Raw genomic sequence first — 72,089 nt, 5'->3', positions numbered from 1 at the left:
TACATTAGCTTTAATATTATAGTTGAAATAGCTAATGTATGGACAAATATGTAGTCAAAATTGTAAGAAATTCGACGAATATGAAAAAAAATTTTAACGCATATACTTGCTTTTATTTTTTTTTCAGTTGAGAAAATTTTGTATTTGCAATATTATTTTGTTATTAATTTAAAATGTTTTTACTCGCAATTGTTTAATGTTTTTTTTTATATTTGCAGTTAATACCTATATTTTAATTTAATTTTTAATCGAAACCATCAAATGTATTAAAAAAAAAGTGATTTTTGTAACTCTACCTGATACCAAGAATATCTCATGGAAAAATTAAATTCTATTTTAGTTAGTTAATTCAGTTAGTTCCGGTTTAGAACTCCGGTTAAAGAGTTTAACTCCCTTTTCGAAACAGTTTTTGACAAAAAGCAAATGTTGTTTTGAAGAGACAAAATTGCTGAAGATAATGAAGGTATGTAGGTATGGAAGGATGTTTCTTTCTAAGCTGATTTCAATGTTTGAAATTGAACAATTATAGAACGTTACTGATGTTTGTGTATCGGAACTTAGATGAGTCCTTGATTAAACTAAAATTTAATGAGTCCAAATTTAAAGCCACTGTAAAAAAAACCGTTTCCAGGCAAAAGCCTTAATCACCAATAAGTTTTGTTTAGAAGTGTCTCATAAAAAAAAATGTACCTACATATTGTTTTTTTCTGTACCTAATACTGTAAAAAAAATGTTATCAATTTCTCATTACCACCAGTTAAACTACACTTAGGAGCAAAAAAACGGAATCAAATAAATTATTTTTATTAAAAACAAAAAATGCAATGGTTAAAATAATGTTTCTTCAAGTCTCATGGTCTCATTTAAAAGCTTGAATTTTTTACTTTGAATTGTTGGTAAAAACATACAAATGCGTACCATAGTATCATCGCTATCTGTCAATAAATTGCACTTAATTTTTTTTTAATGTTAAATTTTCTTGATACTCTCTGTTTCAATTTCATTTTTTTTTTCTCACGCTACTATTGACGTTATCTGTCAATAAATTGCACTTCATTTTTTTAAAATGGTAAATTTTTCAGATACTCTCTGTTTCAATTTCAGTTTTTTTTTACTTACATACTTCTTTTATGTTGATTGGATCTTTATAAAGTGAACCGGCTTTTAAGTTCCTAGCATTTATTTAAAGCTTTTGTTTTAAGCTTTTTAATGGTGCAATTAATATTCATGTGTGTCAATTGCATCCTGACCAATTATCGTTTTTACAGAACGCAAAGTTTGATTCCATTTTTTTGCTCCTAAGTGTATTTAAGTAAAAACAAAATACTTTTATAAGAACTTAATTCAATTAAATGAACATATAATAGGATAAATAAAGAAGCCATTTCAATTTTAGTCAAAGATTCTTGTCTGTACTCCTCCCATTAGCCACTAATCCTGTCCATATTCATCTATGACTATAACATAATTAATAATATTTTCCATCAAACCTTTTACCAGGAATTTGTCCATTTTGTTCACAAAATGAAAATCCTCCAGTCTAGGCGGCCAGAGAGTTAATTTAACTTTGGCCAAAGGGTTACACATACTATAGTATGGCATGCACATACTTTTTGTATGAAATCGAAAAATAATCCTTTCTCATTCTCAGTTTATATTTTGGACAAACTTAAGGCCATATCAGTATGACCAGTTCCAGTACCTATCTACTAAAAAGTCCAGAAGGCTTCAGTTTGATGAGTATGGTGAGTATGGTAAAGGCAAGCGGTCAGTGTCCTTTGGAGATAAACACAGCGCACGATGTCGATGCAATGGCGGCAATGACACAGGAAGGTGGACAATCCGTCTAGCTTTTAGTGCTTCAGTGGTAGTGGTTGATATTACTATAGAAATGTTCAGTACCTATGCGTGTTGGAACTCAATTTTAGCATACAGTAAATAAGGTGAATTTTACAAAAGTATTTTACATACATTTACTTTCGAAACGATTGCAATTTCTGTTTCCAAACCGTTAAAAACAATAATTATTTGAATGCGTAGTGTAGTATATTTCTGACCAAAGGTCGATAGGTCGATGTCTTCCTTTGTTCTTTCTGCTTAGGCTTGTAAAATCCCAAAATCAAAATTAAAGGCTCTATCACTCCCAACCCAACCAAAGCGACACTTTTGCAGCAACATGACAGCAGCTTTGTTATTAAAATTTAACAGATGAACTTTACAGTGTCACCACTCTGATATTGGCTGGTTTAACAGAGTCTAAAGAAGAAGCAAATGTCTTTCCTAAAACATGGTCATAATAATTTATTGCATTGGAGAAAACAGTGAAAAAGACCATAGAACTTTCGAATAGAAAAATAACTTACTGGCGAAATTCATTTAAAAGTCTATCAAAGCATATTTTATGCGTATATTTTAGGTATCATATTATAATATGGCTTTTAATCCTCCCACACCATTTACAAAAGATTATAAAATATATATGTAAAATCAATTTTTGAAAATGAAGCATTGCCTTAGCAAAGCCCTTTTATCAGCAGCTTCCATCCTAGCTTTAGTATTTTTTTTTGTATTTTCTACCTATGCATTTAATATTTAAATGTAATAGTAAATTGACAGTTTTGTTTAACAAAAAATCCAAAGTTTCAGTTTTTCGATACCTAGTGAGTTATTAAAACTAGTATAAATTCATATAGGCTTAAATCATGATTCATGAACCAGCAACTTTCATTGAAAGGATACATGAGGATACATAAATATGATGGTTATTTTGAAAACTAGATCTAATTTTAGTGTCAAAAGGTGCAACCTCACTACTACAAAAAAGTTTTGAGATTTCATAAAAAAGAAAAAACGTTTGTAAACAAAGAGTAATTTTCACTATTTTTTGTTTAAATTTAGTGGACTTTGTGCATTTTAATTAATTTTAATTTAATTTCAAATGCTTTTCACCCAGGCACAACTGTTGGGCTCATCAGTTAGATGCAGTTATACCCTTCTAAGACGCAAAACGCATTTTGGACTACAGGTCATATAACCCTTTGACTGCCAGCTTTTTAGTGCTCTGATATTTCACATAAGGTGTCACCCAAAAATGATAGCCAAGCCATGGCAGCCAAAGGCTAAAATTTTCAAATTGTTTTGAGATTCGGCGATTACAAATTACGATAGTTCGCATTAACACCAAATTGTATCATATAGATTCATAGACTCTCTTCACTTTACGGCAGTGTTTTTCAAACTTTTTGAGCTCCCGACACCCTTTGGTAGGAATTTTTTTTTGCGTTTGTGGTATTTTACCGTTTTGAAGCGGATGAAAATATTGAAAGAGACATTTTATTTTGTAAGGCTCTTCGTGCTAAGGATAACACTACTGGCCAGTGCATCTTTTTAGAAATCTGTCGCGACTACGAATTGCATGTGTTTGCAAAGTCGACTTTTTAGGACTGTAGCTTCTAAAATTATCTTTCTCGCTGATACTTTTAACAACTTCAACATTTTCAATACGAGCCTCCAAGGGAGAGAGAAAAACATTTCAACAAAAAATGAAACGATATTTCTTAGCTCCATTATTCCTCTCATAATATACCTACCGTTTATCTAATTTAGAGATGAAAATATTGAAGTACCTTTGATCAGAAACGAATTCCAAAGGTGAAAATGAACAGAGATGGATTTTAAATCCTTTTTTGAACAATTTTGAAGTTGTTGTTTATCTACCATTAGACCAGTGCTAATAACACGGTGTTACAAAAATGAGGTTTTAAAATATACGCGGACGGAGACCTATCAGGTTTTGTAGAGCTAGTCGCACTGAATACGAAACGGTATTTGAAAATCCCCTAACACCCCCAAAATCTGGAGTTACGGGCAAAAAACGGTTTTTTGGACCTTCACCCATTGAAAAAATTCTAGCTTCGACAATTTTTTACCCATTTTCGATTTTTTTACAGTTTCTGATAGAAGATAAATATACCTTTTTAACAATGTATAAAACATGTAACTCGGTTAAACCACTTAGAATTTATAAGATGTCAAAGTTCAAAAATTCAATTTTTTTTGTCATTTGCCCAACTTCGGCATCAATTTAAAGTATATGTTTTCAAAACAACATACTATTTAAAAAATATATTCTAAAACTATATCTATTAACCAATTGATTGAGGTATTTTTTATGAAAATCACTTCAAAATTGGCTTAGAAAAAAAAATTTTTCGATTTCAACCCAGTTACAGAAATTCGAACTTTTAGGCATAGAACAAAAATGTTGTTTCGGCACGTAGTAGGATAAGTTGGGCGCCAGGATTTGATGAAGGGTTTTTGTAGAGGAGCTCAATACAAACATTTTTTTTCTTTGTTAGGGGGGTCTATCTCCCCCCGTTTAGGTGGGAGGGGCATTTTTTCTAAAAAAAAATTATCAAAATAAAAAAAATTATTAAAAAACAACGGCAACACTTACAGTAATAAATAATACCATTTCCAAAAGGCAAAATTGTGCATTTGATTCTAATTTTTAAATCAATATAATATTACCAATAGTTTTTGAAATAATGGATTTCAAAGTTAAAAATAGGGGAAAAAAAATTTTTTAAAACTCATTTTATACTACTTTTGTCCATGAATTGAATTTTAGTAAATAAATTACTTAGACAGAAAATTGCCTCAATTGAATCCTTATCGAACAGTGAAAACTATTATGTTTCTATGTCTTCTAGTTTTTGAGAAAATTGAAAAATAAAAACAAATAAAAACAAAAAATATTTTGAAAAAAGATAAATCTGATAAAATAATTTTTCAATTCTCCCAAAAACTAGAAGACATAGAAACACGGTTTCACGGTTCGATAAGGAATTAATTAAGGCAGTTTTCTGTCTAAGTAATTTATTTACTAAAATACACAGTCTGGACAAAAATAGTATAAAATGAGTTTTAAAAATTTTTTTTTCCCCTATTTTTAACTTTGAAATCGATTATTTCAAAAACTATTGGTAATATTATATTGATTTAAAAATTAGAATCAAATGCACAATTTTGTCTTTTGGAAATGGTATCATTTATTACTGTAAGTGTTGCCGTTGTTTTTTAATAATTTTTTTTTATTTTGATAGTTTTTTTTTAGAAAAATGCCCCTCCCACCTAAACGGGGGGAGATAGACCCCCCTCCCAAAGAAAAAAAAATGTTTGTATTGAGCTCCTCTACACAAACCCTTCATCAAATCTTGGCGCCCAACTTATCCTACTACGTGCCGAAACAACATTTTTGTTCTATACCTAAAAGTTCGAATTTCTGTATCTGGGTTGATATCGAAAAATTTTTTTTTCTACGCCAATTTTGAAGTGATTTTCATAAAAAATACCTCGATCAATTGGTTAATAGATATAGTTTTAGAATATATTTTTTAAATAGCATGCTGTTTTGAAAACATATACTTTAAATTGATGCCGAAGTTGGGCAAATGACAAAAAAAATTGAATTTTTGAACTTTGGCATCTTATAAATTCTAAGTGGTTTAACCGAGTTACATGTTTTATACATTGTAAAAAAGGTATATTTATCTTCTATCAGAAACTGTAAAAAAAATCGCAAATGGGTAAAAAATTGTCGAAGCTAGATTTTGGGGGTGTTAGGGGATTTTCAAATACCGTTTCGTATTCAGTGCGACTAGCTCTACAAAACCTGATAGGTCCCCGCCCGCGTATATTTTGAGTGTTACACCGTGTAATTTTTGAGAAAAATATAAGCGTGGTGGAAAAATTTAGGATAGATGGTAAATTAACGGGGAGTAATAATTTGCCCACAAATTAGGAGAAAGGATGGGTGGGTGAAAAAGTGGGGTGGGTGTCGTGCTTTTTTACAATTTTTGTTAAAAGTAGCTAAATCTATCGAAAAAAAGTTAAAAACAAAAGTTGTAGGTACACTGCCGCAGTGCCGCTCATCTGAATAGGTTCACATTTTAATTCATATTACTTTTAGCCTGTCTTGATATTTAATGCAATGGCACATCTTTTTTATAAATAAAAGGAGAGAATATTCTTTTAAGCTTAGTTTAGGAGAAAAAAAATTGTCTTAGGGCCTACCATTCTTCTCACACGGTAGCTAGACCAAATCTATTCATAAAAACAAGCATATATTTTGGCTCATCTGAATAGGTTCAAAAGCAAAAATGTTAATAAATGATGAGTTGCATGGGTCAGTTAGACTCAAAATTGTGTCTGTCAATAAATCTGATTGGGTATAACCTGTAAGGACGAAAACGGGTCGTGAAAAACCTTTAGGCGCGGAAAAAATTGGTAAAATAAAAGAAGTCTTTGAATTAGGCCGAAACCAACGATGCATTGGAACAAAAACAAACGCAAGTTAAAATTTAGTAAGCAGTTATTTGAGCAATATACAAGGGTATAGAAACAACAGAAGTCGAAGTAACTCAGTCACAATATGGGCCGATAGATGTGCAATGATCAGAACAGCATGACTTCGGGCTAAAAATTACAGCAAAACGGGTTGTTAGAAGTGGTAAACATTTAAAAAGAACAAATCTTCGCAAAAATTACGGCTTTATAAACCACGAAAAGAAACTCGCCTCCAATAAAAAAAAAACACATGTCGCAAAAGTCCAATTTGCAACCGGCGATTTTTCAAAGGAAAAAAGTGAATTAAGTCGTTAAGTGTTTAGATAACTGTGAAGGCAGCGTTATTAAGTGCAAAGCAATTTCCTTCTACAAAACTTTCGATCTGCAATTTCTAACACAGTTTTTTTTACTATTGTCGGCGAGTTTCTTTGCGTGGTTTATAAAGTTGTAATTTTTGCGAAGATTTGTTCTTCTCAAATGTTTACCACTTCTAACAACCCGTTTTACAACTTTTATTGAAATCATTTTCTAAAATCAAAAAAAAGGGGGAAAAATGCAATGGTTTTTTATTTTAACCTTTTACAAAAAAGGTTGAATTTTAATAATGGCAAAATTCCATTAGGAAAATATAATTTGGGCTGTCTAACAAAATCTGGCTGGTCAGAAAAATCAATCTTAAAAACGTTGCTTTGTTTTTTTTCCATTTTTCCCAATATATTCTGAGATAAAAGTGTACTTTTTGCATAGTCTTAGATAAAAGGTGCCGTGTTTTTCAAAAATCGAACATTTTTGTCGGTAACTTTTTTGATTGAAAAATAGGGTATTTTTTCCTAAATATAAATATAAATTAATATTTTTCTGAAAAAGAAATTGAAAATAGGTAAAATTAAGCTTTGTTAAACTACTTTTGTAAAAACAAAAATAAAAAACCCAAAAATCATTTTTTTAAACTTTTTTCACTATTTTTGAGGTTATTAAAAAATGTCTTGAAAAGTTGTACTTAAATTTTTTCGATAGAAGGTAGAAAAACATGAATTTTAACACCCACCCCATTTATGGCACACCTATTTCTTACCCCAATTTGTTTGCGCGCAATTTATTATTCCCCTTTAACATAGCTTTTATCCTACATTTTTTCACCACCCTTATGCTGCTAATATTTTTTCAACTTTTGCCGTCTGAAAACCGGACATGGGACGTGGGCGGGACACGTTCTAAACGAGATATCAAAAACCACACAAAAAAATTTTGTTTTAAAATTTTTATAAAAATCATCTGTGAGTGCCAAATTTGAAGAAAATCTTTCCACGTGTTTTGGCCGTAGAAATGTGTAGTACACATTGTGTACAGATGGAGGAAAAAACAAAGGAATTACATTACTTACATTATCCATTATCGTAATGTCGGTTTTGATTAAGACCTGGAGATTTTTTTTGATATTAAAAATTCCACACTAACAACAATTTGTGCTCAGAATTGTAATAAAAGTTGATTATGTCTGCACTTCCCTTTTCTAGTTGGAACCAAAGTCGGAAACGCTTGAATAACCAATAGAAGTTTTAGAAGTTAACAAACCTCATTATGATCAGATTCTGGAATAATAGTCAAACGTTCATCAGTCCATATACTTGTTTATTGAATACTCAAAAGAGGACACTAATTTTTAAAACACTTGCCCAAAATCTTAAGAAACTAAGTGTTCCACATCCACTATATTGGTTCAACAACTAGTTTTAGCTTGGTTTTTGGTCAATAGTGAAAAAACAAGCAGTTTTAAAATTATTTTTCACGTTCTTAAAATTATTTTAAATTTAGAAATGTCAAATGTAAATTACAAGTAAAATTTTTAACAAATAAAAAAAGATTAAAAAACAATTTTTTACATTCCATGACAGGAAAAAGCATTTATTTAGGATTCAAACATGAATTATTGGTTTGTGTCAATTACAGCCATTACCTCAAGGTCATCAAAGTTTATAACCTTACAAAAGTATAACGTTTTTTCTAATCTGAACAAAAGTTCATGAGCACATTGATTCTACTAAACATTGTCTATAAAAACATAAAACTCTCATTGTCATGAATATTATTCACAAATTTATTCATTTCGCATTAAGCTCTCGAAACGAGTAGTTGGTACGTTTATTAATATTTTTGTATTGGAAAGTTGTATCGGTAAGCATTTTACTCCCTCACTTAAATAAAACTTACTCAACTATAAATATACAACAAAATTGTTGTATAAATCTAGAAAAGAAATTCCTTCGAACTTTACTGATTTCCATTTCTATTTATATGACCAACCAAGAAAACTGTTTAACCCTTTTTCGCTGTCGTCAGCTCAGCTCTGACACCGTCAGATCCGGACTTTCTTAAGTCAAAAACATGCAACATCAAAATGGAAAAAAAACCTCCAGACATCAAATCAATTTTTGTTTTGTGTCCTTATAAAAGACACGCAAAGCTATACAGAGGATGTCGTTCGTAGGAGTTAAATATGCAACAACAATCAGGAGCTCTTCCTATTTAGGTATATACAAAATGCATGGTAAAAATAATACAAAATAATAGAAGTTTCTCAGCTCCATGCCAATCATGATGGAAGGTGGAACCACCGCATGCTCTAGTTTTTGATAACAGTTGAAGTAGATGATGGTGGCAGAGAACCCTTAGTCAAATGGCTTGTGAAATAAATGCTCAGTTTCAGTTGCAATAAGAAAATCACAAAATGAACATCTGGAAAGGAAAAGTTCTCTCGGAAGTGCCATTCGGACATGTTTTGGTCATTGCCGGGAAAATAAAACCAAATCCTAATAAGTATGTCTGCTGTGTGTGTGTTTGGTGTTTTATTTTGTTAGGAAATTTGTGGCAAAAGTTTTTTCAAATTTATCTCCTCTATTTTGTCTGATTTTTCCAAACGAAAGGATTTGTCTGGACCTTACGGATAATATTAAAGATTCTAATGAGAGTGAAACGATTTTTCTGAAGATTGAAGCAAACTTCAAGGAAAATCAAATAATTCGTAGTATGTTTCAGCCTGGCGAAGGATGGCAACAAGAGGAGATTTCGAAAAATTGGAAAAGTGACGTTCCTAAGAATCCTTTGATTCCAGGTAAGGTACATATTTCAGATACGGCTTCTGATGAATTTAGGTATTTGGATTTAATTAAATTTAATAAGAGATTTCTGTTTCGGACGCTATGGTTTAAGTGTTGATAAATTAAACATTTTTAAAGTGATGATATGGTGAGGTTTATTGCAAAGAAAATATCTGTTAAGGAAAATATATTTCTGATTTCAAGTTTTTAAAATGCAAAACCTTCATCATACTTTTAATTAAAGATTAAAAAAAAAATAGTACTCATACGCCACAGTGCCTCGTTAAATTTGGCTTTGAACAATTGATAAAAGATTTTTTTACCCTCAGCATATGCTTTATCCCTAAAAAAATAAAATGCACGTACTTGCTCTCTTATGTCAAAGCTTTTTACTGAACATAATAAAAGAAAATTTAAAATTTTATTTTTAAGGAATTTCATAAATAATGCAAACAAAAATAAAAATATGTTTTTAATTAATTAAACACCGTTTTAAATGAGCTACAAAACCAAGTATGCTATTTGATTTCTTGCATAAAAAGGAATTTTTAGAAAATAAAATGCACGACTGGGTCGCACGAACTTGCTCTTAGAGTTCGAGTTGCTTAAATTTTTAAGACTTTTTATATACAAATTTGGGAAATGTACGTACATACAATAAAAAAAACTAAAAAAATAAAATTCGTTTTTCAAAAAATAAAACAACATCTGAAATCAAATTGCCCCACAAAACAAGTATGCAGTTTTGATTGATATATTAACATGCATTTTTCGAAAAAAAATTTTTAAAATCGTAAGAGCCATTTTTTAAAAAACTATTTTTGTATAAATAAAATTTTGTGGAAAAAAGTTTAAAAATAAAATTGGTATGCCATTTTGTAGAAATCACTAATCAACATCTAAAAACGAAATTTCAAAAAAATTCAATGTCTCGTTTTCGAAAATTAGATTTTTCAAAAAAAAAATTCAAATTTTTTTTAAAAATCCAAAAATTATTTTTTTTTAAATTTTATTTTTAGCTTATATATTAAAATTATATAAATTCTTCTTCACAAAAAATTTCGTTGAAATCGAATAAGCAGTTTCAGAGAGAATCGGATTTAAAAAAAACGGTTCTATGGCAGGTACCGTTAATAATGATTTTCAAAATAAAACTTTTTTATTGAAAGATAGACCTTCTCTTAAAACTTGTATTTGAATTTTTTTAACAAAATCGTTGGAGCCGTTTTTGAGCAATTTTAATTTTACTAAAATCGGTATATGACAAGTCCAAAAAAATGATCCAAAAAAATTTACTCCAAAAACCCTTCTGGAGAGTCCCTAAAAAAATGCTTCATACCAAGTTTGAAGTCAATCGGTTCATCCGTTTAGGCTGTCGCTCCGTATACAGACAGACAGACAGACAGATAGACTGACAGACAGACAGAGAATGCTAAAAATGTGGGCCCCGGAAGTCCGTCTGACTTCCGAGGCCCACATTTTTAGCATTCTCTACCATCGTAATGTCGAGGAAAAATGTTATCTCAACTTTTTTTTTTTACGAATGCATAACTTGATATACATATAGTGCCTATATCGCAAGTAAAAAATATCGAAACTCCTTAGAGTGTTTTTTTTTTTTAATAATTTTTTACATATAAAAATTTCCTTATATTTTTCAAAAAAAAAAATTGGTATGCCATTTTTAAGAAAATATTATTCAGCACATAAAAACGTAACTTCGATAAAATTCGTCAACCCGTTTTCAAAAAATCGATTTTTCAAAAAAAAAAAAAAAATTAAAATATTTTTTAAAAATCCAAAAATGTGTTTATTTTATGGTTTCTGTGTAAAAATATTGGTTGAAATCGGCTAAGTCGTTTACGTTGTATGCCGGTACAGAAAATAAGTTATGTCATTTACTTTTTTTACACCAATGCAATTGATAACCTTTTATTTCATATACATAAAAGTTAGATTACGTCAAACAAAAACCATATTATAAACAAAAGAATTTTTTTAGACAAAAACAATATTGTTTTTGTTTGAAGTAATGTAACTTTTATGTATATGAAATAAAAGGTTATCAATTAAAGATTAAATTGGTGTAAAAAAAGTAAATGTCATAACTTATTTTTTCGAGATATCAGTCGTAGAAATCAGTCGTAAGAAATTTTGTTCGAAAAAGTCTAAAAACCATATATGAAAAAATACTGAGCGTAGAAAAAAGATCTTAGTACCAGTCGAAAGTTACTACTTTAACATATCATTTGGTACCAAAATTGTTTTTCTAGGTTCTATAATTCGGGTGCTATAAAGAGTTGTTTCGAAAATATCCGATTTTTCTGATTTTTCCAGGCTCCATAGAAAAATGGGTCATCTCCTTTAAGTTTTTAATTAAGTTATAAAAATACAGTAAACTCCCTCTAGATTTAACTTCCTCTAAGTCTAATTTACTTCTTACTCGAATGTTTTGATCATTTTCAAAAATAAATGTATATCATACCTACTTGCAATACGATCAAAAAAAAGTTTGTTTTTCTCAAAAACTAACGATTATGATTAACTGCAGACCTGCGTTAAAAATAACGACTAATTTTATGTGGCGGATCTATTTCAAACCTCATAAAATATATTGCATGGAAAAGGAAGTATATACTAAAATCTAAATTTTTTGAGAAAAACTTTGATTTTATGGTAAAATGAATGCAAATCAAAACAAATGAAAATTTGTATTCATTGACACATATTTTGAAAACATTTGTAAATTTTCTTGCAACTTTTTTTTCGCCCAAGAACCTGATAAAAATTTAAGATCTTTAAGTACATCCAGAACCGCGATTTTACTTTCGCTTCATTAAGACGAGGTTCTGAAATATGTTAAATATGCTTAAAATTTTTGCATAAGGAGTACAGTTATCGAGTTAATTTAAGATTAATTTTGTTGAAAAATATCTATATTTAATGTTTGGGAAGTATAAGCCTCCTACATATAATAGCTTAGGTTCTGGAGCCAGTCAAAAACCATGAAAAGTCAGTAAAATTATCAGTTTTTCAAAAATTGTTTTTAATTCAGGGATAATTAAAACGTAATTTTTACTTTTACTGTACTTAAAAAAAATGCTTTTCGGTTTTCAAAACAAATGAGTATAAACATTTTTTTTTTGGTTTAAGATAGGATTAGATGAAGTCGATACTCGGTACGCCATTTTGTATTCATCAAAACTTTAAACCAAAATTTCAGAAGAAAAAAATCAATTTTTCAAATAAAAATTTAAAAAAAAAATGCTTTTTAAGAAAATTCGGTGAAAATGAACTAGCTGTTTGGGAAAACAGAAATGATTAAAGAGAATTCTTTGTAGGTATTTTCAAAAAAAAAAATTAAATTAAAGCTGTCACATGCGCGGTTTCAATCCTTAATATTTTGCATGTTGTCTTTATAACATTAAATTGCTATGTTGTAAACTAAAAAAAGTACATGGATAAACCGCCAGTGAATGCCTACCACATTCATACTCGGAATAAAAGAGTTGAGAAGCGAACTTTTTTTTTGGGACTCACTTATAATTTTTCTTATCTTGTAAACAAATCTTAAGCTTTACTTCTAAACATACAAAACTTTTGCATTAAAAATAAAATGTCATTGCGAAAAAATTATTTGCATTAAAAAAATGTATTATGTACAAGTAAAAATGTTTTTCATTAAAAAAATGTTATTGAAAAATATTTAATTCATCAATGAAATTGTTTTGTTTTGCCTTTCCAAGAATAGATAGGATTTTTTGCTTCATCAAAGAATTGAAAAAATGCAAGCCATTTCTCCAGATATATCACAATTTAACATCCTTCTAAAAGCTAATACATTTTTTTTTACATTTTTGAAACCAGGACAAACCTTCAACTTTCGTGTGGCAGTTTTGCAAAAATGCTTCGAAATCTATGTCAACGATAACTTGTATGGCACCTTCGAATATCTGCAATGTCCAAAGAAGATAAACTATGTGATGGTGTATGGTGACTTTGAAAAAATTACACAGTTCCATCATCGTATGCTGTTCCCTTTGGTATTTCCACGGAATTTGTTATCCTGCGAGAAACTTGCCTTCCAAAGTGATGTTCCAAAAAAATATGAAACAGGTATCGATTGTTCCATGTATCGCCAAGGATAAAAAATGTATTTTATAAGGATTTTTTTTTTTGTCTGTGTTCATTTTCAGGTACTGTAGTTGCTATGGAGTGCATAGCTCGCGGCCCTCGCTCCACCGAATTTTCCATTTGTTTCCAATGCAACGAAACCAGTCGAGTAGTTTTTAAATTTCATGTAAATTTCGAAACAAGAACGGTGGTTAGGTCCTTCCAGAGAGAAGATAATAGGTAAGTGAAATCGATAACGTGCGAGGTGGTAACGAAAATATTCTAATAGAAATTCTGCTTTAAGTTTCAATTCTGCAGATGAGGAAACTGATGGTGATTTTCCGTTCGTTCGTGGAAATTCATTTAAAATCGCCTTTGGGCAAGGCGATAAGGCTTTTATTGTGGCTGTGAATGGAAAATATTTTACATATTTCAATTTTCCATTCAGAAATTTTAGCATCTCGACGGTGAAGTGCTTGTGCAGTTATCCGGGAGATTTTGCAGTTAATAAACTAGAATACCATGAAGACTCACCGCTATTGAAGAGAGTTGAAAAATTATCAGCGATTTCATAAGCTTTATAAATACATACATCCATGCAACTTTTGGAATAAAGATTTAACTTTAAGATGTTTGTTGTTCTCTGTTGTTAAATATTTAAATTGAAAACAAAGAAAAAATATCTTTCCTAATAAAATTTAAAATCATCACCTTTTTTTGTAGTTTTCTTCTGTGTTTCAATTTTTTCAATATCTATTGCACTTAATGATTTAATTAATTGAAAATTTACATTTTTTGACAAAAGAAAGACTAGACTTTTATATAAATTAAACCCAAATTTTTTCATTAATTTTTTTGATTTTTAATTTTTCGATTCACTGTTTTCGAAAAATTGAAAATCAAAGAAATTTTTCTAAAAATTATGAATAAAAAATAAAATTTCAAAAAAACAAACACTAAAAATGCATAAATGAAGGAAATCAAGCTGTTTATTTTTTGAAAAATCTACGCAACTTGGTTGTCTGTTCACATTTTTGGTGGATTTTTGCTGTAAAATGCTTTGATATTAAAGGAGCCTTAAATCTCCAATTCAAAATTTTAAGAAGTGATTTAAAAGTTCAAGGAGCATGTTTGGCGATAAATAGCTGGCTCTGGCAACAGTGTTTTGTAGTCTAAATTTATTTAAGAAAATAGTTTTATTCCATGGAAAAACGAATTTTATGTTTAATTTACATTTTTTATTTTCCAAAATTCGTGCCTTTAAAAAAGTTTTAAAAATCTTAGTAGCCTGAAACCTAAGATCAGGGAGCAGATGCATTTCGTTGACGATTTTAAAAATTTCAAACAACAAAATTGTTTGAAGCAATGTTACGATTTTGAAAAAAGACGCACGAGGCAACGAGTTTTCGAAAATGCGCAATATCTAAAGTTGAAAAACTCTAGATTTGAAAATCAGAAGATGAAAACGTCAATTTTTATGCTGCCTTTCCACGAGTCGATTTAAACGGCACAATATATCTCAAGGCTGAAGTTGACTAGGATTCTTCTATGGGGATTGTCAGTTTAGTCACCTGCGGTTTTCGTTCAGACGAGTCGACTCGTGAAAAGTAGGTATTAATTTGTATGTATAAGTTAAGTATATCTAGAGTAATAAACCACTAATTTGAACAGAAAAACCGGCACCAGAATGCTGAATGCATTTTTCTTATAATTATAAATTATTCATTAATATTTTTTCTGGGTCACTTAAAAAGTTTAAGTCAAAACTTTTTTTTTATCGTTTTTAAAATGATAAGAGATTGCCAGTCTTCTTCTCCATTCGCCAAATCGATATGTCGCCATGTCGTCATGTCGCCATGTCACCATGTCGCTATTTCGCCATGTCATCATTTCGCCATATCACTAAGGTGCCATGTCAGCATGTCATCATTTCGCTATGTTGCCATGTTACCATTTCGCTATATCACCATTTCGCTATGTCGCTATGTCACCATTTCGCCATGTCACTTTGTCACCATCTCGTCATATCGCTATGTCACCATGGCATCATGTCAGCTTATCGCTAAGTCGCCATGTCACCATTTCGTCATATCGCTGTGTTGCCATGTCATCATTTCGCGACATGTCGCTATGCAGGGTTCGGACTTCAGTTTCAAAATTTCGAAGCAAATTTGAAAAAAAAGTGGAGTAGATCCAAAATTTCGGAAGTAGATTTCAAATTAAACTCTTAGATTTACAAAAATTTATTCTAAAAAAAATTATTTTTCAACAAAATTATTTTTCTTTACTTTTTTATAATGATCTTTTCCAAAAAACCTTTCTAATCTAGTGGTTGTATTTTTTTTTGTGTATTTTTTTATTTTTTGTCCATTTATGGTAAATTTTGAATAGTATAATTATATTTTTGTGTTTTCATATTTGGTAATTTTTAGTTTCCCGCGATAAATTCAGTTCTCCACAGATTTTTTAACAGACACACCCAAAATATGACTTGCAACAGAAGATGCACTAGGTAATTTCAATGTTAAGTTCCGGCGTTTTGCCCAATTTTTTACATATCGGGGCCTTAACAAGTCTGTCAGTTTTATACGGGCTTGAAACAAGAAAAATGCATTATCTTACCTTACCAACGTTGAAAAAGAGCGTTTGTCAAAATATTTTTTTCCCTAAAAAAATAATAATAACAGATTATTCTCATCAGTTAGAAAAAGGTTCATTTTGTCAAAATACTTTTTCCGGCCATTGTAGATTTTATTTGTTTCCCAAAATCGAAGTAAATCTACATACTTCGATTGAAGTAAAGTCCGAACCCTGTCGCTATGTCACCATTTCGCTTTGTCACCATTTCGCCATATCGCGAATTTCATACATATATTGAATTTCATAATTCAACCGATATGGGACAGTAGCTCCATAAACCAAATACTTGGTTCCACAAAACAACAAGCAACTTTTTTTTAGTGTATTCACAAAAATATGTAAATAATAAAAAAAGAATGAAGGACAAACACTTTCGAATTATAAAATTTGGAAAATTTATTGGAAAAAAGGTATTTTGTATAAAAATAAAATTAATCCAAACTACTTGTTTGAGGGCAATTCTGCTCATCCTGTGATTCCCTCTTTGGTGTCTTTGAAGTAAACTGAGAAAAGTTAAAATTGATTTTTCCAGTTGCACGTATTTCCACCGGTTGCTTTATTTTCGGCCTTGAATTAACTATGTTTGCACTTAACACTCTTTGCCTTTCAATTTTTTTCTCATCATGGGGCTTAACGAATGCTTCCTTTTTCACACCCAACATCATTGCTTGTCGGCATTCTTGACTTTCAAAAGTTTTAACACGTTCTCTTATTTCCGTATCCCTTCGTATCTCCCTGTCGATTTCAGCTCGTTTTTTCTGCTCATATCTCTCGATAGCCTGTTTGTCCTTTTCCTTATTCCTTTCGATGATGAGGTCTGAGATTTCAATGCGTTTGCGGGAGAGTTCTTCTTTGGTAAGTTTTTGAAAAACATCAGGCCAAAGTCCTTTTGTTTTTTTAATTAAAACAATACGAGCTTCGCTTTTGTATATTTTGCAAAAACTCTCAGCTTCATCAATTTCGTTTGTTAGATGGCGTTCAAAGAATATTGGAGGGTTATTGAATTTCAAATATTTCGGCAATAACACAATATCCGGTCTTCTGCTTAGCAAACGATTCAGTTCGATAACGATTTTAATTTCGTCTTCCGTTTGGGTTACTCGGACCATTTTTAGGATACAACTGCTCAAAAATTGACAACCCAGTATTGAGAATTTGTGTTTATAGTTCCTTGATTTTTTTATTGATCAAACTTCTTCGGCCGGTGTTTGTTTTTGACGTCAATCAGACGGTTGCGTTTTGTAAAAGGGAAAAAGAAGTAAAATTAGTTTTTCTAAAATGCTATTTGGGATTTCTCAAGCCGTTAACGTGACAAGAAGTTTAAGTGGTTGGATTTTTGTTATTGGATTGAACATAAGGTATACCTACCATTTTTATTACTTTGCAGGTGGAAGTAGATACTTGTTGAAGTTGAATACCACGAATTTTACCTCGGCTTTTGATGATGGGAATTGTTTTTTTTTTTGCGTTTTGACATACATTTATGTGTATTAAAAAGACAAATAAACAGTGCTGTTTATCCAATAAAATGTTGTCTTAAAGGTGTCTAGAAATAGGTATATAATCAATAATATAGGTATTCTGAAGAAAAAGGGTGCAATTTTATGCTGTTTTTATTTTGAACCACTTTCTTGATGTTTTTTTTTATTTTTTAAAGGAGGTTTGTATAGCCATAACTGCAAGAGGGTGAAATGAAAACAACTACCTACATAATATCAAATTAATTAAAAATTTAAACTTCAATATTAGGTAATTAGCACGTTATGTGTTTCTTAAAAAAAGTAATTTTTGCCACTATGCTTTATTAAGGAGCAAGGACTAGTGACTAAGAACACTCAACCGTAATTGTGAGCTTTTTATTAGTTTGCAAGGATGAAATGGACCTAAAATTTATCGTCAAATCTAAACGGATAAACAGAGATGGAGTTTTTCATGACACTGATACTTTTGGAGGCTTTGTCAATTTCTTGCAAAGAGGCAAGGAAAAAATATTTTTAGTTGGTGGAGGATACGAACCCAAATCTCTGGCTCTATTAAATATTCGACCAAAGGGTGGGTACTACTTTTACTTTGTGTTCTTTGATTGGAGAAAAACAAAGCCTTATTATAGGTTCATACACTACACATTAGGGTGGGTGGAAAAACTGTTTTTTTTTTTTCGAATGTCAAATGGTGAAGATTAAGGAGGGTTTAAGAAACAACCACAATCGGTCTATATCTTCTGCCTCCGAAACGGACATAAAGCTTAAAAAATTTGTTTAAAAATTGTTTTAAGAAAAAAATTTGACCACCCTAACATCTTATTTTTTTAATATTATAGTTTTAGACAACTCTTTTATGAGCTAAATATTAGGGGTAGTCCTGAAACAGGGTAGACTTAACCACATCGCAAAATGGAAAAGTTTACCTTCCATGTGCGGGAATGTTTACAATATTTTGGCAAAGTTTTTCAATAAAAATTTTGACAGCTCGTTTCCTACATTTAACATTTTACCATGTTTACGCGGTTTCATGAATACCCCTTTTAAGTTGAAAAAATATTGTTCAAATTGAGTAAGGACTTCGGTAATTCCGGCGTTTTGAAATTTGCCGAAATATGGCAAAATTCCCACTTTTACGATATTTGTATGGACTATTTGGTAAGTTTTTATTTTTACCAAATAAGAAGTACCTAAAAATGAAGTTGACACAATCAGTGAAAGTTGTGAACTCGCTGAAAAGTCTGTCGGTCAAGATGGTTTTGAATATTTATCATTCTGCTCGACCCGCACAGTGGTACATTGTGTGCTTTATTGCGTCAAAAAACATTTACAAGGCCATTTCTTAACGAAAATTTTGGACACAGTAGTATATTAGTATGAGAATACGAAAAATCTTCCAACTTTTTACTACTCAAAATGGTGGACAGAATAAGCGATAATAGAATCTTCTTTTTCAAAACTGTATAAGCTAGAAATAGAAATTAAACTAAAATTGATGTCAAAAAGATGTTCGCTCTTGGAGTTATATGTATGTGTTCATATTCAATGAAAAAAAGTTAAACAAATTTAAAACAAAGACCAAAAAGTACCAAAGTAGTAAAATACACTTTAAGACCTTTTTTATGCTATTTCTTGTAGCAACAATATTACGCCAAAATAATCAACTTTATATGCTGTTTGTCTATCTGTTTATTTTGAGCTGCAGCCTAAATCAGTGAAGCTATTTTCTTTCTTGAAAGTTGAGGTTTTTTGTGATTACCTAGAGGGGAAATTCCAGTTTTATTTTAAGCACCAAAATTAACGTTCCTTGCCATATGATCGAAATGGTTGACTAAATGATCGTTTTTTTTTCAAAAACGGATTTGACGTGGCAAATAAAGTAAAATAAAATTGTAGAGTTACTGACGGTACTTGCCATAGAACAGTTTTCTCGTAAACGACACTTACGATTTTTATGAAAATTTTTGTACAAAAACGTTTTAAGAAACTCTGATACTAAATACTAAGATTACTTTTAATAGGCTTTTTGGGACCAATTACAGATTTTACTGTCTCTTCGAAAAAAAACACCCTTTCACCTAATTTTATTATGGTGAGCCATAATCTTTGTATTCACTCAAAAAAAAAACACCCTTTTAACCATGATATTCTTATAGAAACTTTAGATTCTTGTTTCTTATCTCAAAAGTAACATAATTGCCAAATTTCAATAGGGCACCACTAGTATAACTCTAGTTTATTACTTACTTTTTCAAATATACCCATATTTTCTCTACAACAAAAAAAAAAACACTCTTTCACGTGAAAAAAATATGTATAAACTATTTTTATTCATAATACCTATGAGAAAGACAACATATTTAATAAATTTCGTAAGGGTTACTTTAATACCATTGATTTTATCGGTCTTATCGGATTTTCCCTTTTTCCCAAAAAAAAAAAAAACACCTTTTAACCTAAAATATTTGTATAGACTGTTTGGGTTCTTGGTTTCTGTTATAGATGAAACATTTTTACCAATTTTCATTGGTGTACTAATTTTTTCCCAGTTTTTGTGGTACTAATTCCGAATTTCATCATTTCTTAAAAATAACACCCTTTCGCTATACTTTTGAGCTTCACCCTTTCCCTCTTGTCCGCGAAAAAACACCCTTCCAAACAACTTTTTTTTATAGACTTTTTTTATTCTTGGCTCTTCTCCCAAAAGCAAACATTGTGCCAAGTTTCATGAGTGTAACAATTTTTTTTTTTATTTTTTGATTTTATGTATTTACTATTTTACCTGTACTAAATGTTAATTTGTTTTATATTTAGAAGCTGCGAAATTTTTTTTGTAGAGAACTACCTGATATCACATTTTTCCCTCGCCGGAATGTTGTCATAATTTGCTTTGCGTAGGTTAATGAATAAAACAATTCTGCTACTGGCATTATAAATTTCTAATAGACATTGAACAATTATTATGAGTAAAATTTGAAAGGGAAACAATTAATTCATCGTACAAGGGACCCACCAGTGACGATAGAAAATGGAATACCCTTTATGTTATCAACCATCATTAAAATCACACTCAATTTCAAATATTTAAACATATTTTATACCAACACAATAATGCTTTATGCACATTTTTTAAAATAAATAATTTCGTTCGTAAGTTATGCCAAGAAATAAAAAAAAAAACTCGTAGTCAAAATATTTTTTTTTTTAATATCATATTCAGAAAGATAAGCAACTTGTAAATAAAAACAAGCCAAGAAAAAAAAAATTCCTAAGTTTTGTTTTCACTAAGAGGAAAAACTTCGTTCGTTCTCACACTCTTCCTCTTTTGATGTTTCCCAGTGTTTTTCTTACATTTTTTTTTGTTTTCTATTAAAAAAAAAATCAAGTAATTCAGTGCGATAACAGGAAAACTTTAAAAGAAAAAGTATCACTATGCTATGTCGCCCAATGAAATGCAAATATTGCCCTACATTCTCTAAATAAATCCTTTTGTTCCCTCAACAGGAATAAAGTATAAAACTTTCCTGCAAAAGCATTCTTGCTCACTTTGTGTGCAGTCTTTGTTCTGCGGAGTGTTTCGATATCAGGGAAATATGCAAATGGCAATAGGATAACTTGTTTGCTAATAAAAAAAAAGAAATAAAATAAAAATTTGAAAAAAAGTTCATCTCAATTTAAGGCAGATTATCTTGGACTTGGACTTTTCACGACAACAGCAACGTGTCGGGAAAAAATGTTAAGTCTAGAGAGTGTGACGGAAAACTTTTACGTCACATTATCTAAATTTTTGACAAAGACAAATTCTAAAACGAGTTGTATAAGGTACAAGCAGGTTTAGTAATATAAGATACCTGATCTAGGTGACTTAAGACAAAGTAGTTTTCAATGGAACTTAAACTCTGAAAATATTCAGAGATGCAAATGCATAATCATTTACGTCCTTTTTTTAGGCTACTTACAAGCTAAATGCAGCTGTGGGTAGGCTTATCATCCGCCAGTGTTTCTTCAAAGACATCAAGCTTTTAAGGGCTCATTTGGGACCAGACTTTGATCTTTACAAAATGAATGTATCTTATTGAAAAATAAATGTGTTTTCTGTATAAACATTTATGAATGGCTTCAAATTGGATGGCAGTGTTTTGTTTCATGTTTGGTTTGTACATTTTTGTTTTTTTTTTTTTTTCTTGTAATATTTTAAATATATAAAATAAAAATACAAGGCTGAAGAATTTTTTTAAAACACTTGGTTTATTTTTAAAAGCATTTTATTTTCCTGTTTATCAATTAACATTGACGAGAAAGAATATGAAGATTTTATTTATATACGGTACAATTTTTTTGTAAGCCAAAGTTGTAATTTACATTATTTCTACTTTGGCCAATGGCACTGTGGCGTATACGTGCTCTAATTTTTATTTATTTATTTAATTTTTTGTTCTTATTATTCACTCAAAAAAATTATGTGATTATTCAATAGATTTTGTACTATTTGCATTTATCTTTATTTTGCCTTTTCAAAATACTTGACAAAGCAACTAAACACTGTGAAAATGAATTTTACGTCTGGATTTATAAATTTAAACAGACCTCCAGAGAGCAGTTTAAATTTATTTGGATTTGGGTGCTGAATTTAATGTAGCCCTGTCTTTTTTAGAGAGGATGAATATTTTTTGAGTACAATAGTTACTTAAAGTTTAAGCAGTGACAAGTACCAGTTATAACTTTCAGCTATAGTGAATTCCTAACTTGTTAGTCTTTTGTGGTATCACAATGGACCCATAAGGGTGTAAATGTCGGGTTCTTTGCCAGACAGCCACTATAACCTAACCTTACCTAACCGTTAATAACACTGTGTGACAAAAACTTTACGATTTGTAGTAAAATGGCATATTTTGTTTTTTTTTTTTTGCAAATTTTGGGCAAGAAATATTTTTTTGACCTGTAGAATTTACAATTTTCAAACATTCAAGCATTGTCAATTTTTCTACTGATTTCGTAATTTCTGAAACGATCAATCAAAATAAAATGCGCGACTGGAAACTTAAAACTCGTTTTTCAAATAAAAAAAAACAACATATGAAATCAAAGTGAGCTCCAAAGCAAGTATGTAGTTCCATTTCTTTTATTAAGAAGCATTTTTAGAAAAAAAAATCAAATTAGAACCGTTTTTTAAAAAACCTTTTTTTTAAAAATCATTATTTAAAAAAAAAAATAAAAAAAAAATTTGATGCCAATTTGAATAAATTACCAAACAACATCTAAAATCAAAGTTTCAAAAAAATTCAATTTTCGGTTTTGATTGATTTTTCCAACAAAATTTTCAATTTTTTTTTTTTATCCATAAATAATTTTTTTCAAAGTTTTATTTTTGGCTAATATTAAATTATATAAATGCTGTTTTACAAAAAATTGGGTTGGAATCGAACTTGTAGTTTCGGAGCAAATCAGATTTAAAAAAAAAACCGGTTCTATGGCAGGTACCGTTAATAATAATGATTTCCAAAAAAATAAATTATTGAAAAATAGACCTTGTCTTAAGACTTACATTTGAAATTTTTTCACAAAATCGTTGGAGCCGTTTTCGAAAAATTTCAACTCAACTAAAATCGGTGTTTTGGTCCATCAAATCCTCTTAGGCTGTAGCTTTGACAGACAGATATACGGACATCCGGGACCCATTTTTTTTTGGTATTCGCTATCATCGTAATGTCATGGAAAATTGTTACTTCAACTTTTTTTTTACGAATGCATAACATGATAGTATGTATCATGTACCTATATCGCAAGTAAAAATAATAATCGTAAACGTGATTGTCATGATTTTGCTTCACGTTACCCTATCACTATGGTCTATTTTTCACTTCACAGTTTGATAAATACAACATATTTGACTTCTTTAAAAATATTTAATGTTGGTATCTTTTATTAAGTTAAATGTAAAGATAATAAAAACCAAAACAAACAAAATTAAAGTCGATGTTCACATATAATGCGGGCCACAAGGATTTGGAAAAGGGATATGAGCCAAATACGGAACATGTATTATCTACAATTTACAACATAGAGAAGAGAATGTGTTTTTTCTTTGAAATTGTATTTTTTATTAAGGTTAGGACATATTTTAAATATCGTGCCAAGAAAAAATTAAGTACTAATTTAATGGAATTCAAAAAAAACTGGTGGTGGTCCATCGGAAGACGTTCCAATAACCTATTTGCTGAGGAAGAACTTAACTACACCTACCTCACTTTCACAAGCATGAGCCGTTAGCTCCGCCAAAGTCTTTGATGCTTTAAACACTCCAAAAATCGAAACTGAAGAGGAGCTAGAAACGATTTTAAATGGAATAGTTGAGAGTTTAACCCAATCTATGGAAAGACCTCAAAAACGGCTTGAAGTCGAAATTCTGTATGTGCCAAGTTTCGGGCTCCAAAATTCTGTAAATTATAAAAGAAAAATTGTTTGGTATTGAAAAGTAGTGAAAAATTAGTAAATTTTTTTATTAACAAACAAATAACGAACAAAAGATTTAAGTGACCGAACAATGAAGAACAAAATACGAACAATGAATTACAATAATAAAAAAATAGAAAATATGTACTTGCAAAAACTTGCAGTATACATAGTAGCAATAGGTATAAGAAGTCAATGTAATTTTAGCACTTAACAAAGGGCTTCATCTCCCTGGTCAGTTAATTTTTTTAAATATCATGTCTCAAACAAGAAAAAAATTGTAATTTATAAAATAATTGCCACTTTGTTACTTATTTGATAGGTTTTTTTCTATATGCAATTAGCCACCTGTTCTGTGAGAACAAAAGGTGTTGATAATATAAAAAATAATTGTAATCGATTATCATGTAGGTACTAAAAATAATTGATAAGTCAATCAGCAAACATATTTTTATCCAAGTAAACTGTGAGTACTTAATGATTTCTTAACTGTCTTTTGCATTTAAAAGAAATGAAAGAAAATGTTATCAACTTTATTCTTTTTCACATTTATCACCATTTAAGACATCATTATTTAGAGAACTCTTCAATCCTTATGTAATCCATATCACTTAAAAAAGTTTTTTCATCTTTTTTTTTTAATTTAGAACAAGGATTTATTTATGGTTTAAGCGGCGTCTATTCATCTTAAGAACGTTAGAATAAGGGACAATTAAAAAAAGAACAATTTAATAGGTTAATTTGCACACTGTGGGGGATTTAGGTACCTAGTAGTTGGGCTAGACAAATGAGAAGAACTTTTTCAACTTAATCCCGCAAAACAGAGTGCACAAAAAGGTTATAAATTAAGTTAAAAAAAATCGGACTTGTGTTTTACCCTTATTTGATATGATAAGGATTCGGTAATGTTATCATTAGACAAAATATGTGTTTAATGATAATCCTATTAACAACACATTGTACACTACAATTAATTATTTTTAATTTTCATGCTTCTCTTAACATTTAAAGTAGGTATGTTATAATTTTTTCTATCAAAATGGTTCTACGAATTGCATTGCCTTTTTTGTTAAATACTAGCTAACCCCACCCGCTTCGCTGAGTGCATTTATGAAAAACATTGAACCTATGTGAAAATAATTTAAAACCGAAAAAGTGAATTTATATTTTTTGCAGTGAACATTTCTCAATTTATTCTAATGTTTTTTAGTTAGATCAATACCTTATATTTTCAACAATGGACTTTGCGCTTTATTTATATTTAAAACGAATGTTTGAAATCAAAAAGCAAGTCCGACGGAATCATTTAAATGCGATGAATCAAAACATCTTATTCTTTGAATTTTCCCACACAAAATGTTAGCTGCAATCAGAGTTGCCATTCAATTCTTTACGCGAAGTCTGGTACCATTACAAAGCTTAGGTTGATTGATATTATATCATGATAATATAATTTGCGCTCCTATTGCGGAGTTCCTGGTTAATCGAAAGAATTCAATAACTCCGTCGGGTAATTAAATACATAGTTTTCACTTGTAATTGTGTCAACTAATTTGTGTAGGCTAAAAATTTTTATTTAAAAATACAACCGACTTTTCACTGAACGATAATAATTTGATGAAAAATCACAAAATTTACAGTAATTCTTCTCCGCCTCAACTGAACTTGCTAAATTTACAGACGTGATCGATCATATTAAAAAACACGTGTTTATTATTGCAAGTGTTGCCAATTTTACTTTTTTTCATACAACGTAGTACAAATACGGTCTTGCCCCCATAGGCGCTCTTGCCCCCACTTCCCCTATAGTTTTTTATTTATACACGAACATTGTTCCAATATTTTTTGACTTTATCGCAAATCCATCAATGTGAAATCTAAAGCTTCAACTGATTTTAAGTGCGCCATTGTGGTCTCATCAACACAATAACCTGACACTGTTGCAAAACTTTGGTCATTGCCAATTCTTTTGAAATATTTATAACATATAGGTGTTTTAAAGGCAACTTAAGAACAGAGTGAGCTGTATTGTTACCATTTAATAGCGTAGCATTAATTCCAGAAGAAGCCAGAGGCAGTGCTTTTTTATTTTTTAGATGTTGCAATGAATGTTTTCCCCGTACCATCAGGAACCAGGTGCATATGAAAAACACAAACCCAAACTCTGAATTATCACACCTTGTTTAACTTCGGCACATTAGTTTACTCAAACATTTTTAATTCAATGCAATCGTCCTTCCACTTGATCAAGAAAATCTTGCTCTGCATGATTTGGAGCAAACATTCCAAGTTGTGCCCGTGTTTTATTCGTAAAAATAAGACCGAAGATTAGAATTTGATTAAACATTTCATGTGTGTGCAGCCAAATTCGCACCCGTGTGCCGACTGAAGGACAAACTATCGGTTTTAAATTTAGGCATTGTAGTCTGATCTTAAGATTTTCAAGCTGCAACAACATGTAAAGAAAGTTGTCCTGGTTAAGCCCCCCGTCTGTTTCTCTTCCTGGCGAAATTTTCCTTTGCTGATCAGAAATTCATCAACCTAATCAGAAATTCATCAACTTTCATTATTTTATTAAACAACTTTAAGATCTCTAAAACATTTAAGCCTCAATTTATTCCCTCTCCATCACCATTCAAAATTAAAAATCTGTCAAATCGCATACAACTTTTATAGTTTACCGTTTAATGTTTCCCATTTTACGTTAAAAATCACAAACAATTAAGAATTGAATATGGAAATATGTATGTAGAAATGGTCACACTTTTTAACTTAAAGTTTGTTTTGCTGACCAAACAAAAACACTTAAATATAGTAAAGAATTTTCCTGATTAGGTTTATTCCACCATCAGCTTACACATGTGGATTAAATGTCGCACGACGCTTTCGATTTGCTGTATCCTGAATAATGTTTTCTTAATAATAATGCCAAAGTCAGGCTTTAAACGATAATAATTTATAATTATTTTGAAAACCTGTCTTAATAAATTTGTTTACAAATTAAGCTAAGCAAAAATTTTTAAAAAGCGAGAGTGTTTCTTTACTCGTACAAATTGACAGCTACGTAAAGATAGAAGAAAAGGTATTATTTTTTTTTTATACAAACCATCTACATATTAATACCTTTCAAACAAACAAAAAATTACCAAAATCGGACCAGCCAAACGCGAGTTTATCGGCCACACACACTTAACGAACTCATTTTTATATATAAGATTTTCAGCTTAAAATAAAAGAAATATACTTGTATAGATGAAACCTTTTTGTATGAAAACATAAAGCATTTTTTATTTTTTGACTTGATAACGTCTAATAAATCGATGAACCCCCGCCATTCACGAAAAACTGACGCCATTTTCTCCCGTTCCACCTGAAATTTTTAGCAGTACGCCAAAAATTTCATTTAAAAATTAAAAATAAACTTTAAGAGATACAAAAATTTTCTATAGCTTATTTGAAAGGTAATAACCTAAGGTTGAATAATAATGAAGGATTTTTAAAAATTCCATCACTTAATAGGGTAAATAGGGGTAAAACGAAATTGCAAAAAAGTGGCTATTTTATAGAAAGTTGTAGAATGTTATTGAAAACGTTCTAAAAAATTTTAAAACCAAATTATAAATGAGTTTTTAAAACTAAAACATGAGGTAGACCTTTGACAAAATATTTATTATACGTAGTTGAAATTTTTTTTGACAATTTGAAAAATGCCATTCAAAAGAAATTAAAGAAAATATTAGGGGTATATTCTTAAATGATTTTTGACCTAATAACGGGAAAAACAAGTTTTTTTCTGTCCCATGTTTTTTGACCGTTTTTAATAGTTTTTTTATTTTTATCTTTTTTTCTTCAACAGAAAAATAAATTAAATTTATACTATAGATAGATAATAAATAAAGATAATAAAAAAGTTCTATATTTGTGCAAAATTTCAATCAATTTTGTCTTCACAATTTTGAGATAGCGGTAGAATAAGCTCTATTTTTGAACACGTTTTTTCTTGTGATCTAGAACAGATACAAATTTTAGTTAACTTTATTGAGCATGGTAATAATATTAATTTTGACATGGTTGGCTTTAAAAAATTCTAACTTTTTGTAAGCATCGTAGAAATACATATGATCGAAGCGTCATATAAAAGATGACATAGTAAGCTTTCAGAAATTATAAAATTTGTAATATAAAAAAAATCCATTTAATGGTGTTAGAAGAAAAAAAGTTTGATTTTGCACTTTTTCCATGAAAAATGATTGTTTTCAATAAATTTTATTTTTAGATTTTTAGATTTTTAATGGTGTAATTTGTTTGTAAGCTTTTCATATAAAATAATTGATATATAATGAGAAAAGCAAAAAAAAAAAAAGGTATTTTTTTTAGCTTTTTCTTGTAAATGATGAATAAAGTTATTCCGTTTTTCTACAAAACATACAGACATAAATATGTAAGGTCTTAATCTTTAGCTTAAGTTCTTTACAATAAAAATTATTAGCTTTTAAATAATTTTTGGATGATTTTTTTTTTTCTAAAGCACACAACCTGTTTTCTTATGAATGACATTATCACGTAAAATCATCGTCCGTAAACCGGCTTTAAAGACTAATACTCCAGTCAAAGCGTCGGAAAAAAGGGCCTCACCTTGCGATGAGAGGCACTGTCTGTTTTTATTTCATGGATCGATGGGGGTATATTTAAAAGGCTTAAACCCAATTTCTCACCACCTGATCATTCTTTTTAGCGGAGTTATTCACAAAAATGCATTTTTTGGGATATTTTACTTCTAAGCTAATAGGTATCATTGCTCCAGATTGTCGTAGACCAAAAAATAAACATACATTCTCTTCCTTATAATATTTTCTATCGTTGTATGTAATTTCATTGTATTTGAGTGAGTAAATATAAAATGGCAGCCATTTAAAGTCATATTCTTGTTGTTAAAAAACACATTTTTGTCATTATTTCGAAAAAAGCTTATGTCATGATTGACATTTTTCTAACCTATCTTGTAGCCCTGTTCATGTCCTGCATTTTAAAGAAAAAATGAGCTCTTTATCACTAAAGATGGCCGAGCTATTGATAAATGAACGCATGCAAAACCGGTGCGAAAACAATCAAAAATATCGTTTTTTGGGAATAACTCGACTTCAGAATGTCCTACGGCAAAAAATAAAGCAATGAATTGTTCGTTACAACATTTTCTATCAATTTAGTGCACAATCTTTTTGTTGAAACAAATAAAAAATAAGTAATATTAAGACAAAGTCGTTTTTTTGTTTAGCAAACTCTTGCCTTATTATTTTGCAAACGGTGCGAGTATTGGCTAAGAAAATAAAATATTATTGTAGTCCTATAAATTATCTACAATTTAAAAAAAAAATTAGCTCTCTACGACCCACACGAGCCGAGTAATTAATTTTTTAAAAAAGGTCCAAATGACCAACGAAAAAACATAAGACAAATTCTCTTATAATATATAACAAGAAACAATGAAAACAACCCCTCTCACTGAGAACTAGTATTCGAATCATAAACAAAGGAAATTTTTTTGAATTTTCGTACGGATTAATGCTTTCTTAAAATTATAATAGCTCGGCTCTTGTGGGTCGTAGAAAGCTAATTTTTTTTTTAAATTGTAGATAATTTATAGGACTACAATAATATTTTATTTTCTTAGCCAATACTCGCACCGTTTGCAAAATAAGAAGGCAAGAGTTTGCTAAGCAAAAAAACGACTTTGTCTTAATATTACTTATTTTTTATTTGTTTCAACAAAAAGATTGTGCACTAAATTGATAGAAAATGTTGTAACGAACAATTCATTGCTTTATTTTTTGCCGTAGGACATTCTGAAGTCGAGTTATTCCCAAAAAACGATATTTTTGATTGTTTTCGCACCGGTTTTGCATGCGTTCATTTATCAATAGCTCGGCCATCTTTAGTGATAAAGAGCTCATTTTTTCTTTAAAATGCAGGACATGAGATAGGTTACAAGATAGGTTAGAAAAATGTCAATCATGATATAAGCTTTTTTCGAAATAATGACAAAAATGTGTTTTTTAACAACAAGAATATGACTTTAAATGGCTGCCATTTTATATTTACTCACTCAAATACAATGAAATTACATACAACGATAGAAAATATTATAAGGAAGAGAATATATGTTTATTTTTTGGTCTACGACAATCTGGAGCAAAGATACCTATTAGCTTAGAAGTAAAATATCCCAAAAAATGCATTTTTGTGAATAACTCCGCTAAAAAGAATGATCAGGTGGTGAGAAATTGGGTTTAAGCCTTTTAAATATACCCCCATCGATCCATGAAATAAAAACAGACAGTGCCTCTCATCGCAAGGTCAAATGACGCTTTGACTGGAGTATAACACTTTTTGACTAAATAAATCCTTATCACCATTTAATAACAATCTGAACAAGTTTTCACTTTTTCCTAAAACTTATACAGAACAAGCTTCCATTGCAAAACATAATGTTACCTGATTTGTACTAACAGAAATACTACATGAATCTTTACTTTTTTTTTCTCCAAAAAATAAATCAATTTATCTTCTTTAGTACTCCAATAACTTTGCTAACCTCGAAAGTTTTTAATTCTGTTTTCGTCTTCAAAAACATGTTAAATCATCCGAAACTAATTGAGAAAACTTAAGGAACTTGTCGGAGACACAAAAAAGTGTGAGATTTTTATTGATTGATGATGTTTGGTAGCTATTTTCTAAACCAAATATCTTTTTTCTTTCATTTTTTTGGAGGACTCGACTCTGTCTGCTTGGATTAGGTTGAAAAAGTAAAAAAAAAGTCCAACAGACATGACAACAAAAAAAGAAAGGAAAAAATATTGTAAAGAATTGTTAGAAAAGAAAATGTTTTGTGACAGCACAAATGGTTACAACATGCGAAAGAACTTCTTAGACTTTTCTAATTAGTTTCCTTTCATGCAGGTATTATAGTATCATCAATCACAAAGTAGATGGTGTTTTTTTTTTTTTTGTTCATGCACATGCGTTTGATGTTTTAAAAATATAATGCAGATATCATCAATTCATTAATTAAGAATTATTTGAACAATATAGGTGTTTGAAACACTTTCGATGTTTTCTTTATGTCTAATTAAGCTTACACTGCACTCTTACCATTAATTTTAGTTTTACGAAGAAGTACGCAGCGATGCAACCGGAACCAATTTCGTTTTCATACATGACGCATTTGGTCGATGTTTTGATTGTTTTTTTCTCCAATAAATGTTGGATTTATACAAATGCATGCTTTGTCATCAAAGTTCAAACTGACCTATTACAACACAATTGCATGTCATGACAATATTATTATTTATGCTTTCATAAGCATATTTTTATTAGTTCATGATGTTGCTATTAATTAATTTTATTATTTTTACAAATAAAGGTATTCAAAACTTAAAGGCGGATTTTATTGTTCAGTCTCAAAATAAAATACCTTAAAGTGGTTTAATTAATATTCAAGAGTATTACAGTGAAGGTAAGCAAAAAGTCTATAAAGTGAAAACATAACTATTGATTTTGAAGATGTAATTATACTGAAGTGATATTACCTAATTGATATTAAAATACATCGTTTTTAATAATTTAAAAATTTATTGCCAATATGCACTGTGATCGGCAACACTTGTACTGTGATCGACTGTGAGCATAAAATGGTGATAAATGCCAAATTTGTACATACCATAATAAAATCTTATGAGGTACGAAGTTATGTTATTTTAGTTTTACTGTGTGTCAATCCGAGTTGTTTTTTCAAAAGTGAAGTAACTAAAGCTCAAAAAATGTCAATATTAGGGAACCCGGCCGAATAGCTCTGATTTTGATGCTCTTTAAGTCCGTCGGTAATAAAAAATACTTTAAAGTTCATAGATTAAAAATTGCCACTGTTGCCGTTTTGATTTTTTAAATTTAACTGAAGACTTTTGTGAACAAAAAATTTTTTTAAAAATTTTGCTTAAATTTCATAAATTTATTAATGCTAAAAGATTGTGTAGGGTCTAGGCAATTAAGGGAAAACAACTATATGGGAGTGAAGGACAATTAAAAAAAGCAATTTTCTCACAAATTGACTTTACAAAAAAAAATATTTGAACACAATGGCAACACCTACAATATTTTAATATACACTTTTAAAAAGCTAGAAGCTTCATACATATTTGTAAAATTAAAATTAAGTAAATTGAGGAAACGGTTTTTGAAAAAATGGTAATTAAACTCAGATTTTTGAAAAAAAAAAAAATAATAATTGAAAAAATTTTAACATGTCGTTTTTAAAACCTTTTCCTAATAGGTATTAAATGCATTTAGTTTTCAATTTTTTTTGGCCACTATTATTATGATTTGAAATTATAAAAAGAAATGTCAATATGTATAACAGTTTATGAAAAAATTAAAAAGTATTTCATTTTCAAAGAACTTTTTTTAATAAAAGTTTTGAAAAAAAATTAACTATTTTTTTTTTTAAGTTCAACATTTAAATACATGCAAAGTTTTTCATTCAATAGCCCTTACTGTCGAAAGTAAAAAAGCAAAAGTTTAAAGTTCTTATTTGCCAAAGTCTTTGAGAAAATCAATTATTTCAATGCATAAATTAAGCTTTTATCGAAAAATCCAATGAATTTGGATTAATTTTAGCTTTTTTTTTCAAAAATATCATATACATTACCTTTTCTTCTTCGGAATTTAACTTATCATATCTATGGCCAAAATATTTTTAAAAATAAATATATTATTTCCATATATAGTTTTTCCTTAAATTACCTAGAGAATCATTTATTTTATGAAATTTAAGCAAAAAAATGGTTTTGTAAAAAAAAAAAAAATATTTTAATTTTAAAAAACAATACGGCAACATCGACAATTTTTAACCTACAGACTTTGAAGTATTTTTAATTACCGACTGTTGAAAAAAAAAGATCATCAAAATCAGAACTGTTTGGCCGGGTTCCCTAATAATTTGCTTTAGTTACTCCACTATATATATTTTATTTTTAATTTTGATCGACAAACTTATATCTGCAAAGTAAATTTGCTGTTTTTTGTGCAATTTACTTTCTGTCCATTTCGAGACTTTTTTTCTCTCTCATTTTTGAGATTGTTTATTTAAAAAATAGAAATCCTTATAAAATCAATAAACTGTCTTGTCTTCCCCAACTTTCACATGCTGTTAAAAAAAAAAACTCCAATTAATAAATAAAAAAAGCACACATACACCACAGTGCACTAGGACAATGTGCAACTAGTGTGAATTATGACTTTAGTGCAGGTGCCAACACACCCCTTTCAAATAAGAATCAAATATTTTCAACTTCAGCTTCTTAAATTCAGTTTATTTTTAAGATATTACAAAAAAACAAAACAAACAAAATATTAATAGAATTTTTTATTATTCAAAGTCAAATGTGGCGCCAATTCTCATTCATAGCCCATATATTAGAAATTTTTTTTTAAATTAAATTAAAACAAAAACTAAACTTTATTACAGATTTTAAAGTACCTAGCTTATTTTTCCTGATATCTATCACAACCTGATGGGTTGTCTCATCCTTCTTGACGTTTTTAAGACACCTCCTATGTAACTAAAAAGTTTTACTCACAAACAATATACCTACAATCCTACATACATACATACAATATTACTTTTGAAGTATAACACAAAACTTTGACTGTCATATCTACTCCAGTCAAAGCGTCATTTGACCTTGCGCTGAGAGGCACTGTCTGTTTTTATTTCATGGATCGATAGGGGTATATTTAAAAGGCTTAAACCCAATTTCTCACCACCTGATCATTCTTTTAGCGGAGTTATTCACAAAAATGCATTTTTTGGGATATTTTACTTCTAGGCTAATATCTTTGCTCCAGATTGTCGTAGACCAAAAAATAAACATACATTCTCTTCCTTATAATATTTTCTATCGTTGTATGTAATTTCATTGTATTTGAGTGAGTAAATATAAAATGGCAGCCATTTAAAGTCAAATTCTTGTTGTTAAAAAACACATTTTTGTCATTATTTCGAAAAAAGCTTATATCATGATTGACATTTTTCTGACCTATTTTGTAGCCCTGTTCATGTCCTGCATTTTAAAGAAAAAATGAGCTCTTTATCACTAAAGATGGCCGAGAACTTGATAAATGAACGCATGCAAAACCGGTGCGAAAACACCCAAAAATATGGTTTTTTGGGAATAACTCGACTTCAAAATGTCCTACGGCAAAAAATAAAGCAATGAATTGTTTGTTACAACATTTTCTATCAATTTAGTGCACATTCTTTTTGTTGAAACAAATAAAAAATCTTCTTCTTCTTCCTTTTCTCGGCGCTGTTATGATCTCGATGTCGAGGGGATCATAACCTTCCCACATTACTGCTTCACACTAGTGATCCGCCTGTGGGGTTCGCCGGGTTGACCTCAGAAATCGGCGACAAGCCTCCCGGTTTTGTATTGTTCCGTTTCTAAGGCCAACTGAATGCTGGTGTTTTTGCATTTGCTTGTACCAGGAGTTTTTAGGCCTACCTTTCTTTTTATTTCGTGTTGGAACGTTATATGATATTGCTTTTTTGACGGGGTTCTCAGGATCTCTCCTTTGAACATGACAATACCAACTGAGTCGGTCGTGTTCAATTTTTTGGGAGATGGTATTTTTAACATGAAGGCTTCCTCGGATCTTCGTTTTAGCTTTAGCTTTCTACGACCCACGAGAGCCGAGTTATTATAATTTTAAGAAAGCATTAATCCGTACGAAAATCCAAAAAAATTTCCCTTGTTTATGATTCGAATACTAGTTCTCAGTGAGAGGGGTTGTTTTCATTGTTTCTTGTTATTAGAGAATTTGTCTTATGTTTTTTCGTTGGTCATTTGGACCTTTTTTAAAAAATTAATTTCTCGGCTCGTGTGAGTCGTAGACAGCTAATTTTTTTTTAATAGTAGATAATTTAAAGGACTACAATAATATTTTATTTTCTTAGCCAATACTCGCACCGTTTGCAAAATAAGAAGGCAAGAGTTTGCTAAACAAAAAAACGACTTTGACTTAATATTACTTATTTTTTATTTGTTTCAACAAAAAGAATGTGCACTAAATTGATAGAAAATGTTGTAACAAACAATTCATTGCTTTATTTTTGCCGTAGGACATTTTGAAGTCGAGTTATTCCCAAAAAACGATATTTTAGGGTGTTTTCGCACCGGTTTTGCATGCGTTCATTTATCAATAGCTCGGCCATCTTTGGTGATAAAGAGCTCATTTTTATTTTAAAATGCAGGACATGAACAGGGCTACAAAATAGGTTAGAAAAATGTCAATCATGATATAAGCTTTTTTCGAAATAATGACAAAAATGTGTTTTTTAACAACAAGAATTTGACTTTAAATGGCTGCCATTTTATATTTACTCACTCAAATACAATGAAATTACATACAACGATAGAAAATATTATAAGAAAGAAAATGTATGTTTATTTTTTGGTCTACGACAATCTGGAGCAAAGATATTAGCTTAGAAGTAAAATATCCCAAAAACTGCATTTTTGTGAATAACTCCGCTAAAAAGAATGATCAGGTGGTGAGAAATTGGGTTTAAGCCTTTTAAATATACCCCTATCGATCCATGAAATAAAAACTAACAGTGCCTCTCTGCGCAAGGTGAGGCCCTTTTTTCCGACGCTTTGACTGGAGTAATCCCATTGATATGCTTTTTTCCGTTGCTAGCATAATAGATAATAAGCTACCGGATATCGTATACAAACTTTAATTTCATAATTAATTTAATTTTAAAAATTTAATACTTTTAAATTTATATATTAAAATATATAATTGTAAATATAATTGTAACACAATTGCAAATAAAATGTAATTGTTTAAATACTAAATTGCAAATTGATCAACTACCTGTAGTAAAACTGAGCGGCAATCGGCTATAGTTAAATAACTTTTGTTGTCATTACTATCCTACATTGTTGAAAATACAAACAAGTTATCTTAATATTGAATACAATTAAAATTATTTATATAAAATTGACAAATTGATTTAAATCCGGACTCCTGAAAAAGAAAATTATTAAAGATCTTATAAAATCAATTAAACCAAACAATATTTGAAAACCGCACAGTTTCATGCCATTTGTCATTTGCTACTTATCAACCAGTGCGTTAAGCGTCTGAATATGCATACCTCCAATCATCTTTCCCAATAAAAGTTATATTCCATTTCCGAACAAGTTTTCGATCTAAGAGAAATGTACTTACTTAAAAAAAAACAACTCTTAGAAAGGTTCCAAGTCAATAACAAATGTACGTAAGTACATCGAAGATATGTGCACATAAAAGTCACGAAGATCATTAACATAATGACGATAGTCAACGACTAATACAAGTCACGAAGATTACGGGCAAATGGAAATTTACCCTCAGAATTTGAAAAACAAAATTGGAGCGATCCTATGCGATCTGCCCATTTTTAATTAGGTAACTCTATATTATATTATTTGATAAACAGTGTAGGAAAACTAATTAAAACACACTTTGTTTACAAAATAACACTTACATCATACATTAATAAATGAATAATGATTAAAATATTATTATAAGTAATCAGAACAAAAATTAAATAATTAGTAGATCATTATTTGATAAGTCTTTTTGCTAGACTGTAGTTGTTGGAATCTGTTTCAATTGGACATTTTTTACATAATTTACTTGTTTTAATTAATAAACGTGCATACATGTATTTGTACAGTGATAATGGTACATGAACGTCTCCCACTGTCTATATTAATGCACATTTTTAATTCTTTTTATTTTATTTCAAACCCGAAACAAATTCACCGTTATTTTGCAATAGCATATTACCTTACCCTTTAGCACCTACAATGTTTTAACAACCAACAAATGAATGAATATCTTTTGATTTTCAAAATTTAAACCTCAGCGGTCACTGTGACGAATACGTAACATTTTTTTGTCAAACAAAATTTTAGTTTCTTTTGAAAATGAAATATTAATTTCGTATGTGTTCATAGTAACATTCATATTAACAACTGAATACTCCAAAAAAAAATAAAATAGGAATATTCAAGTTATTATTGTCGACAGATTAATGTAAGGAAATCAGTTGACGTTTATGAATCATTTTCACACAATTAACTTTATTTAGTCGTCAATCAATGAATCAAATACAGTGCCGTTCGAATAATGTTGGCCAATTTTTTTTCCAAATTCTTTCAAATCTGTTGCAATAAGATTTATAAACGTTGAGCCGTTTATGTGAGGGTCCCACCCCCCAGTTTTCACGAGCCTTTTCCTCACTGATCTCGACTAAAATACTTTCCTTTTACTTTTTCAGTACCTCGACCAGGGTTGTAAAAATATCAATTGAAAAAAAAAAAATGCATTTGAAATTTAAAAAAAGAAACATTTATTCCAAATAAAAAAAAATTTCATTAACAAAAAAATATTTATTTATATATTTATCATTAATAAAAAAAATGTATTACAACTGAATAATATTTGCATGAAAAAAACATATAAAAATATTTTGCATTAAAAAAAAATATATTGCAAATGAAAAAAATTGCATTGAAAATAAAATTTGAATTGCAACTAAAAATATTTTGCATTAAAATAAAATTTTATTGCAAATAAAAAAAATTCTACATTGAAAAATAAAAATTTTCCTAACTGAAAAATATTCGCATTTAAAAAAAAAATTTTATTGCAACTGAAAAATGTTTGCATTGCAAAAAAAAAATATTTATGTTAACTGAAAAATATTTGGATTGAAAAAAAAAATTTAATGCAACTGAAAAATATTTGCATTGAAAAAAAAATATTTATTGCAACTAAAAATATTTTGCATGAAAAAAAAATTTTATTGCAAATGAAAAACTGCATTGAAAATAAAATTTTTATTGCAAAGAAAAATATTTTGCATTGAAAAAAAAAAATTTAATATTTTTTTTTTCAATACTCGTCGAATTTCTTACAACTTTGGCTATTTGACCATAGGTATACATATGCATAAACTTTTTCATATATAATATTGAAGATAATATAAGGTCAAGTAGTCAAATTTGTTGTAAGAAATTCGAGGAGTGTAAAAAAAATATTTAATGCACACATTTTGCAATAATTTTTTTTTCAATAGGTACAGAAAATTTTTCATTTTTTTTTTTCTATGCAAAATATTTATATTTGCAATAAAAATTTTATTTTCAATGCAAATTTTTTTCATTTGCAATAAAAATTTTTTTTGATGCAAGATATTTTTAGTTGCAATAAATATTTTTTTTTAACGCAAATTTTTTTTATTTGCAATAAATATATTTTTTTTTATTTGTAATGGAAAGCAAATACATAAAAAATGAAATGATTTCATACAACCCTTGAATGGTCAAATCTCCAAAATTGTAAGAAATTCGATGACTATTAAAAAACAAATATTTAATCCACACATTTTGTATTGAATTTTTTTTTTTTTTATTTGCAATAGATATATTTTTAATGCAAATATTTTACAGTTGCAACAAAAATTTTTTAATGCAATTTTTTTTAATTTCCAAAAATATTTTTTTTTATTTGCTTTTAAGATCCACCGAGATCGCAAAGTATCTCATTTTCAGTTATTTCTTTCTTACCTCTAAGGGTTGTTTAAAATATTTAAAATATCAAAAAATGCACTATTTGCATAACTCTATGCTTTCCGAACTGATTTTTCCCAAATGCACCTTTTATTAATAACATTAATTTTAAAGCAGAATTTTTTGAACAATATTTTGCCCGCTAATAATATTGAAATTAGCGTTTTTGCATTTAAAATATTGAAAGCTTGAAATTTTGTAATTTCTAAACTGTAAGTGATACAAGAAAACATCAAAGGACAATTTCAAGTAAAATTAGCTCAGCTACAAGTCTTGGGAACATATTTTTTGTCTTAAATATGCCTTTTTAAAGATATCGATTTTAAGAATTTTGACCCCCTTATGTTCATTTATTGTAAAGGTTACAACTTTTTTCCCTTCTTTCACTTTCTTCTATTACTGTGTTATAAATACTCTGAAATACTTAAAGAAAGTATTCGATTTGTTATTGTTACTAAATATTAACTGATACAAATATGGTTTAAATAAATTTAATCTTATGTTGAATATTATTAATAAACTATCTACAATGTAACAATTTTTGAATGTATGTATAAATTACATATTATTTCTTTAAGTTGTGAAATAGACTTTTTGCCCTTATAAACTATGAATATGGCAAAGAATACTTAAACAATCACTAAACTCTTATGTCAAAATACAATTATTTACTTCAAGTTTGTTGTTATATTCAAGGAAAGATCTATTACAATCTTAGATAGAACCTCACCTTTTTTTTAACTGAAAATTTTCCATTGATACTTATGTAGTGTACCTACATTGAAACATGAGTATAGATAAAGAATCAAATTATCATATCCCATCTGAGTTCTAAGTAGGTACCTACCTTAACTAACTTTTTTTTTATCCAACCAACGTTTATTTGCGACCTCATTTATATTGTATGGTGAGCTTCACCTTCATCAAATTCGAAAACCTTTAATTAAGTGTTCGTGCAACTTGTTGTCTCTGACGATCGGTCGATGATGCTGATGCCCCTCCAGAAGGTCCAAACAAAAAAAAAAAAAACAAAAACAAAGTTTAAGATACAGAATGCATAACTTTCGACATGAGATACATCCGTCGTCGTTCGTCGTAGTTTAACATCGGTCGTTTGTTTTCGTTATCCACTTTCAAGTTTATAAAATCTTACAATGGAATGCTGCAGATCATTTGGTAAGAGTCAGTGTCAGTGACAGCAGCAGCATCACGAGAGAAAATGAAAGTGATTTTTTGAACTTGAATAAATACAAAAAATATGGTTATAAGAGATAATTGATAAAAAATTGAAATTTTATGAGAGATTTTAACACAAAATATACATTTAATAAAGTGATAACAAGCAAACGATGTGAGTGTTTTCTGTATTTTTTTAATTTTAAGTTTAAAAGCATATCGAACTTTGAGTCTCAGCTCCAAATTTATAGATATTATTTACCGGCAAAGTTTCAAGTAATAAAAGAATTTTGAACGAAATTTCATTAAAAGATGTTATAACTCAAAAGTATAAAAGAAATATTTCAAAAACGTTTGTTTTGAACTTTGAATGCATTTAGAACATTTTCGATATAATGTTCACTTTACTTTATTTGGACCTAAAATTTTAAGACCAACTTTTGAATTCTCCGTTTTTTAATAAAAATTTTGTATTTTGTGTGTTTTTTTTAGATAAAATACGAATTAAACATGGATTCAAAGGAGTTTCGTGAATTTGGCAAGGCAGCAATTGATTTCATTGCCGATTACATGGACACTATTCGTGAACGGTAAGAACACCGAAAAGAATAAAACGCATTTCAATGTTCACGGATTTCCTTTTTTTTTCTTTTTTAGCGATGTATTACCATCAGTTTCACCTGGATATTTGTTTGACCTACTCCCAAAAGAAATCCCAGAAGCTCCAGAAAAGTGGCAGAACATATTATCGGACATCAATACAACTATAATGCCCGGACTTACACATTGGCAATCTCCAAATATGCACGCTTATTATCCAACAGCAACATCATTTCCATCAATTGTGGGAGAAATGCTATCCAGTGGGTTCGGAGTGATTGGTTTTAGTTGGGTATGTCAATATTATCCCATATTGTTGTTTCTAGGTAACAACAACTCTTTTTATATTTACTTTGGCTGTGTTATTTTTGGGTGTCAATTTTTTTTTTTCTTTATTTACTTTTGGTGAAGCGAAGAAGTAGTTTTTTTTTTGGTAACTTTCTCCTTAAAAAAACTGGTTAATTATGCTGGTGTATTATTTTATAAGAGATAATATTATTTATTGTGATTTGTGAAAATATTTTTTAATCCCAAACTAAATGCTTTGTATGCGTAGCGAGCTTTGGAAATTATATAAGTTTTATTTATAAATTCAAGACGAAAGTCGAAAGACTGTTATGTACATGATGGTGGAGCATTTCTAGTTACCAATATCTTATTCCTTTCCCAAGTATCTGCTTCACGCTAGTTATCCCCCTGTAAGATTTTATCTTGGTTGACCTCACAAAAATGTGACAAGCTGAATTTTTTGAAGGAGCATTTTTTTATGACAAGAGAAACCAGAAATTATTCTCATAAACTCTTCGCTTATGGAGTCACTAGTAGCTTCGCATTTGATCATCACTGTGGATCAGAACTAAAGCCTGTCAGAAAGTTTTGAGGTACCCAAAGATATTTGCAATCTTTCTTTGGCCAAGAACAAACTTTGGCCGAGGCAAAAAAAAAATATTTAACTCTTAATCAAGTAAGATGTCAAAATAAAGGTCTTTTTAAGCTCTATTCATAAGTGAAAACTAAAAGTTTCTTGGTGGTCTGGTTCCTGAGATTTTTTCCGACCAAACATCATAAATTTTAGATTACGAAGCTGATATCTTTTGACCAAAGTCCATAATTAACAGGCCTATGCATTTAGGTGAAAAATTACAAATCCACATTTTTTAATTGTGGAATACATAGGTACTACAGGGCAAGTTTAGGATTCGTACTCGCGATACTCTTCAAACTTGGTAGTTAATAGTTTTGGGTGATTCCCTAGAGAAGAACTTGAAATTTTAAGGACCAAAAAAAAAAAACGATACCTGTCATATACCTAAAGGAAATATAGAAGTTAATTTTTTTCAAAAACCGCTCTAACCTGTCATAGAACGGTTTTTTTTAATTATGATTTTGTCGTTAACGACAGGGGTCAAATCACGGCACACGACGACGATCATACGTGAACGTTTTGACTCTTGATGTCTCCATTTAATCAGTAGAAAAAGAAAGGGACATAAAGCGACCATACGTTAACGAAAGTATGCCGTAATTCGAACCCAGATTTCGACCCAAATATACAGAAACTTTAAAACAATCATCATATAAAAATTTTAAAAATTTTTCAAAAAACACATTTTTGGATTATTAAAAAATATTTTTTGTAAAAGGGTTAGTGAATTTTATCGAAACTTTCTTTTTTATGTGTATTATATTTTCTTAAAAATGGCATACCAACCTTTTTTTTTTTAAATGTTAGAAAATTTTGATATCTATATAAAAAATTATTGTTTTTTGAAAACGGCTCTATAGCCCAGGGAAATTAGTAAATTAAATCGCATTTTTCGCGGGACAAAATTTTTTTCATGGAATGTGTTCGGGGGGTTGTCCTTATCATAAAAGTCAATTTGTTGGGATAATTGGAGGTTGGGAACAGCCGCCATCTTGGAAAAGAGATTGGTATCGTTTTTATTGAATAACTCCATTGTTATTCATTTTAACAGAAAATGACAAAGGTAGGACTTATTAACAATAAAATTATCTAAACAATGATATACAAAACAATTCCGTGAGTTGATTAAATAAAATTTTAAAGTTCGTCAAAGTGCGTGTTTGTATCGCAAGGTTGGGTCAAAATGACATTTGTTCATATATCTGACGAACTTTTGATTTGTTTGGATAATTCTTCAGAAATGAATTATAGTATTTATAATTATCTATAAAATGAGACCACAATCGTTATTGTGACCATCATATTGTAGAAGTAATCTAACTCCGAAACTCTCCATGTACTAGTCAAAAGTGAGAAAAAAGCTGGTTTTTTGCTAGTAGGCCGAGCAAATTGTGGGAGTAGAGGTACAACCAAAATATAAGTACACAGTTTTGCAGCCATACGCGTCTTAATATCGATTTCAAATGTCTGACAACTCTAATTTTGTGCTTTATACGGCTTTCGGGGGGTTAAATAACTTAAGATTTCCACTTAATGTGAATGGGCTAAATTTATACTATTTCCAATTATAAATATAAAAGCTGATGCTCTATCACTTTTCCTAAATCTGGACACCTCAATCTCTGCGATCGGGTTAATAGAACTCACGATATAAGCATTTTTAACTAACCGTATCACGCTTTTCAATTCAAATAAATAAACAAAATCTAAACAAAAAAGCCTCTAAAACATAATCGCATCAACGGCTTATATCTTGAGTTCTATTGGTCACATCCTCAAGATTGGGGTGTCTAGATTTAGGAAAAATAATAAAGCACCAGCTTGTATATTTATAATTTCAAAAAGTATAAATTTAGCCCATTTACATTAAGTGGAAAACTTAAGTTATTTAACCCCCCGAAAGCCGTATAAAGCACAAAATTAGAGTTGTCAGACATTTGAAATCGATATTAAGACGCGTATGGCTGCAAAACTGTGTACTTATATTTTGGTTGTACCTCTACTCCCACAATTTGCTCGGCCTACTAGCAAAAAACCAGCTTTTTTCTCACTTTTGACTAGTACATGGAGAGTTTCGGAGTTAGATTACTTCTACAATATGATGGTCACAATAACGATTGTGGTCTCATTTTATAGATAATTATAAATACTATAATTCATTTCTGAAGAATTATCCAAACAAATCAAAAGTTCGTCAGATATATGAACAAATGTCATTTTGACCCAACCTTGCGATACAAACACGCACTTTGACGAACTATAAAATTTTATTTAATCAACTCACGGAATTGTTTTGTATATGATTTTTTAGATAATTTTATTGTTAATAAGTCTTACCTTTGTCAGTTTTTGTTAAAATGAATAACAATGGAGTTATTCAATAAAAACGATACCAATCTCTTTTCCAAGATGGCGGCTGTTCCCAACCTCCAATTATCCCAACAAATTGACTTTTATGATAAGGACAACCCCCCGAACACATTCCATGAAAAAAATTTTGTCCCGCGAAAAATGCGATTTCATGCCCATATTTTGACTAATTTCCCTGAGCTACTAATGATTTTTAAATTTTTTTTTTCTAAAAATTCCTTTTTATGCAAGAAATCAAATGGCATACTTGGTTAAATGTAAAAGGTCATTTAAAGTGGTATTTAATTAATTATAAAAACAGGTTTTATTTTACCTGCTTATATTAGGAAACTGTTCAAAAATATCAAATTTTAATTTTTTTCTAATTTTGTTCAGTAAAAAGCTTTAACATAAGAATTACTTTTACCATAAGAGCAAGTACGTGCGACCCCATTCGTGAATTTTTTTTTTCGAAAAAATAAAAGGGGTGTGTACACGCATGCCAAAAAAATGTTTTTTTTTTTAATTTCCTCCAAATTTATCGGGAGATATCAAATGAATGATCTCTTAAGCTCTATTCATAAATGAAATTCAAGAGTTTTTCTGAGATCTGGTTGTTCAGTTATAATTTATTTATAGAAACAGGTTTCTTTGACACATAATTTCGAGTTGGGCCCTGGCATCCGTTGGGGGACCCCGGAGCACTGCCTCGACTGCCCCAAATGCTTGTATGCCCCTGATGTAAACGGATTTACTTGAAGTTTGAGTCATATAATGTTTTTCAATTTAAAAGGTTGAATTTTTTGATGTGGCTAAACAATTCCATAGGGTTGTTATCAGATTAATTTAGTTTTTTTAGTTCATTATTTATATTGGAGATATATGAATCATCCTTTCTCCAATCCGTATACCTGTTGAATTCGGTAAAATTGCTGCACTTGGTATAATAACCATGAACCAAGAACCAAGAGTATGTAGGGGAAGTGGGGGCAAGACGGCCCACTTAGTTTTTGGCTGTCTTAAAAACCAATAAAAAACATCTTTTAAATAGAATAAAGTTTTTATTCATTAAGTTTAATGTTTTTTGCAGAAACTCTCATTATTATAAAGAAAATAAAAAATACTGAACAAAAGATAATACGTTTTGAAAAAACATTAATTAAAAAACCGTCTTGCCCCCACATGGGGGTAAGACCGCCCTATCAAATTTTGTTGGTAGAAAAACCGTTTCTTTTGTTTTAAATGCATTCTATTTGCAATCATAACACAATTATGCTATATTTTCATTAGTTCTCACTCCAGCACAAGCTTTTTGGTACCAATTAGTACACATTTTGCACTCAATTCAACAATACTTTGAATTGGATCAAGAAAACAGTTGCAGATAGTAGGTACAAATACAATCTGCAAAGTCCTTTTCATCAGAATCAGCAATTACAGTATTGTTTGGCGCCTGTTGCTTAGCTTTTTGGAAGATTTAACGGTGAACTTCTTTTTTCACTTTGTTTAAGCTACCAGAGCTTCCAATTTCGCTTGCCCCAGTCATATCATATTTGATGTTCTGTATTATTTTTTTTTTTTTTGTATTTATCTTTAGGACTCCTTCTTTCGCAGAAAATACGTTTTAATATTCACTTTCTATTATAAAAAAAGGAAAAGTTAAAATTTTTAATTATTTCAGTGTCAAAAATACAACTGGCTTTTCACATAAACGATAACAATTTGATGAAAAATTACAAAATTTACGGTAACTCTTCGGAGTCTTAACCGAAATTGCTAAAACTTACAGACGTAAACGATCATAACAAAGGGCACCTATTTTATATTGCAAGTGTTGCCAATTTTACTTTTTTTTCATACAACATAGTACGAAAACCGTCTTGCCTCCATAGGCGGTCTTGCCCCCACTTCCCCTATATCAAAATTGAATGCGTGTTTTTTTCGAGAGAACGGAAAAATTAGATTCTTTAACCTGAATATAAAAAAAAACAAAATCTTAATTTTTTTTATATTTTGTTTTAAAATGTTTGTCATTAAAATCATTTCAAATCCAATTGAAAAAAGTATACGGTTGAATGTTGAAATCGCGTTATTTTAAAAACATGAATTTTTCCCCTTTATTTTACATAGGGTTTTTTTCCTGTGGTTTAAGGATTATAATTTGCCTTCTTAGTTACACAAGGAAAGCAATTTTTAGTAGTTGATTTGATATCATATGTAGATTAGAAGAACATAAATTATAATTTTAGAAAATTGAATGTAAACTATAAATCTTTATAATTTCAGATTTGTAGTCCAGCATGCACCGAACTAGAAGTTGTCGTAATGGATTGGCTTGCAAAATTCCTCAATCTCCCTAGTGAATTTCTGCACTCATCCGAAGGACCTGGCGGTGGTGTTATTCAAGGTTCCGCTAGTGAATCAGTTTTAGTTGCAGTGTTAGCTGCTCGAGAACAAGCAGTTAAGCGAATTCAAACAGAACATCCAGATTTGTCCGAGAGCGAAATTCGTGGTCGCTTGATGGCTTATTCAGGAGATCAAAGTAACAGCTGTATTGAGAAAGCTTGTGTTCTATCAGCTGTTCCATATCGTCTTCTACCAGCTGGTGATGATTTGGTTCTTCATGGAGAGGCTCTCCGTCAAGCTGTTGAAGAAGATAAAGCCAAAGGCTTGTTCCCCATCATTTGTATTGCAACAGTGGGAACAACTGGAACATGTGCCTACGATGATGTTCAGGGCTTAGGACAAGTTTGCAAAGAGGAAAATATTTGGCTGCACGTAGACGCTGCTTATGCTGGAGCTGCATTCGCTCTTCCCGAATATAATGAGCTTCTTCGAGGCTTAGAGTTGGTAGATTCATTGAACTTTAATCTCCATAAGTTTCTTTTGGTTAATTTCGATTGTTGTGCAATGTGGCTTCGTGACGCTAATCAAGTTAGTGATAGCTTCAACGTGGATCGGATTTACTTGAAGCATAAATACGAAGGAAAATCTCAAGTTCCAGACTACAGACATTGGCAGATTTCACTCGGAAGACGCTTCAGAGCTCTAAAAGTTTGGATTACTTTCCGATCAATCGGAGCCGAAGGATTGAGGGCTCATGTTCGCAAGCACATTGCACTTGCTGAGCAGTTCGAAAAGTTCGTCTTGAATGATAAGCGTTTTGAGATTGTTGCCAAGCGTGCTCTTGGATTGGTATGTTTCCGATTACGTGGAGACAATAGTTTAACAACGAGTCTACTTGATCGTTTGATGGACCGTAAAAAGGTTTATTTGATTCAAGCCAAATACAAAGATACACATTTTTTGCGTTTTGTCGTTTGTGGCTATAATGCAGAGGAAAAAGATGTCGATTTTGCATGGAAGGAAATCAAAGAACAAGCTGAATTAGTTTTAGGAAGTAACAAAGAAAACAAGTCCATCGAACCTTTAAAAGAACATGCAGTTAAAAATGATGTTGGTCAAATTACAGAAAAAATCGCATTGCTTTTAAGTAGTGATTGCGAGAAACTACAGTGAAATATTTTAATTTAAGCTTTTTTTGTTAATAATTTATATCAATATATTAATAATTATAATATCATACCTTAACGAGGCAGTTTAATGTAGTTTAAAAAACTTGAATAAAAAATATGTATTTCCATGTAACTTAAACAATATTTGTATTGAATAAAAAAAATTACTAATCACACAGAAGCTATGTCACACAGCGGTTTCAAGTGCACTTGGGTGTCTCAAAATCTATAACTTTTATTGTTGGTTTAATTAGTTATCACCAATGATAAATCTCACTTTTTTTCAAATCCTGTAGGAAACGATCCTCAAACATTTGACGCTAATAAAAACATTCATACGAATCTTCTAAAATAAATCCTTGACATGAATCAAAATTCACGAAACTGTTCAAAAACCTACAAATCTTGTTTTCTCTAAGTTAAAAGCAAAAGTTATTGTCGCTTACTTACGCAATCAGCATTCTGTTACCAGAATAAGGTTAAGTCGATAATACATTTTTTCAAGTTGCCACGTACAAAAGGCTGCACATTTGCGTTTTCGTTCCATTTCAGATTATTCCATAACGAATCACCATATGTGAATTCAATATCCTCCCGATAACTTTCTTTTCGCTCAAGACGTCAGCCAAGCAAGTCAACTTCGCTAAAAAGAATTCGTTCCAATATTTTACATAGTGTGGGTAGGTTGATCTGGGATTTTCCTGCGGACGCGTATTGAGTCCGGAACTTTGAATTTGTATTAAAAACACGTATATTTTTATTCATTTTTGCTTTCGGGTTTCTCGGACGTCTGCTTAATGAGTTCAGCCACCCTAATAAAGGCGGTTGCGTTTCGTATAACTCGTTGAACCTTGATCAGATTACAATTGTTTTTAAAGCCTAGGTTTAGAAGTTTAATAGTTACTTCAGCTTCAGTTGTTTAAATTATTTTGGAAAATATATTTGATTTTAACGGCTGACCGTTCGGCTGATAAGCTTTGTGAGAACTAAATTTCTACGTGTAGGGGAAATGAGGGCAAGACCACCCCTTAAAGTCTTTATTCATTAACGGTCGTTTTCAGAAATGTTGTCTTAGTTTAGGCATCTCTTGAAATTTGGCTTATAGCTGTCTTATATAAATACGAATGTAAGATTATTATTTTTTGCCGTAAGAAGTATTAAGTACCAATAGCTTTCCCAACAAATTAGCATTTACAGACCTGATGGACGGTTTATGAATGCGAGTGCTCTCTCTCAAAAAAAAAATTCATAGTAGGTACATTATATGAGCGATGGAGCAGCCAGTCAATATAAAAACAGATATAATTTTCGAAATTTATGTCTGCATGAAAAAGATTTTGGCGTCCCTGCTGTATGGAACTTTTTCGCTACATCTCATGGGAAAGGGACATGCGACGGTGCTGGAGGAACATTTAAGCGTGCAGCTACAAAAGCTAGCTTGCAAAGGCCTTTTTGTTGGACCGAATAGTTTCGGTCAAAGAACTTGTTTCCTGGGCTCAGAATTGGGATTCCAGGATGATGATAGAATACGTTTGGGAAACAAATAATAGAAGTTTTTTAGCTGAACGAAAAAGTAAAGTTAAATCTATTCCTTGCAATGAATGTTTTTTTCACCATTTCTGTAATACATATATCGGCTTAAAATGAACCAATTTCATTTTTAATAACGGATTTGAAAAGGTCTAAATATCACCATTTAAATGCAAGTTCATTCCATTATATATTTTGCTATGCAAGTGTTCCATACAAAATTCTTTTACGAATCGTAAAGATACCTCAGACGCCACCCAGAGCTCCATAAAATCACTCCGGAAAAGAGAAAATCTAATTACAAAGATTAACTACTGATTAAATTAAGCAAAATAAATCCAATTCAAATGCAGCCAATTATCGTAAATCGTTTAAGTTTATTTTTTATATGTCTATTCGAAACACACCATATCCGTTTATTCCTGATATTCCATACGACCGCTCCATCGCCATCAGGCAACTTCTCCAATCCAGACACCGGCATTCTTTTCGTCTTTCCAGCATTTTTTATACTCACTTTTATATAGACGTCTATTCCGATTCCAATTGATTCTATAAACTCTGCAACACTTCACAAATCAACGATTAAGTCTCCTGCAAATTCAATTATCTCACCAATACGCTTGGCCAGCCAGTTAGGGTGGACTTTTTAATCGACGAACGAACCGGGACGGTCATAAACATCGAAGCGTTTAAGAAAGGCATTTCAATTTATGTTATGTATTTTGAATTCAAACGAAAGTGATTATTTTGTGTTAAAATTTTTAATACAAACATTTGTGATTTATTGCACTTTGGTTTGCAAGTTAGGAAGATAGGAAATTGTATTTCTATTTAAGGGAGAATAAATTGTGTAATTAAGTGTTGTTGGTGTATTTGGTGGTCGTAAACGGAAAAGTTTACTTCAAATTTATTGTTCTTAGAGATAGGTTGAATTTAGAGCCGTTGCTGATGATGACGATGAGTCATTGTTTTCTATTTTATCCTTATTTACGATAGAGATAGTGAAAGTAATACTGCATTCATTTAATGTTCAAATAAATAATAAAAAAAGAAAATATTCATTCGGAAAACGATGTTTTTAATTTGCACACATTTTATACAACTTTCATTCTTGCTGTTCTATTTATGCCACAAAAACTGAGTTAATGAAAACATCTAAACAGGGCATTTGCATTTGAATGCATGGCCAAGCAATATGCTCTCACATCATCATCCACAATATTATTGTGAAAAAGTAATACAACTGAAGCTCAGGCTCATATAAAATATATAGGCTAGCATAGGCAAAAGCTATATCTACGGCTATGTTGTTGGTGTTCATTCATGAAAGGATATGGAAATATAAATCATTTTTTGTGAAGTTCCATATTTCATTTTTCATATTTAGCTCGGCTTTAATTGCAGTTTTGTCAGATCCATAGTGTTCTCAATCTGTCCGTTTGATGTCGTTGTCCTTTTCAAAAAGTGATACACTGTGCCCATCTGAGTATGAAAAAATGGGAAAGTTTCATACTTGATATGTACTTATGACATATGTACCAGTACCAGATGATAGTTGGAGGAATATTTATTATTTTTTTTTTTTATAGGGTGTGTCTCATAATAGTCACTGTGAATAAAAGAGAACACGTTTTAGTTGTTGGAACTTCTTTCTTAACAGTTCGTTATAACTACAGTATTCATCTATTCATCTCGTAAAAACCTACTAGTACAGAAAATTGAACCAAATTGCCAGTCAAACGCAATGCCAAGTACCTACAACAATCACTCTCGTTTGGTTCTCAGGAAAGCCAACTTTGTCTTCTTAGCCTTTTCCCCTGATTAAAAGAAGCAGGGTTAAGCTAATCAACGAAACTCGATCTACATAAGAAACTTCTGCGACCAGTCATTGCCTACACCTTTCCGGTATGGTGCACCCTATTCAAGATTGCTATGAAGGAACTACAAATGTTTGAGAGAAAAACACTGATAATGTGCAACGGAATGAAACAGAAATATTATAGGAACAGGCGATTCAACAACGAAACGAAAATCATACCATCGGACAAGTATCTTAGGCAATCGGAAATATCTCGAAAATGATTTATCTCAAGCAACTCAAAGAGTTCTTATACGCAGAGATTCAATCAAAACAAGGAAATAAAAATGCATTTGTAAACAATCCAAAAATTGGTGATATATCCTTCGATCTACGATTCTTAAAAGTAAATTTTCAATGTTTGAAAATTGTTGTATATATTTTCAAGCCTGACTTGCCACTAAAAGAGCACCAGGGTTTGAAACGATTTTTTTTGTGAAAATTGAATAACTTACATGTTTTATGATAAAAAAAACACAGCAGACAATTTTATAGAATAAAATAAAATCAAAGCTATTGTAGGGTACAGTTGCCTAATTCCGGCCGTCTCCATTAGCCGGCCACTTGACTTAGTTATTAGTGAAATTTATAGAGATACTAAACCGGTTTGTGTTTTAAAATGTTCTGTTATCTCTCTTTTATTAGTTTAAACATTTTCGGTTCCGTTAAACAAGTGAACTAGACCAATTTTGAGTTCAATACTTAAGGGGAGCACTGTTCCAAAATAAGTGTTTGTTTTGAATTATTTTCAGGTAAGTGTCCTTTAATACTTTTTATTTATTATGTTTATTATGTTATATTTTAGTCAAATCTACTTAAAAAATAAGAAAAAAGTAATTTTTACGATTGTTTGAAGGGGGCCGGCAATAGAACACACAAACAACTTCTGTTGCCTTTTTTTGGCCTCCCCGGCCGGAGATGGGCAACTTTATTATTTTTATTATTTTTTTTTTTGAAAAAAAAGCTCAAAATGAATGACCAGGTAACCTGGGGTCGAATTACCACATACGTTCGTTAACGAATGGTTGCTATGTGTCCCTATCGTTTTCTAATAATTAAATAGAGACAGAAATAGTCAAAACGTTAACGTATGATCGTAATCGTGTGCCGTAATTCGACCCCAGGTCCAGGTAACCAGGCTCTCTGAGCAAAGAAAATTGTATTTTACAGTAAGGTTCCAGTATTCGGCCACCTATTTTCAATGTAAAAACAAGAAAGCCGGATACTGGAAATTTGTCTCTTGATTTCGGCCTCCTTCAAAACAATAAGAAACAAATATAATAAGTAAATACAATTAAATCTATTTATTTAGTTGTTAAAATAGCTAAGCCAAAAAAATTTCTTAACAAAAATGGAATCAACTAAGGAAAGACACCGGGCAACCTACACAGAAAAAATATTTATCTGAAGCTCTTCTTGAGATAAGTGAGCATAAAATGCCAATAACGGAAGCTTCTAAGAAGTTTATGATACCTAGAAGCACTCTTCAGGATCGTGTTCACGGCAGAGCCTTGGACCCACTCGGCAATGACAAAATAATGAAAAGATAGTTTATGTATTTATCACTTAAAAGGCCCCTCAACCCATTTAGAGTCCTAAAGCTCACTATAACATATTCAAAACTTTGTTGATATAAACAAAAATTGTCCTATTCTTAAAGAATCCTTGAAAGCCATTGCCTCGATTTCCGGAGTTGACAGAGATATGCTTAGCATAGAGCTAAAAAATTTCAACGAGACTTCGAAAACGATGTGGGATGAAGACCTTTGCCCTAGACAAGAGCGTAGGGATTCGCAAAGTGAAGAGGAAGAGGAGGAAGAAGACGAGAAAAAGTTAATTCTCGACGACGACGAAGAGGAACAAATGATCGTTGATAACGCGAAAGCAATGGATGAAGTCCAACAAATGAGCGCTGATAACCGTCTTATCGATGAACAAAGAAGGGGGCTAAACACCACTATTTTCTTGTCCCAAAATGAGTCTGATAATGGTCGAAATTGCATTCAATGCGCCTGTAACCTTTTGTCCAATATTATATGCACATTAGTACATACTCCAACTTGTAAGCATATTGCTTAATCTTACAATATCGTTCACGCAAGTGACATGCGAGAGGCGTTTTTCTGCACTCAAAAAATTTATTAGTGAAACGGCTACGAATGGCATTCGTAGCAAAAATATTCGGGCATTGTACGCATATATTCGTGTGGTAATATTTTCACCATTTGCATTTGTAAAGTTTTACTAATAAGTGTGCACGAATTTATTCGTTCAATTCACTTATTTTATTCGTTAACAAAAATTAAACAAATCTCATGAGTACATTGTACGAATTATTGTATACTACTAATAACATTTGTTAATTCCTCGTACGAATGGTTTCGTAGTTTTTACTAATAAATTCGTAGTATTTACTTATAAATTCGTAAAATTTACTGATAAAAACTAGTATTCGTAGCCAGAATTCATTCGTAAGGTACCTTTACGCATTATTAGTAGAATTTACTTATAACTTTGTACTTTCATCCAGGATATGAGTATCATTTACTAATAATACATAAGTAAAAAAATACTACTAGTAAAGCTTTAAAAATAGCAAACAAAATACCGTTTTTGCTTTTTCAAAAGTATTCTTGTTGTCCACGAGTTCAAAGGCGTTTTTTTTCTTCTAGTCTTCGTAGTGCGCGTAAAAATAAAAAAAAACTAATATTCGTGGATGAGCGTACGAATCTACTAATAATTCGTACTTTTATCCAGAACATTAGTATCATATATCATTAACTAACAAATATTTTGAGTTGAGAGTACGCATTATTCGTAGAATGTACGAAGTATTAGTAAAGCTATGATTACACGGTCAACGAAATCGGTGAACGCGTTGACTCTCTGACGTAAAAATGACGTCACAAGCTGTCCCAAGAGTGTCAAGTCGTGTGATCTTCAACGAAAACTGGTGTCAGCGCGTTGACGGGTACGATGACACTCGCGTTGACACACATTTTTGGGTCAACGCATTGACTATTTTCGATGACCGTGTAATCTCTCTGTCAATGCCATTAGGGCGAAGTTTTAGGACTGAGTGTCAACGCAATGACCCTGTCCCAGCGTTGACGGGGCAGAATTAAGTACCGTGTCATCGTCTCAGTTTCACAGTCATTTGTGTATATAAATAAAAAATGTTTTTTTTTTAATCTCAGTAGCTACTCATTTTTTGATTTATTTCAATAAATAAAAAAACAAAACAGGGCATGTTTTTTTATTTTAAAATAACGTCCCTTTCTTTTGAAAAAAAAAAATGTATGAGATTATGATGGGAGATATAGACGATGCTACTCCAACACAGGAGTCACTTGCCCAAGACGAAGCACAAAAAAAGAAAAAAGCGCAACGTAAAAGGAAAATTGCATATGCCTGGGCCAAACAATCAGAAATATCAGCGTTGATTTCAGCTGTCGAAGCTAGAAACAAATGGAACGCCCTTCGAAGCCTCTTCAAAGCAAATCTAGGCAAGGTCCGAGCCAAAAAATCGGGCCAAGGAACTTCGGAAATAGACCGTCTCATGGGCTCACTTTTCCGAAATGATGTTTATCGAGTCTGCCGAAGTGTTTCAAACATCGGAAACATCGGACTTTTTGCTTTGTGTCAAACCGTGTGATCATCAAAGTTTTGTGAGTCAATGCTCTGACACTGATAAGTAAAAGTCACGTCATTGACCCAATAGTGTCAATCGTGAGATAGTCAATGTTTTATGCATTGACACAGTAAATGTTGACGTTGACGGTGAGATGACAGAGAAAATATGTATTTTTTTGTGATGTCAGAGTTCAGAGAGTCAACGCGTTGACCGATTTCGTTAACCGTGTAAAGCTTAACGCTTTAAAAAGCCCAAACAAAATACCGTTTTTGCTTTTATTTTTAAAGTATTCTTGTTATCAACGAGTTAAAACGTGTTTTTGTTTTCTTCTAGTCTGTGAAGTGCGCGTAAAAATAAAAAAAAGTAATTCCTGCAAAACAAGACTACGATCTCTCATGGGTCAAGAACTTTTGGACTCTTTAATTATATTGAACACCTAATCAGATCTGATTAGAGATGAAGATAACAATTTTTACGACCATGTCGTTGATAGTTTAGTGAAAAAGTCTTCTCTCTTTCAAAAAATGTTGGTTAGTTAGCCAATTTTGAAATTTTTAAATCTTTTGAAATGTTACTTAAAAATTCAAAAGGAATAAATTAATGAAATAAAGTGTCCCTATAAAAACATGCTTTTTCAAAAACATGTGATGAGGTTGTTTTTTGGTTGTTTGAATGAAAGAAAACAAGTTAGTCGTAACGATTTTTTACAGTAGGTATGTACTTCCTGAAATTTCGCATTATTGGTATTTAAAGGTCATTTCCCAACAATGCTTACAGGGTTTACATTTCCAAGTTTTACATTTTAATTAAATCCTTTCCGGGCCTACGGTATATTCGTGTTTTAGAAATTAAAACAAAAAACCGCTTCTGAAGCCCAACAAAACTGCTCAATAATTCAATCCCATTTACATATTAAAATTATCCCCAATATTTATTTAATATTTCTGATCTATTATAAAATGATTAAATGTACTTATAATTTAATTATAAATGCGTTTTATCAAATATATTCAAATTCCAATGTTATTTTAGATTCATTTTAAATACCACACTCATTTATTATGAGAGTGACCATTGTTTAATTGATACTCCGGAGGTAATGATTGCCGGATGCTAATTTCTTTTTTTTTTTGTAAGTATAGATAGGTAGATACTCTTGCAACATTTTCAAACAATGAGATAATTTTGTAATGAAATTATGGCCGGAAATTAAATACTCTTGTGCATAAACAAATTTTCGGGATGTGCAAATACAGTGAGGGAAGCCAAAATGCGGTAAATAAATGTGATTACACAGGCTGTGCTGTGAGTCTGAGTTGTGTTCGTCTGTCTGTCGAATACGAATATGTAGCAGGTTTCGTATTCCCTTTTTGGGTTTTTTTGAATCAACCCAGGAACAGAAAAGCACTGGAGGAGTAACTCTGTATTCAGTGAGAGCAGAATCATATAGTGTCAGTTATTTTATCCACGTTAAAAGCATCTCATCCTACAGGAGAGATGTTTGATCGATCGACAACAACGGTGTGCTGTTATTATGGCAACCAATGAAAATGGAACCTAATTGAAATCGAATTTCGTGTTGGTGAGGCGGTCGCTTTGAGTTGGGAATAGTTGTTAAATCGGCTCACATTATATTTTCCTGTGGTTTTTCGTTAAAAAAAAATACATGATTCAGAGATGATAATGATGATGGATATGAATAATTTATTATGAAAGTCGCAGAAAACTGAGACATTTAACAAGGCGTCAATTAGGTAAGCAAAGTAGCCATATAGATCTATTATAAATTCTCCCATGTATTTTATTCAAGTCCAATTTCAATCATTCGTAAGTATTGTTAAGAATGTTTTTACAAGAATGCTCAATTCAGTATTTTGTATGTTGTACAATATGAGATGAAGAAAAATGTGTTACTTCTTTCACATGTATTTTTTTTTGTAAAAAGTTGAGCTATCAACTATTCTACAAAGATCGGATTTATCCGCTTGTGAAACAATCGACAACTTTTCCGCTTACATTTTTGATCGGATACTCGGCATAAGGACGGAGCGCTGATGTTTGGGAAAAAAGCAAAAGTTGTGTCAAGTCTTTTTAATATTTTTAAGATTTTTTTTTATTTGTAAAATTACCGCTAGGGTTCGCGCCTATTATTTAAAATATTTTTAATAACTCCATCCATGTTCTTAAATGCACAGTTTGGAAGCTTCATTCACCTGCTTAACCGCTCTTTCAACTGCTTGGCCGTGACAAGGAAATTGTTAGGTATAACAAGTTGGATTGGGTTGTTTCTTTTTGTCCCACAATATCCCAAAGGTCTTCTTCGTGATTTTATTTTTATATGTTGAAAATATTTACCTGTTTCGAATTGAAAGTTGTGGACTGCTGCATGCTGCTCTAGCTTTAAGTACGCTGCGAAGACCCACACTCAAACATTATTTTTCATTTTAACCTTCATAAGGTCCTCAAACTTCCCAACGTAAGAGTGCTTTGGGTCAAATTTGACTACCACTAAATTTGACCATTACTACTATTTCAGAATGAATGATAAATATTTGAATTCATTATAAATTACTGCTTTTATGGTTATCTTAAAAAAAACTTGTCCTTCAATTTAAAATTTATTTTTTAACCATACTCAACTTTTGGGGTATGTATGTTTTTTAATTTCCAAAAATAAAAACACTCCGCCTTACTTGGCATATCCGTGCCTTCACTGGCTGATTCCACCATTTTAAGATAATGGAAGAATGACAGGTTCTGGACCAATTACCGAAGAGCGTTCTTTTGGTTTACTCAAAACTCATTATCTAAGAGTACCTACTTCATTTTACGGAAGAAACAAATATAAACTCTGTGGTAAACTTGGTGGTCTGTGCATTTATTGTATACTACATACTACATTAGTTATAACATGAACGAAGATAAAGCGGAGTTTTTGCAAGTACATCAGTATGAATCTAGTAGCCTACAATTTTCAGGTGGGGCTCAATTAAACACGGCTCACATTTCAGAACTGATTATATAATTTTTGTTTAATAATTCAATATTTTATCCATATCCATAAACATCATTGATTTTCCTTGATTTTTAGTTTTTCATAGTGGTATTTTTTTAGTTTTTTCGCTGTAATAGTATAAAAAAAATTAGTTCACGGTTTTAAAACGGAAAAAAAAAAATTTTTAACAGCTAATCAATTTGGAAATAAATTAAGGTGCGATTTAGAGTATATTGAAATTAAATATTTTTTTCCTTGTAGTCAATGGAGATGATATCAGAAGTGTCATAACAGCAGTTTTGGATAAAACAATTTCGTGAAGAGGGACTGCTGCTACCTTCGGAATACATATAATCAACTACACTAATAACCGTATTAAAAACTATAACATTAGGAAATAAGTTCCCGCAAAATTAAAAGTTTTCAAGCAAATATTCATCACAGCAAGTTTTTACCGCCGTTAAAGTGATAAACGAATGTTTCGAGCTTCAAATTATTTTGTTCATTTAATTGTTCATTCTGAACGTCAGTCTTCAGGTGCCTTTAAATGGGCAAGAAACATGACTGTGTTTTTAAGTCTTTATTAAAGGAAAATTATGACCGCCTGCAAAGTGGCGGCAAACTGTGAACCAGATCATCGCAATACGCCAATCAAATAAATGAGGAATTCAACTTAAAAATTACGTTTGAGCAAGTGGAATCCAAATGGAAAGGAAAAAAAAAAAACATATAAAAAGGTGAAGGAGGAAAATAATAAAACCGGCCAAGCAGGAAAATACTGGGAATATTTGGTCTTTCTTCACGAATTTTTGTACTATTGTACTCCGCGGTCCGCACCAGAGATAAATCCCCCAGCTAAACTTTCTTCGGAATTTGATGAAGTTCATATAGCCGATCGTGTTTTAAAACCATTTTCTTAGAATTAAATGTTGTCTTGGACAAACAATCTTTCACCACCAATTTTACAAGGAAGAGGACGAGCACATCTGCTGATGATGAAATAGAAAAGCATCATCGAGAGAAGATGGAAGTCGCCGATAAGTAGCTGCATATAAGTGTTTGTGTGTGTCCTTAAATTTTTTTGGAAAAATTACTAATTTTTCAAAAATTTAAAAATTTGTTTTTGACACAAGATAAATTTAAATACGTCACATAAACCTCAAGTTGTGAATTAGTTGGATAAACTGTCAAATTTCTGTGCTACAAAATCTTGCAAAGAAAAGTTTACCATCTACGGATGATTTATATGGAAAATATGTTTGCGCGTAAGTTAAGTTTAATTTTAAATAATCTTTTATACTACCCGTGCCATTTTTAAAGCATTTTGTAAAATAAATTTGCTTCAGTAGAACATAAACTGCTTAAGTTCTACAATTTCTTCCCCCTAAGGTATGTTCAACTTAGTGAGATTGATGTTTTAGTTTGACGTTCGTGCAAACCACTATGTGGAACTTAGCAGTTTATGTTTTACTTAAGTATTTAAGTATCGGATCAGCAAATGGGCCTACATCATCTTCGTCTTTAATTTTTTTTTTTTCGTTTAGACGTTTGCGGATCAAAAGTACCAAGTCAAAACCAAACACTTTTAACAAATATTCTAAAATGAAAACTGATGGTGGTCGTTACGAAGAAAAAGTACTAACAGCGCCTGATGAGCTCATCTTGTCAGCAACAGGATTGGACATTGCCGTATAGGGTTCTCACAAACAAGAACGCCTTGGTTTGAGTGAAATCGATAACTGGAAAGGACAAGGAGAATCCAATAAAAAGCGAAGGCTTGCAATGTATTTTGGTGCGAATAAGAAAGGCGTGAAAGAAGCTTTACAATTTGAAAGGCATAGTAATATCCCTATTTTTAAAAATAGGAGTGATATGAGCCTAAAACTCATTTCATTTCGAAAAAAAGGCATCTGTTCAAAATACATGTGCGTTTGACAGCATTTTTCAAATTTTATTGGCATCTGCAACGGATAACGACCATATTGCGTCATTTTTATGAACGAAAACAAAGAGTAGAACCAACTTTTCGATTTGGTTCATGATGTTAAGAGGAACGGAATGCGAACAAAGACGTATACATAGAAAACGAGCTAAGATCCTAATGTGGGTTTTAGAAACCAAATTAGTTAAAGAAATCACACCTTTGGAATGCAATATGAATGTGGGCTGGTGCTTCCAGAAAGTCTTTATAAATACTCCAAGTTTCACCCAGACGCCTGAATGTTGGGGGGGGGGGGCAAAAGAGAACCCATGACTATAACTTTGCAATCTGTTAACGACGAGGATTTGTTTCGGAACAATTTAAAAAAAAACTGGTTCAATGAACGACTGTGAAGGAAAAAATATGGAAATATTGAAAATTTCAAAAATATCAACAGTAATTGGTTTCGAAAGGTTTGTTGCAACATCAACAAAACTAGGTGATATACCAAAGTTTATAGACCACCCAACCAAACAAACATTTTATCGACTGGCTGGTTTCGTTAACTATGCAGGGCCCTCAAAGCCAACGAGAACTTTTAATTCCCTGGCCCGCATTATACTGCCGTGACGAACCGTAGCCAGGGTAAGTGGGTGGTCTATAACGATTTGTTGGACAAACCGGACGAATTTCACAAAGACCATAAATTTGTACCAAGTTTGCTGAATTTACATTGAAGATAATTAATTGTCCTGAAGTATTTCCAAGTCGCTGGCAATAAAAGCATGAGAAGGTGTGATTTCTTTGACTAATGTATATTTCAATAACTAACAAGGATCTTTTTTCGGTCAAGGGAAAATTTATCGAAAACAATTCAGTGAACAACAATTCCGTGAATGTCAATTCATCTTCTTATCCCTACCATCATGTTACTATGCATAGACAAGTTTTGGTTCATAAACCCAATAAGTGTAGGTATCTAGTGTAGTATGCACTATGGTTTCTGTTAACAAATTTCTTTTAATCTGTTTATGCTTCAACATTTATTTCACAGTGACATCAGTTATCCTTGTGATTGATTTATGCTAGAATACGTTAATCTCTTTTCACGACACATAGCTCTGTGAAAGTTTTGTGTTTGTCCGAAAATCCTTCTATTGGTTTTTCATCCGCATCTGGTTCCTCATATAATAAACACAGTTAAACCCTTTAAAAAATTCGTTTGCGTATTTATTTTTTGTATTGCATTCTAACTGAGTCTGTGTTGTTCGAAAAAAGGTCTATTTTAATTCCACCAGGGAGAGAGAAAAACTAGATCGGTATGTTCGAATACTGAAAAAGACCTTTTTTTGGTTCATATAAAAATAATAACAAAAAAAAGAACTCCCCCCAAACGTATGGATAGAAATACTGAGCTTTCAAGTGCTGCAAATACCTTTGTTTCCAATGGTTACATTTTTTTTCAAATGCCTATCAGAAGCCGATTCCAAACTCACAGCCATCAAATGTTCCTGACTAAGAACTTTTAATCCAAATTTATATTGTTGCTGATGGTAGATGGAATTTCGGCGTTATTTCCTATAGAATCTAAAAAAAAAAATACAAAGGATATTGATGCAAAATAGATACATACACGGATAGTTGTTCACGAAGAGCATGGTATGTGTTTATGTGGGTAGTGTACATTTGCACAAAAGTTTAAATTATTCAATTTTAGTAGTCGAGAATTCAATTATTGTTTAACTGTAAAACGTTTCCTTTCAGAAGCGAATAAGTCAATAGATACCTGCTTCTTCTCTATGCCAGCATTAAAAAAAATACTTTGATTATTTGAGAAATTAAAAAAAAAAATATGTTAAAGCTATTAATAATTATGAGAATTTCGTATAACCATTATTGTTTTTGTTTTTAGTAATTTAAGTAATAATAGTCGAACTTTAGCTTTAGTTGCAGTTTAGGTTAGATCCCCAGTATCTACCAGATAATGTTTCCACATAAAAATAAGATGATTTCCCGCTTAATAATCCAGTAAGAATAGACAAAAATTTGTAACAAGCTGATTTTTGATACACAGCTTGGTGAGCTCCGTCGTAAATTAAGCGGACAAATCATCATAATTTCTTGAATGCGCAAGTTTAAAAGATATCCACTTAATTTATAGCCCAGGAAAAATAGAAAAAGTTTGTAACCGGCTGATTTTGGGTATACAGCTTGGTGTTAGAGTGGTTTACAATCCGTGAAAAGTCCTGAAGTTTCCTCTGTCCGCTAGTCCCATTATAAGGGCTCAAAGTTCACAACCTTTTTTTTGTCTAAACCTACCGTTTTTAAAATCAAAAATGATGTGACCTTTGACCCTTTGTAATGGGACTAGTGGACAGAGGAAACTTCAGGACTTTTCACAGATTGTAAACCATCCTAACACCAAGCTGCATACCAAAAATCAGCCTGTTACAATTTTTTTCCTTGGAAAAATCTATTTTTTCTGGACTATAAATATAAAAAAAAAAACAATAATTCGGTTAACAATTTAATTTCATATACAATATATTTTACTGCTGACTTGATGTACTGCAATCCAAGAAGCTTCGTCTTTGGCTTGATCTGGCGATGTGGTTTTTTCGGACAATCTCTTATCAGATTCCAGGAGTAATCTGCCATCATATGTGTATCCCATCTGCCCTGGTATCGTTCTTCCATTGTCCTGATATCCTGGTGAAATCGTTCACCTTGCTCTTCACTCAAGTCTCCCAAGTTTTCAGGAAACCGGTCCAAATGGTTGTGCAAATAATGAACCTTTATGCTCATGTTGCATCCAAACTCACAAAAAGCAGTCAGCGTGTTCTGAACTAAATCCTTGTAGTTTGTAGCCTCTTGTTGCCTAGAAAATTTTCGACCACTGACACAAATGATGTCCACGCTTTTCGCTCTTTTTCGTTCATTGATGCCACAAAATTAGAATCCTTTATTAATCGTATGATTTGAGGGCCATCGAATATTCCAGCTTTTATTTTTTCGATGCTTAACAAATGACCCGTCCATGTTCGTGATACTTAATCTTTTCCAACACTACAGCTATATTCTTGTACTCTTCTTTCATTTTGGTTGAGTGAGCAATACATAGGTATTGATCCCAATTCGTTAACATTATGTAAAAGCACACACTTTAATCTTCTCTTGGAACTGTCAATAAACAGACGCCAATGATTTGGATCATATTCGCGAAGGCCCATTTTTGTTAACGAGTCCTTTTAAAATCTTCCTGAGAATAGAAGGTGAGCAACTCTGCTTCTCTGCGCCACAAGTACAATAAAAATCAGTTTCAAAACTCAAGACACCAACAATTTTTTTCATTTTTGTAATTGATGAAATCAGCTTAGTTTTTGTGAGTCCCAATTGAATTGAGGTCAGGGTCAGGAGAGTTGCCACGCTAATCCGGATTCCGGAACATCAATTTCGTGGTTTGCAAATGTGGCCTTCAAATGTAAAACAGTCCCAAAACATGACTTTGGGAGGGTGCTTTGACTCCTAAACGATATGGCCGGGTCGGAGTTTTTTTCGGACTTTTTCTAGCGGCACATACCCGGTATCCTCAAAGTGACCCTCGTCGAAGAAAACAACTTTCTTCCAATTGTCCATTCCTTATGTTTCTTAGCCCAATTTAGTCTCTTTTGCCTCATTTTATAGGTCAACAGCTGTTTTTTCAAAGGCTTTGCTGTCAGGTGAAATCTCTCCCAGCGTGTGCATGTAACGCAATGACTTGTGAAAAGTATAAAAACTATAAGTATGTAACCCGACATCATTGAAGAAAAAAGGCAATCTTTGAAAAAAAAAATTAAATTTTACAAGCAATGCGACCATTTAACTTATCTAAATTTGAAAAGTTAAGAGGCGCAAGAATGAATCGAAATCAGAAAACCACCAAACTTAATGGCTCAAAAAAATAAAGAAGGTAATTTCAAAATGCAGTGTTTTCAAAATGAAGAAAACATTAGACACAATTCATTGATGGAAATTGGAGTAGATATCATCGGTGCCCGTGACAGTCAGACAGATAGAAAAGCGATAATTTTTTCATTTGAAATGTCATAAAAAGCACGTCCTACCAACCAGGTAAAAAAACGGAATCGTGTCGGAAACAAAAAAAGGTAAGCAGAAATTAAGAATTTTAATTTTCAGAGAGATGCAAGGGTTTCAAAAACTCAAAAACAAAGCATTTTCCCGTAGAAACCCCGATTATGAATTCCTGAATTATGAATCATATGAGCAAATAGGTCTTAGGTGTGTATTTATGTATTTAACAAATCATTCACAAATAATAATTCCAGCATTCTTTTTTCTATTATGAATTACGAAGTATCTGCTCTCGTGGATGCCGAAATAGAAGACTTTGGACATCAAACAAAGAAGAATAGTGAACATCACATAACACCTACGAAACTGCACTCCCACAACAGCAGCAATGCAATAAAAGTTAGAAGAAAAATTGATCAATTTGTTTCTCAAATTGAGGAAATCTTTTAAGTTCTCAAAAATGAATAGATTTGGTAGGTACTTTGTATTCATATTTTCCTTGTTTTTCCTCTCATCTTTAACTTTTAACTGTTTGAAGTGTGTTTTTTTTCATTTTTTTTTATTTCTTTCTTTTTTCCATTCTTAAATCTTAGGAATTGTATGGGGGCTCAATAATTTCTATAGTTTCTTTATTCGATTTTTAATATTTTGATGAAAAATGCTTGAAGATATATTTGATTCAAGATATTTGAAAACCAAATATATCATCAAATCCTATGATTCCCATTTGGGACCAAAAGTAAGTGTTTCCAGAATGTTTGTTTGATTTAGTGTTGGGTCCGGAATGGTAACAAAGTTATTTGACTAAACGAGTTGGCATAACTCACTAAGCATTTACTCCTTACATCTTCTCCTTCCACCTTCACGTTTACAGACCAAAATAAAGAAAAAAAAAAACTTGAGGTTCTACTAGAAAAAAGCAGTCTGTTAAGTTTTACGTGCACAATAAGAATAAATCATTTATAAAGGGATTCTCTGCTTTCCCTGCCCTAAGCATGCGATTATCCTGGCAGCACGTTATTGGCACCAGTTGTTGTCGATTTTTCTTCTGGCAGCTTCGTTGACTACAATGTCAGAGGTTTTTACTTTATTTTTCTATATAGCTATTGTCTTTTTTTTTCTCGCCAGCTTGAGAACTAACAGTAAAAACGTTGTTACCCCTGCCAGGCATCACAAGCAGATGATTCTCGAATCTAAAAAAAAAACTGAACTAAGGACACAAACCGAAATAAAATGTAAGAAAAAGTTAAGAAAAAATAGAAAGAAACAAGTGTGAAATGAAAGTTAAATGTGCGACTGGCGTTTCTTCCCATTCCAGGATTTTTTTCTTCTGTTCTATTTCTTCAGAATAACTACTTACCTAGAATGTTAGAATGTGTTCATTTTATTCTTATGTTCCTACTTAAATAAACGTTTAGATTTGCTGAAAGATGGTACTCGTATGGCAGGAAGTTGTTGAGAGTTTACTGCGTAAGTCGTGTCGACTAGGTGTGAGGGTTTGTTTTAACAATATGTTAGAATCATTAAGGTTAGGTTAGGTATGTTATTCTGGCAAATGCGGAAATGCGAAAATAATTGTACCTAAGTGCAGATTGATGAACAGCAAGAAGAATGTAGATGTATATTTTGAGTATAGTCGAAGAAATGAAAAAAAAAAAAAAAAAATGGCAAGTCATTAATACAATTGAATTAACAATAAAAACATGTTAACTTAGAAATAGTTTTGTGTTCTTCTAAGATGTCATTGAATGAGTTTTTTGCAAAAAAAAAATCAATTTGAAGTAAAGAAACAGCCAAGAGGATTTCAACAGTTAGATAAGATTAGACTTTTAAATGCTGTTATACTCTTTGATCCTGAAAACTACCTATCATGCCCTAAGGCTAGGGTGTCCATTTGGGACCTTAATAAAAAGAGAACATTTTACTCTAGAACCTTTAAAAAAAGAGGACTTAAAAGAAAAAAAAAAAACAGAGAACAAAAAAGAGAGTAATTGATAAGAAAAAGCAAAAGCTAACGTCACATAAGCAGAACAAATTTATTTTTCCGAAAGAGTTACTTAAAAGTAGTGGATCTGGGACACAGGAATTACGTTAAAAATGATCAAACCTTTTCAAAGAAGAACGCGTCCATATTCTCTGTTATTGTACATCTTTTGAATGGATGTTTAACTTCTATAGAGAAGTAAACTTTGGAATAACTGCACAAGTCAGCTTTTTAACGAGCCACAATTTATTTAAATTTTTAAGAAGTACTTAGATAAAAAGATCGAGCTGAAAGGCAATTAAACTCAGCTGAGATCCGTGTAGAAAAAGAAATTATAAAATATGTAGATCGAAAACGAAAAACAGAACATCTCTTTTGAATTTAAATGCGATGAACACTTTACCTTAACTGTGAGTGGGCAGAGTTTGAGAGTTGAAACAACGAGACAGATAATCGTAACAATCTTGAAAAACTATGGACGAAAATAAAAAAGATACTAAAAAGAGGACATTTGAAAAATAGAGAACAAAAAAAGAATACTATGAAAAAAGAGAGTGTAAAAAAGATCAGAGTTGAAAAAGAGAACATGTTCTCTTTAAAAGAGATGTTCTGGAAACCCTAAGGCCCACCTATCTTCGATTTTTCAGCACTCTAAGCTGAACATCTATAATCTTACTGCCCACTCCTCTACCAATTAATATAAGAAAAAATAAAAATTCACATTTACAGATTTATTGAGTTTTATTTAGCAGAAACCTAATGTGAAAAATTGATAACGATCTGACAGGGTTTCTATACAAATTTTGGAAAAGTAATTCAAGACAACAGAGAGATCGTACGATGAAAATTTTTAAAAATTCATTTATACAAGAACAATATCGTAAGGAAATGGGTACTATCATTGATATGTTCAAGCAAACAGTGGGCAATAAAAATGACGGAAATTCTACCAGAAGGTTTTTCATAAACTCTTAGCTAACTGCTTCAATAACTGGTATTGACAAAAAAAAACTAGTAAAATGTTTCTTCGTCCTACTGGAAGTATTAGGGGTATTCACGTAAACGCGGAAAACCCATAGAAACCGTAGAATTTTCTATCGGTAGAAATGAGCTGTCAAAATTTGTATGGGAAAAATTTTCTGCAAATCGTAGAGTTTTATCCCACAAATTTGAAGCAGAAACCGCAGAAAAAAAACCTGATAAAATTTTCGACGTTTATTTTGACGATTAATTTGGCGCTCATTTCATCTTTTCTCCAACTGAACTGACATTAGCGGGAAGTTCTCTATTTATGAACGTCAAATTGAATCAAATAAACAAAAAAAAAAATTAAAGATGGTGTCTTGTTGAGTGGACACAATTCTAAAAGTTAAAAAGTAGTGTTAATTTCTTTCTATTTAATTGATTTGTCGTAATTTAGACAACAAGCAAACCATTTTGTGTAGCCAGACCAATTTTAAGTCGGCAATTTTATTATCTTAAGTTGATATAATAATGTATTAATCCATCCATAACTAAAAAGTGTATAAAGAAAAATCTCAATAAAGTTACTATACTACTATAACAAAAAGAAATCAATCAGAATCAACAAACAAAAAATAAAAAAATGTCGATAGTGGAGGCGGTTAAGGATAACCCTGAAACCTTTGAGGTATGTTTACTTTTAATGCTTCTTTTTCAGATTTATTTTAATGAATATAATCTTTTTCTTCCAGAAACCAACAGCCCAAAAATTTTTCCAAAGGTTTGCCGAAATGTCTCCACTGCTGGCGAGCATCGACTGGATTGGATATGCATGAAGAGTAAAATGCGTTATTTTAAAGGGACCTATATGTCCGCGGTGGAGTGGCAGGGGAAAACAGGCGCCGGCCTCCTGGAAACTGGAGAGGAGAAAAGTGTGTTGGAATAGGTACATAAAAAAAATCTGTCCATTTTTTGACGAGCTGGATCAAATTTTTGCGGCTAGGAGGAACAAGTCCCAAACATCGTCCAGAGGACGACCCAAGTTATATTGAAAGTGAAAACACAGAAAGATTCCAGGAGGACGAGGCGCCACAGCAATCGCTAGTAAGCAAAGCCAAAGGTTAGTTCCATTTTTACAATTTAGTCCTTCCATTTGCAACTACTTCTAAAGAAGTAAAAGGTGCTTTCATAAATGCATGGTTGCGCAAGTCTGACGAATGCAAAGCTTACATTAATGCAAATAACAAAAGTCAGGTGTTCATAAATGTAGAACGCAAATATTTGCAGCGCAAATATAAAATTCAACATGCATTTCTAAATTTATATTTTAAAAAGCGACAAATATCATGTATATGACAATTGCATGTAAACAAAGCAACCATGCAATTATGAATGCACCCTAAGTAAACAATTGATTCGAAAAAGTGAAATTTTTTAATGAAAAAGTGAAAAATTTCAAACTCTTTTTGTGACATTTTTCTGAGTGCAATATTTAAAACATTGTAGGCCGGCTGGACCACACCGGAAGGGTATGCAGTAGTGGTACGGAGCAACAATGTTTAGGTGTGGATTTTTTTTTCATACAACTATCCGTACTGCTTCCGTATACCTTTCCGGTGTGGCCTTGATGCTAATTGTATACTTATGTACTTCTTTCATTCTGTTATCTTAAATATCTTAAAAGTAAATAACTTTTGTATCTCTTGTTCTTTTTAGACCAAATGAAAATGCCGAACAAATAAAATAACTAGTTGCAATGCTATTGGGCAGTTTTTTTTTTGACTGCAAGTCAAAAAATTAGAACTTGAAACAAAAAAATTCCAAGAAATGGAATTGAAAAAGAAGAAGCAAGAACAAGACTTCGAATTAAGGAAGCTAGACACTTTGCTTCTGAAGCGAAGTTATGTATTTGGAAAAAAGAATTCTTTAAAATATAGGCTCCCTCGGATAAAAAGTACAGAAACCCTGAATGCTGAATCTCTTTTTGACCTGTCGGCCATGGTGGACCTTCGCGACTTGTCTGCATTGGATCCTGACTGATGCTGTTATTACGATCAATCGTCTTCTTGTCACTTGGGTTATACGGACTACTTCTCTTTATCTAATTAAGACCTCCACAAAAAAAACAGAACTACAAAGTTTCCCGAGCTTTTTTGGTTTAAGAGAATTTTTTTTTCACTTCCTGCAAGAAAATCAAATTTGTCTCTATGTTTTGCTCTAGTAAACTCAAAATCAAATCAAATACACTGACATTCCATAACATCACAATATAACACCCACTCTATTTTTTTTTTCCCAAACAGCAAATCCAATAAACTTTTATCTACTTTATTAACATTTTTCTGTCCGCTCCTGTTAAGGTAAATCCAAATCAAGAAAATGGTCTCAAAGTTTCTTTGTCTTCCATTGAAATAGGTATGACTGCCTGAATTCAGTCAGAGTAAGGTTTATTCTTTTTTTTTCGTTTTCATTTCCTTCTCAGAGGGTGGTAGTTCATATTAGTAAAAGCATATACAAGAAGAATGTCTTTCTAAAATTGAACGAAAAATCTTCATCCTTACACACAAAAAAAGAAAAAAGGAATACATAAAATATCCAAAAACAAATTAATTAGATTTGAGTATAGAGGTTGATTCAACTTTGGGTTTTGTGATGATGAAAATCACATTTTTGTTATCATCATTCATTTAATATTTGACATTTCCTTTTTCCAACGCCTTTGGGGGAATCCACCAATCCTCGTCAAACATCCTTTATATTTATATGTAAAGATGTTATTTCCTCTTTATTTATTTATGTTTTTTTGTGTCATAATAATGCCTGGTCTATCTTTTATCCAAATGAATAAAGAAGTCCAAGAAACAAAAACGCCATAAGGTTAAGCTTATTTCACCTGGAAGGATGAGTGAAAACATCTGAAGGTCCCTAGAAGATAAAGAAAATGATTAGTCTAGCATAGGATTGATGGGTGACATCTGTGAGCTGCTATGCTGTGAGCTGAGTTGATGGATATGTTTGATACAAATGTTTTCAACTTATATGCATTAATTAATACGTTTAGATATGCGTGAAGACTTTATCATGGTTTTTGATAGAAGACATACACATACGATTTGTTCTTCATTTGTCTTCGTTTGTTTTTACATCAAGTCATGCGGAAATCAAAATCTTCTTCAGAGGAATTTCTTGCATATTTAAAGGATTTTCTTTTGGAATAGGTGTTGTTAAAAAAATTAGATCAATCAAACATTTTTTTGTAGAATAGAAATCTCGAACAGCTCAGAAGAAATAGAATGTTTTTCTTCTAATTTTTTTTAGAGTGCAGTAGGTAGGCAATATCAGATTTCAGAACTCACCCGCACGAATTTTTTTTTCTAAAACCTTGCCTCAAAAATTAAGGTAGAAATATGTAGCTTCAAAAAGAGAAGCTGAAAAATCTATAACAATTCAATATTATGAACCTAATGCAAATGCCTAACTTTCAAGATTTAACGCAAGATTAAAAAAAAACTTATATGAGCTTTCACCCCTCAAACCGGAACAGAACCTATGGTTTTCGTATCCCACTCATCAAAATCTTTTTTGCAGATCATGAATAATTCTTTTCGACACTTTTTGAAGAGGTCGCGGGCTATCACTACCTGCAGCAAAGTGCCCAAAACATAAAAGAAGACTACTATTAACCAACTTACTATATCTATTAGACGTCTCTCATACAGAAATTTTCAAGTGGTCTGACTCGCAAAAAGTGCTCTTATTGGAGATAAGAAACAAAAAAAATATGTGGCCATGGCGGAGGTCTTTTAAAAAAAATGGAATTAGTGAGTTGAGACCAAATGGAAGGGAGGTTTAAAACGGTCATGGAAAAAACGAGGATTGTGTTGAAAAACATCCAACATCGAATCAACCGGAGCACTGCGAAAAGATGTTCCCTTTCCCCATTATATTATAATTTTAAGGAGTTCCATTTTCCGGAAGTATTTATTGACCCCAATCGAATGGTCAAGAAAAACAATTCTTCCCTGAGTCTTCCATCAACTTCAAGACGAACTTCGGCCCCACTCCCACAAATCTTACATTTACAGAGAATCGCTCTCCAAATTTGGGAGTTGTAATAATTCCAAGTGACGACGACGAAATTACGGGATTTCCAGCACGAAAGGGAAAAAAGTGTAATTTTTTTCTTACAATATAACAGTGTTAATTTAATAATACCATTGAATAATTACAAATAGAAGTGACACCGCAGATTACTCTGCAACTACAAGAGTACCGGAAGATAGATGAACTACATGTTTGCGCCTCAACCATCATGTATTTTCGAGTTGAGTCTTAAGCAATAATTTTTTTAAAAAAATTAATAATTATTATTATACATATCAAAGAGCTTATATTGATATAAGTTTTCGTATATTGAAAAGTCATATTAGTCTAGAGAACAAGGACGATGCCTTTTGCTCCTACTGGCCTAGGTTCGAACACCGGTAAAATTTGAAATTGTTTTTTTTTTTTTTGCGGAGATTTTTTTTGAGAAATTTAATTAATTTTTATTTTAGTAATGTAAAAAAAAAAAAAAACAATCTCAATTTCCCGTCAGATTCGAACCTAGGCAGGTTAACTTAACAGACATTCACCTTATCCTCTAGGCTATCTGCACTTTTTAAAATAGGAAAACATTTATCTATATGTATAAGCTGTTTAGGATTTGTTTTTGGGTTCCTGGATTGTTGGATTTGCTTTTTTAATTCAACGCACGATATTAGCGACAGCAACTTTACAGCGGAAGTTTCCCTGGGTGTCCACTTCTATTTGTAATTATTCAATGATAATACTTATGATCCTATTTCATAGCAAATTTATAAATCAGAAATACACTTTTTTGTGAAATTTTTTTAATCATTCATTACTTTTGAAAATTACATTCATTGAAATAAATGTTCATACATATTATTTTGTACATTTTAGAATTTAATCAGCTGGTACCAAAGTTTCGACCCCGCACTTAAGCACTTCTAGTTTGGCATGGTTTTTCAAATTGATCGGAAATCTTTAAATTTTTGTAGTTATACATTGAGATCTCCTTATCAGGAACGGATGTAACGATCGGAATCAGGCGAGATTTCTTTAAAAAATCCTGACTGTTTTACACAGTTGAAACGAATGTTGCTTCCATTGCCCGTTGCCTTTTCCACGGTCCTTTGGAGCTGGGCTGGACGAACTACATCTGTTAATGGGGACGTTAAACTGCTCCAACTTCCCAATTTGGGAAAAAAAACAAATTTGCCTTCAAAAATGTTCTCTTCGCTGCCTTCAATATTACTTTTAGTTCTGAAATTAAAAGAAAATATTTTCATTAAAAGGGGTAAAATGCTCCTTGTTTTAATGAAGTATACTTACGGTCTTGGTTTCCATTTCTTCATTTTATATTTTCATAATGTTTTGATTTTAATTAATTAATTAACATATAAATATATGTCACTATTGAATTATTACAAAAGGAAAAACTTTTGTAATGTAATATTAGTGGATGAAACAAGTAAAGAAAAATATTTTATTTCATTTAATTTTAAAATTATTTGATGTCAGCTAAAGGTTTTAACAAATTCTAAATTTTAAGCATTTACTAATCGTCGGCCGGTCCGACGGAAAACTAACTAACTAAATACGACTTCAATAGCAGTTAGTGAGTTATTCCTTTGAACCGACGATATCTAAATGAAATTGGAAGACATTCTGTGATTTACCAAACTCATT

General features: G+C 31.1%; 3 protein-coding genes across 9 annotated transcripts in view; 2 read left to right on the top strand and 1 right to left on the bottom strand.

Moving 5' to 3' along the window:
- Positions 1 to 14,262, top strand: part of LOC129906050 (uncharacterized) — an 18,108-nt gene extending 3,846 nt beyond the window's left edge. Inside the window, exons 1-7 of one of the 6 annotated variants that reach the window (XM_055981677.1) lie at positions 8,402 to 8,523; positions 8,657 to 8,878; positions 8,931 to 9,165; positions 9,273 to 9,460; positions 13,314 to 13,562; positions 13,643 to 13,799; positions 13,864 to 14,262. In XM_055981677.1, coding sequence (XP_055837652.1) covers positions 9,077 to 9,165; positions 9,273 to 9,460; positions 13,314 to 13,562; positions 13,643 to 13,799; positions 13,864 to 14,134 — 954 coding nt within the window. In that variant the 5' untranslated portion in view covers positions 8,402 to 8,523; positions 8,657 to 8,878; positions 8,931 to 9,076 and the 3' untranslated portion in view covers positions 14,135 to 14,262. Of the gene's footprint in view, positions 1 to 1,651; positions 1,746 to 8,401; positions 8,524 to 8,544; positions 9,166 to 9,272; positions 9,461 to 13,313; positions 13,563 to 13,642; positions 13,800 to 13,863 lie in introns of those variants that run through there. The other 5 variants (XM_055981678.1, XM_055981673.1, XM_055981679.1 and 2 more) reach the window with 5 other exon arrangements.
- A 2,308-nt stretch (positions 14,263 to 16,570) lies between these two features.
- LOC129906052 (uncharacterized) lies at positions 16,571 to 17,457 on the bottom strand. The gene has a single exon (XM_055981682.1). The coding sequence runs from the start codon at positions 17,306 to 17,308 to the stop codon at positions 16,631 to 16,633; it is 678 nt and encodes a 225-aa protein (XP_055837657.1). The 5' UTR covers positions 17,309 to 17,457; the 3' UTR covers positions 16,571 to 16,630.
- Positions 17,458 to 31,551: 14,094 nt separating this feature from the next.
- LOC129906046 (3,4-dihydroxyphenylacetaldehyde synthase 2) lies at positions 31,552 to 47,477 on the top strand. Of its 2 annotated transcripts, none has more exons than XM_055981668.1 (4): positions 31,552 to 31,646; positions 40,480 to 40,577; positions 40,645 to 40,879; positions 46,148 to 47,477. In XM_055981668.1, the coding sequence occupies exons 2-4, from the start codon at positions 40,498 to 40,500 to the stop codon at positions 47,378 to 47,380; spliced, it is 1,548 nt and encodes a 515-aa protein (XP_055837643.1). In that variant the 5' UTR covers positions 31,552 to 31,646; positions 40,480 to 40,497; the 3' UTR covers positions 47,381 to 47,477. The 2 variants fall into 2 exon arrangements, with proteins under 2 accessions (XP_055837643.1, XP_055837642.1); XM_055981667.1 differs by lacking the exon at positions 31,552 to 31,646 and adding an exon at positions 39,918 to 40,162.
- Positions 47,478 to 72,089: the final 24,612 nt, after the last annotated feature.

This window comes from Episyrphus balteatus, chromosome 1 (assembly GCF_945859705.1).
Source record: "Episyrphus balteatus chromosome 1, idEpiBalt1.1, whole genome shotgun sequence".
In the NCBI taxonomy this organism is placed as follows: Eukaryota; Metazoa; Arthropoda; class Insecta; order Diptera; family Syrphidae; genus Episyrphus; species Episyrphus balteatus.
The sequence above is the reverse complement of the archived record's forward strand: the minus strand, read 5'-3'. Positions and strand labels throughout refer to the sequence as shown.

Coding starts and splice junctions, on each gene's coding strand:
- LOC129906052 (XM_055981682.1), bottom strand. CDS start 17,308: ATGGTCCGAGTAACCCAAACGGAAGACGAAATTAAAATCGTTATCGAA.
- LOC129906046 (XM_055981668.1), top strand. CDS start 40,498: ATGGATTCAAAGGAGTTTCGTGAATTTGGCAAGGCAGCAATTGATTTC. Junction 40,578..40,644: donor ATGGACACTATTCGTGAACG/GTAAGAACACCG, acceptor TTTCTTTTTTAG/CGATGTATTACCATCAGTTT. Junction 40,880..46,147: donor GAGTGATTGGTTTTAGTTGG/GTATGTCAATAT, acceptor TTATAATTTCAG/ATTTGTAGTCCAGCATGCAC.